The sequence below is a fragment of the Suncus etruscus genome, chromosome X (assembly GCF_024139225.1).
Source record: "Suncus etruscus isolate mSunEtr1 chromosome X, mSunEtr1.pri.cur, whole genome shotgun sequence".
Classification (NCBI taxonomy): Eukaryota; Metazoa; Chordata; class Mammalia; order Eulipotyphla; family Soricidae; genus Suncus; species Suncus etruscus.
Genome location: NC_064868.1, coordinates 44,202,587 through 44,274,675, shown reverse-complemented (window position 1 = coordinate 44,274,675; position 72,089 = coordinate 44,202,587). Strand labels below are relative to the sequence as shown.

General features: G+C 42.4%; 1 protein-coding gene and 1 non-coding gene across 2 annotated transcripts; one reads left to right on the top strand and one right to left on the bottom strand.

Moving 5' to 3' along the window:
• The first annotated feature begins 48,664 nt into the window (after window positions 1-48,664).
• On the top strand, window positions 48,665-48,771 carry LOC126000255 (U6 spliceosomal RNA). The gene has a single exon (XR_007492610.1). It is a non-coding gene; the product is annotated as a U6 spliceosomal RNA (small nuclear RNA).
• Window positions 48,772-50,627: 1,856 nt separating this feature from the next.
• Window positions 50,628-67,495, bottom strand: DDX3X (DEAD-box helicase 3 X-linked). The gene is made up of 17 exons (XM_049767230.1): window positions 67,360-67,495; window positions 64,914-64,971; window positions 62,762-62,809; window positions 60,166-60,298; window positions 59,114-59,266; window positions 58,932-59,031; window positions 58,351-58,486; window positions 56,888-56,973; window positions 56,606-56,704; window positions 56,191-56,351; window positions 55,376-55,520; window positions 55,162-55,306; window positions 54,463-54,644; window positions 54,256-54,373; window positions 53,773-53,926; window positions 53,388-53,527; window positions 50,628-53,263 (listed from the first exon to the last, which is right to left on the bottom strand). The coding sequence occupies exons 1-17, from the start codon at window positions 67,402-67,404 to the stop codon at window positions 53,184-53,186; spliced, it is 1,983 nt and encodes a 660-aa protein (XP_049623187.1). The 5' UTR covers window positions 67,405-67,495; the 3' UTR covers window positions 50,628-53,183.
• Window positions 67,496-72,089: the final 4,594 nt, after the last annotated feature.

Here is a 72,089-nt window from a genome sequence, read left to right as displayed (position 1 = left end):
GAAACGCTACTGTCGGGGCCGGGCGGTGGCGCTGGAGGTAAGGTGCCTGTGCTAGCCTAGGACGGACCACGGTTCGATCCCCCGGCGTCCCATATGGTCCCCCAAGAAGCCAGGAGCAACTTCTGAGCGCATAGCCAGGAGTAACCCCTGAGCATCACAGGGTGTGGCCCAAAAACCAAAAAAAAAAAAAAAGAAACGCTACTGTCTTTTGTGTATTGACTTTGTATCCAGCCACTTTGCTGTATTGGCTGATTGTTTCTAGGAGTTTTACTGTGGGCTCTTTAGGGTTTTTGATGTATATCATCATATCGTCAGCAAATAGAGATAGCTTGTGTTCCTCTTTCCCTATTTGAATTCTTTTGATTCCCTTCTCTTGTCGGATTGCTATTGCTAGGACTTCTAAGGTTATATTGAATAAGAGTGGAGAGAGTGGACAGCCTTGTCTAGTTCCTGACCTTAGTGGGAATGCTTCTAGTTTCTTGCCATTAAGTATAATGTTGGCTGTAGGCTTTTCATATATAGCTGTAACTATCTTGAGGAAAGTTCCTTCTAACCCTATTTTGCTGAGTGTCTTTAACATGAAAGGATGTTGGATTTTGTCAAACGCCTTCTCTGCATCGATTGATATGATCATGTGGTTTTTGTCTTTCATGTTGTTGATGTGATGTATCAAATTGATTGATTTGCATATGTTGAACCAATCTTGCATTCCTGGTATGAATCCCACTTGGTCGTGATGTATAATCTTTTTGATGAAGTGTTGGATTCGGTTTGCTAAGATTTTGTTAAGTATCTTTGCATCTATGTTCATTAGTGAGATTGGTCTGTAGTTTTCTTTTTTGGTGGTGTCTTTGCCTTCTTTGGGAATGAGTGTGATATTAGCCTCATAAAAGGAGTTGGGGAGGATTCCTGTTTTTTCTATGGTTTGGAGAAGCCTATGGAAAAGTGGTAGTAAGTCTTCTTGAAATGTTTGATAGAATTCACCTGTAAATCCATCTGGGCCTGGGCTTTTGTTCTTAGGGAGTTTTTTAATTACATCTTCAATTTCCTCTGAGGTAATTGGTCTATTTAGGCTTTCTAGATTTTCCTTTTCCAGTCTTGGAAGAGGGTGTTTGTCCAAGAATCTGTCGATTTCTACTGGGTTCTCTAACCTAGCTGAGTATAGTTCTTCATAATATGATCTCATGATATGTTGTATTTCTTGGGGTTCTGTTGTAATCTCTCCCCTTTCATTTGTGATCCTACTGATTAGGGTGTTTTCCCTCTTTTTTTTGGTGAGTTTTGCCAATGGTTTGTCTATCTTGTTTATTTTTTCGGAAAACCAACTATTGGTCTCATTGATTTTTTGTATTGTTTTCTTAGTTTCGATGTTGTTTATTTCTGCTCTGGTTTTTATTATTTCTTGCCTTCTGGTTGTGGTTGGATTTCTCTGTTGCTGTTGTTCCAATTCTTTGAGGTGATCTTTTAAACGGTTGGTTTTGTTATTTTCCTGTTTCTTGACATAGGCCTGTATTGCTATGAGTTTCCCCCTAATTACTGCTTTTGCTGTGTCCCATAAATTTTGACATGTTGTCTCTTCATTGTCATTTGTCTCAAGGAATCTTTTTATTTCTTCCTTGAGTTGTTCTTTGATCCAGCTGTTGTTGAGCAGCATGTTGTTTAATCTCCAGGTATTAGTTTTTCTCCATTGCTTCTTCTTGACATCAATTTTAACCTCTGTTGCATAGTGATCTAAAAGGGTACTTCTTATGATCCTTACCTTTGTGGTCTTATATAGGTTGGCTTTGTATCCTAAGACATGGTCTATTCTGGAGAAGGTTCCATGTGGGTTTGAGAAGAATGTGTATTCTGCTTTCTGAGGATGGAGGGCTCTATATAAATCTATTAGCCCTAAATCTTCTCATTTTTTATTTAGAGCTCTTATTGCTTTGCTATTTTTCTGTTTGGTGGATCTGTCCAGTGGTGATAGTGGAGTATTGAGGTCCCCTACTATTATCACATTTCCCTTCATGTGTTTCTCCAGGTTTGCTAGTAGTTGCCTCACATATTTTGCTGACTCTACATTAGGTGCATAGATATTGACCAGGGTTAGTGTTTCTTGATCTAATGTTCCCCTGATCAGTAAGTAGTGACCCTCTTTGTCTCTGATCACTTTCTTGAGGTTGAATACAATTTGGTCTGATATCAGAATGGCTGTCCCTGCTCTTTTTTGTTTTCCATTGGCCTGAATAATTACTTTCCATCCTTTTATTCTAAGCCTGTGCTTATCCTGTAACTGTAGGTGTGTTTCTTGCAGACAGCAGAAGTCCGGTTTATTTTTCCTAACCCAGTTCTCTACTATGTGTCTTTTAATTGGAGAGTTTAGTCCGTTCACATTTAGGGAAATTATTGATAGAGAGGACTGTTGTGCAGTTGTATTGTGTGGAGTGGTTGTTGTTACAATCGGGGGTTTGGATTGTTTAATTCATCTCTGAGTAAGTCGCTTAGGATCGGCTTAGTTTGCACAAATAGTTCAAGTTCGTTCATGTTTGAGAATGTTTTTAGTCTGCCCTCCCATATGAATTATAGTTTTGCTGGGTATTGGACCCTGGGTTGGAAATTTCTTTCATTCAGTCGTGTAAATATGTCATTCCACTGTCTTCTTGCTTGAATTATTTCAAATGGGAGATCTGGTTTGATTCTTATGTCCTTTCCTTTGTACTTGAGGTTTTTTTTCTCCCTTATTGCTTTCAGGAGTTCCTCTTCCTCTTTGTTTTTGCCATTTGGATTATTATGTGTCTTGGTGTTGGCCTATTAGGGTCTATTTTATTAGGGACTCTCTTGACTTCCTGGATTTGTCCTGAAGTGTCTTTCCAGAGGGTGGGGAAGTTCTCTGTTATTATCTCCTTGACTACCTGTTCTTCCCCCTTCCCTATTTCTTCCCCTTCTGGTATACCCACAATTCTTAGATTGTTTCTTTTGTCTTTGTTCATTAGATATTGGATTTTTCCTTCCAGTGCTTTGCCTTTTATTTCTTTGTTGGTTTCTTGATCTTTTTTTTGATTGTAGTTTTTCCTTCGAGTTCTTCAATTTCTGCTCATAAGGCTTGTTACTTTGTCTTTTAAATCCTTCACTTCTTTTTGTATGGAATCTTTCATGTTCTTTGATATTTCTTCTTTAATTTGGCTGATTCGTTCATCCATGGATTTCTTATACTCGGTTGCTAGGGTTTCTTTCATTTCTTTTAGTAATTCTTGCATTTCCTTCCTCATGACCGCTTTTAGGTCTTCTTCCCATGGATCTGTGCGTTTTGGTGGACTTGGAAACTTGATAGGGTTTGTCATGTTGTCTCCAGTTATCAGGGATCTCCTTGATTTATGCATAATTCTTTGTATTTAATGGTGTGTTTTGGAGTGCGGTGGCTTCTAATTTCGGCCTGCTTTGGTCCCCTTCCTCAAGGTGTTTCTAGAGGGTGCTGTTGGGTGGGCTTGTTGAACCTAGCTCTTTCTCCTCCCCTTTGCTACCTAGAGTTCAGCCTTCCTGCAGTGGGTATTGTAGCTTTTCTACTCCTTATTTCTGTCAGCGGTGCAGTTCCACTCCTGGACACAATGGTTGTTGGCGCTGTTGAGCCTAGCTCTCAATCCCCCCTCCTTTCTCTGGGAGTCAATGGAGCTCCGCCCCCTCCAAGCCTCACTTGAAGGAGTTCCCTCAGTTCAACCTTTCAGGCTCTGCCCTCGCCCTTGGGGAGTTCCTGGTCTGCTCCAGGGCCCAAGGGGGTGGACTGCTCTAGGTCACCTGAGAGACCAGATGGCTGGCCCTATCTCCCCCATCTATTCGGGTTGCTCAACTTGCCTTTCCAGGCGCCCACCCGGGGGAAGGGACTCACTGGGGGGGGGAGCTGGTCATGACGCCGCACAAGGAAACAAAGTCTCACTCAAGCCTCTCTGGTCTGCGCGCGGAGGTCCAGGGGGGAGGGGAGCCTGTCCTGACGCCGCACAAGGAAGGAAAGTCTCACCCGAGCCTCTCTGGGATGCCGCGGGGGTCGCTGGGGGGGGAGCCCATCCTGACGCCGCACAAGGAAACAAAGTCTCACCCAAGCCTCTCTGGGCTGCGCGAGGGGGTCCCGGGGGGGGGGGGGAGCCTGTCCTGACGCCGCACAAGGAAACAAAGTCTCACCCAAGCCGCACAAGGAAACAAAGTCTCACCCAAGCCTCTCTGGGCTGTGCGCGGAGGTCGCTGGGGGCGGGAGCCTGTCCTGAAGCCGCACAAGGAAACAAAGTCTCACCCAAGCCGCACAAGGAAACAAAGTCTCACCCAAGCCTCTCTGGGCTGCGCAAGGGGGTCGCTGGGGGGGGGAGCCTGTCCTGACGCCGCACAAGGAAACAAAGTCTCACCCAAGCCGCACAAGGAAACAAAGTCAGTTTATTAAATTTTTATCTCTGCCTTTATTTGTGAGTTTTGCTAGTGGTTCATCTATCTTGTTTATTTTTCCAAAGAACTAACTCTTGCTTTCATTAATTTTTCAGATTGAATTTTTGGTTTTTTCATTCATTGATTTCTGCTCAAAGCTTTATTTTCTTCCTTCTCCCTATTTTTGTTTCATTTTGTTGTTACCTTTTCAGTTGTGTAAGCTGAAACATTATGTTAATTATGTAGGCCCTTCTTCAATTCTGATATGTGCTTGCAAAGCTATAAATTTTCCTCTTAGGACAGCTTTTGCTGTGTCCCACAGATTCCGGTAAATTGTGTTTTCGTTCTCGTTTGTTTGCTGGAATCTTTTGATTTCCTCTTTAATTTCATCTCTGACCCACTGGTTGTTCATTAGTGAGCTGTTTAATTTTCAGATGTTAAATTTTTTCCTCTGTGACTGCTTGTTATTCACTTCTAAGTTCAGTGCATCATGGTTTGAGAAGGTATTTTGTACAATTTTTATCATCTTTATGTAAGTACGTTTTATGGGCTAGCATGTGGTCTATTTTGGAGAATGAATCATGTGTGTTGGAAAAAATTGTGTATCCAGTTTTCTGAGGGTTGATAGTCCTGTATATATCTATTAGTCCTCTTTCTTTCATTGCTCCTTTCAGTGCTAGTATATTATTGTTATGTTTCTGCCTGGTTGACCTATCAAGGGAAGAAAAATAAAATGGAAAGCATCACTTTCCCCATGTTCAAACTTTACAACAAAGTAGTAATTAAAACAATGTGGTACTTGGGGTTGGAGAGATAGCACAGAGGTAAGGCATTTGCCTTTCATACAGAAGGTCAGTAGTTCGAATCCCAGCATTCCATCTGGTCCCCTGAGCCTGCCAGGAGCGATTTCTGAGCATAGAGTCTGGAGTAACCCCTGAGCACAGCCGGGTGTGATCCAAAAACCAAAATAAATAAAAATAAATAAATAAATGTGGTACTGGAATAAAAACAGACCCACAGATCAATGTAACAGAACTGAAAATACAGAGACAGACCCTCAACTATATGGTCAGTTGGTCTTTGATAAAGAAGCAAAAAATATATAAAGTGGAGTAAGGAATGGCTCTTCAATGAGTGGCATTGGGAAAATATGTAAAATAATAAATTCAGATTTCTTTCTTAAGCTATATACAAAATCAAAAGAACGTTGAATAAAGACCTTGCTATTGAACCTGAATTTATAATGCACATGAAAAAAAGCATTGGCTAAACTCTCATTGACATTGAAGCTAGAAGTATCCTTAAAAAATAAAACTTCAGGGGCCCGGAGAGATAGCACAGTGGTGTTTGCCTTGCAAGCAGCCAATCCAGGACCAAAGGCGGCTGGTTCAAATCCCGGTGTCCCATATGGTCCCCCGTGCCTGCCAGCAGCTATTTCTGAGCAGACAGCCAGGAGTAACCCCTGAGCACCGCCGGGTGTGGCCCAAAAACCAAAAAAATAAAATAAAATAAAAATAAAAATAAAATAAAATAAAACTTCAGGGCCAGAAGAGATAGCACAGTGGCATTTGCCTTGCAAGCAACCGATCCAGGACCAAAGGTGGTTGGTTCGAATCCCGGTGTCCCATATGGTCCCCCGTGCCTATTAGGAGCTATTTCTGAGCAGACAGCCAGGAGTAACCCCTGAGCACCGCCAGGTGTGGCCCAAAAACCAAAATAAATAAATAAATAAATAAATAAATAAATAAATAAATAAATAAATAAAACTTCAGGGCCAGAGCAATAGCACAGCAGGTAGGGCGTTTGCCTTGCATGCTTCTGACCTGGGACTAACCCAATTTTAATCATCACCATTCTTATGGTCTCCTGAGCCTGTCACGAGTGATTTCTGAGCACAGAGGTAGGAATAACCCATGAGCACCATTGGGTGTGGCCAAAAGAAATGAAAGAATAAAACAGCAGAAAAACTGCCCAGCTCCTAGATTGAACTCAAATAACATAAACAGCTGAACCTTTTTAGGTAAGACCATATTACTGGCTGAAAACTGGGATGTTTGGGATGCAGATGGGCCAAGCTCCCACCCCATCCCACAACTGGAAAACCCAGTAGCCTCTGACCACACCTACTATATTCCCAGCAGAAAAACAGACTAGCTACACATGAAAATAATGGTCTCCAACACTTCCCACATAGTGTAGTCCACGCTGATCCCTCTGTAGCATTTTCAGAATGGGTGGGTTCAGATTCCTCCTTCTCACTAAAGCCACAACAGTCTGGCACAATCCCCTATACCCTCCAATAGAAAAGGCCCAGCTTTGCAACTTAACCTTAACAAATTGCCAAGCCACCAAATTTGTTCCAGATCTATAGAAATTGGAAACCTCAAAATTTTATAGTAGTGTTAGCCCAGTAGTATCACAGAAAATTTTATGGGAAAGTTACACAGAAATCTACCAAGCACAGTAAGCCTAACAAGTAACACAGAAAGCTCAACTATCACCAACCACAGTCCAGAAAATCCTTAGACACTAACTTCAGTAGCATCATGAAGAGATATAAAAATTATTGCAAATTGACCTTTCCCTGTTTATCTAAGTTTTGATCATTCTACTTGCCTTTGTTTTGTGACAAATTTGTTTAGGCCTGAAAGAGTACAGGCTATAATTGGTGAGTAGTAAATTAGAGACACTGGTGAAAGGAAGGTCACATTGATGGTGGGATTTGTGTTTGAACATTAAATGCCTGAAACAACTCTGTTATTAACAACTTTGTAAATCAAAGAATTATAATTAAAAATGTAAGAATGAAACATCACTGGTCAGTCACATAGAAGCAAAGATAAACAAATGAGACTACATTAAATTAAGCTTCTGCACCTCAAGAAATTTATGATCGGGACCAGAGCAGTGGCACAAGCAGTAGGGCATCTGCCTTGCATGCACTAACCTAGTACAGACCATGGTTCGATCCCCCGGCTTCCAATATGGTCTCCCAAGCCAGGAATGATGTCACTGGGTGTGGCCCAAACTATCCCCCCAAAAAATAAAGAAAATTATGATCATAATACTTAAGCATGGAGAACTTATTTTCTTGCCACTCATCTGATGAGTTACTATGCAAGATATATATCTACATATGTGTATATATATATATATATATATATATATATATATATATATATATAAAGCACTGATAGAACCTTTCAAGAAAAAAACATCATCAAAGCTGGGGAGATAAAATAAACAGAAACTTTCATAAAGATGGATTACAATTGGCCAAAAAGCATATGAAAAATATTCTATATCACTAAGTATCAGGGAAATGCAAATCAAAAAATAATGTAATATCACCTCACACCAGCAAGACTAGCATTCATCAAAAAGAACAAGAACTGGTGTTGGCTTGAATGTGAGGAAAAAGGAACACTCATTCACTACTAGTTGGAATGTCAATTGGACCAGTTTTTTTTAATTGCCCATATCTTGGCTTGGACTGAATGACAATACAGGAATGAATAGATAGTACAGGAGGTAAGGCATTTGCATTTTTTTTTTGTTTTTGTTTTTGGGCCATACCCGGCAGCTCACTCAGGGGTTACTCCTGTATCTGCACTCAAAAATCACTCCTAGAAGGCTTGGGGGACCATATGGAATGCCGGGATTCAAACCAATATCTGTCCTGTATCAGTTGCATGCAAGACAAACACCCTACCGCTGTGCAATCTCTCCAGCCCCATTTGCCTTTAATATAGCCAAACAGAGTTTAATTCCCAGCATCACATACGATGCCTTAAGCAGTCTCAGGAGTGATCCCTGAACAAGAGATAGCAGTAGCCCACTTAGCACTATTAAATGTGTCCTAAATATAAACATACACATACACACAAAGACAGTATAAATTCAAGAATTATAAACCAAATGTGAACAGAAAGATTTCCAAGGTAACTATTTTTCTTCTGATCTAAAGACTGGTAAGGGAAGGGCTGGAGAGGTAGGTAGTACAGTAGGTCAGGTGTTTGCCTTATATGCAACCTGTCCAGTTTGATCTCAGACATCTCATAAGATCCCTTCAACCACAGCAACACCAAGAGTGTTTCCTGAGCATGGTGCTAAGAGTAAACCCATAGTACAGCTAGGTGTGGCTCAAAAAAATAGAGAAAAAATAGCAAAGAAATAAAAGAAAAGGGAAGACTTATGGGACAGTGGAGAAAGACTTTTTATTTTCTCCAACCTCAAATAAGCTCCAATCCCCAAGTTACAGACCCATACAAAAAGAAATGGAAAGAGCAGGCACCTTAAAATAGCTCTCTGACTGAAGTTATCCTCCTCTCATACTAAATGAATTATGGTTTACAAAAAATGCAAGAAGCATGGTGCAAATCCCTGTTGCTTATTCAGTTAGTCTATCAATGCTTCTGCAGCTAACCCTGAAAGCCAACTCAGGCATGGCAATTATGTGACAGCGTAAGGAGCCAAAGGTTCAAACTTTCTAGCCTGGATTGGGACCAGAAACTGGAGAACCCTTAGAGCTGGAAGGTGTGGTTCAATTACTACAAGAAGAGAATTTTTAAAAGAGCCACACGACCTTGTACCTAAAATCCTGATCTCATGTCAGCACAATAGCTCAAAGGACTGCAGCAAAAAGTTTGTATATGGGAAACCTGGGTTCAACCCCCGATACTGCATAAGGTCCCCTGAGCACCACCAGGAGTGAGCCTTGAGCTCAGAGCCTAGCGTAAGCCCTGAGAATCACTAGGGATATCCTCCTCATCCCAAAAAATTAACAGTACTCAGAGATTTGCAACAGAATACCAATGATGTAAAAAAATGTGTTATTGGAGTCTTAGTAGGAGAAAAATAAGTATAGAAAAATAAAGAAATATCTAAAAAATCTCAAATCTGAAACATGAGGGGCCGATGAGGTGGCACTAGAGGTAAGGTGTCTGCCTTGCAAGTGCTAGCCAAGGAAGGACCACGGTTCGATCCCCCAGTGTCCCAAATGGTCCCTCCAAGCCAGGGGCAATTTCTGAGTGCTTAGCCAGGAGTAACCCCTGAGCAACAAACGGGTGTGGCCCGAAAAAAAACAAAAAAAAATCTGAAACATGAGTGGAAAACTTAAAAAAAAACTCAGTGAATACAAAACATGATAAACTGGTGCTCACAGTCTATTCTCAAGTTATTGCTTGGGGAGGATTTTCTTAGTGCTTCTAAGGGCCATGCTTTACCTTGAACTGGAGTCTCCAGCATGAAAAATATATGTGCTGTTCCTTTGAGTGATCGTCTCCAAGGCCCTGACACTCCTTTGTAAAATAACCTTTCATGGACTGATAAAACCTAGATCACTGGGGCAAGAGAGATAGTTCAGCAGGTCAGGCACTTCTCTTGCATGTGACTGACTCAGACTCTATCCCTGGGGTCCTCAAATAACCAGCAGGAGTGACCCCTGACCAGAGAGCTTGATGTAGCCCCAAAACAAATCCAACCCCCCAAAAAAGAGAGAGAGAACAAATGGCAATAAATTTAAACTTCATATACACTGCTGCTCTTTTCAGTGTTTGTTCATATATAATTCACATTTTGTAGTAAACTAAGCTGAAAAGTCTGGAAATAAAGTTGGAAACAAAGGTTAATAAAGTTCTTTGGAGGCAATAGAGCTGGTTCAAAGAGCTAGAGTGCAGGTTTTGCATGCAGGAGATTAATGGTGCTGCATGGTCCCTGAGCACAGAGTCTAGAGTGATCTTTGTGCACTGCCAGGTGTGACCCAAATATATAGTCATTTGCCTAGAGTAAATAGCTTTAAATTTATAAGCAATTATATTAAATATATTAAAATAATTAAAAACAAATTGTCAGGTTGGATATTTAATAAACAAGCCATGAGATGTCATCACTTTAGGAATTTGGACTTTTGTTTTTGGGCCACACCCAGTGGTGCTTATTTCTGCCTCTGCACTCAGAAACCACCAAGTCTGATTCCTGAGCACAAAGCCAGGAATAAGTCCTGAGAATGGCTGGGGGATAGGAAGGAAGGAAGGAAGGAAGGAAGGAAGGAAGGAAGGAAGGAAGGAAGGAAGGAAGGAAGGAAGGAAGGAAGGAAGGAAGGAAGGAAGGAAGGAAGGAAGAGGAGGGAAGGAAGGGAGGGAGGGAGGGAGGGAGGGAGGGAGGGAGGGAGGAAGGGAGGGAGGGAGGGAGGGAGGGAGGGAGGAAGGGAGGAAGGGAGGAAGGGAGGAAGGGAGGAAGGGAGGAAGGGAGGAAGGGAGGGAGGGAGGGAGGGAGGGAGGGAGGAAGGGAGGAAGGGAGGAAGGAAGGGAGGGAGGGAGGGAGGAAGGAAGGGAGGGAGGGAGGAAGGGAGGGAGGGAGGAAGGGAGGGAGGGAGGAAGGGAGGGAGGTAGGGAGGGAAGGAGGGGAAAGAGGGGAAAGAGGGGGAAGTGGGAAAGGGAAAATCATTTTGACTTATGGGTAGATTTGAGGAGAAAATTTGGGAGCAATTCCAAAGCTGCTTCCAGTTCCAATGGTAAGTGGCATAGCTGGAGAGCTCTAATCAGGACAGAGGCAATTGGGTCAGGAAGAATTGATGGGTCTGAAGAAGGTCTGGGCCTGAAAATAACTGAGTTAGTGTTCAGGACAATATCCCCACCCTATTCAAACCCCTCCAAGTAAAGTACAGTAAAATTTAGGTCTGGAAGATGACACAAAGAGCTATAATGGATGCTTTGATTCTATACACCATGTAGTCCCTCAAGCACAGCCAGGAGCTTTCAAGCATGGTCATATATAGCCAAAAATCGCCCCTCATAAAATTGTTAAATATCCCGTTGAAAATTTTTTTGTTTGTTTGTTTTGTTTTTAGGTCACATCCAATGGAGCTCAGGGGTTACTCCTGGCTCTGCACTCACGGAAAAGTCATGGTGGGATTACGGAGACCATATTGCCAGGGATCAAACCCAAGTCAAATTTGTGCAAGTCAAGCCCTACCCACTGTACTATCTTTCCAGTCCCCTCCCATGGGATTATTTAAACAATAAAATTATAATATTTGTAAAAGAGTTATTCTAATATAATCTTCTAGGATGGAAGATGTATGACAATATATGTGTCATACTTCCTTGTTTTTTTATTTAGAAAAAAACTTTAAGGCCAGAATGCTATTATAGAGGTTAAATAGTTGCCTTGCATACAGACAACCCAGGTTCAATTCTTGGCACAGAATTGACCTCTGAGCATAGAGCCACTTGTAGATCCCAGAGAGATGATACCAGAGCTAAGAAAGATGATACCAGAGCTAAGAAAGCACCCAAGGCAAGCAGCAGGTTCTGAGATCAGTCCAATGCACAAGGTGAATCCAACTGCCTCTCAGCCTAGAGTTCCCAGGAGAGCAACATTTTTATTCTTTCTCTCTTTGCGGGGGCGGGGAGCACACCTGGCACTGCTCAGGGCTTACTCGGCAGGCTCAAGAAACCATGTGGTGCCAGGGATTAAACCCAGGTTAACTGTGTGCAAGGCAAATACCCCAACCCACTGTACTATCTCTCTGGCCTGGAAAAAAAATTTGTTAGAAGAATTAAAAGATAGTACAGTTGGCAGGGCACTTGCCCTACATACTTTGCCATACATACTGTCAACTGAGGGTGCATACCCCTCACCCCATATGAGCCCCTGAGCACTCCAGGAGTGATCCCTGAGCACAGAGCCAGGACTAAGCCCTGAGCAAAACTATGTGCAGCGTAAAAATAAACAAAAAATTAATACTCTTTTAAAATAAAAGAAATTTTTAGGAGTCTCTAAGCTCTCTACTCTGATAGAGTCAAATCATGGAAGGAAAAAGAAGTGGGAACAGTTTTATTTGATCAGCAAGTCAGAGCACTTTTTTTAGTACGTGGACATGGAAACCGTGGAATCACAAAATAACATTTTTCATTATCCCTTAATTGTCACTGAAAGTGCCTAGGGAAGGGACTGTTATTCCTGCTTCACAGGACAGAGAACTGTGATGCTGAACCGAAAGCATTTGATGAAAGTCACGGTCACCAAGGCAATGTTCTGCTCAGGCATAGACAGTGTCTCATATTTAATGAATCCAAGTAGCTTCCTTTAGAAATCTTCTCAGTGCAGGCACTCACTAGGTTCCAGGTACGTGTATTTTCTTGGAGACAGTAGCAGAGCAGTGACCCTCAGCAGCTAGATGTGAGTTTCCCAAGGAGAGAGACTCCCCTCAGCAGCTATGCTCCCCTCTTTCCTGGCCCAGAGACTGGGTCGAAACCCTGAGGCAGAGGGTAGGACTTCTTTCCTTCAGGCCTCCCTGGAGCTTTCATGAGCTCAGTGAAGAATGTCGCAAAAGCCTCATGGCCATATCTGCATTGAGACCTGAATAAGGAGCTTGATAGGGGTTAAGGGACTGAAAGTGAGTGAGTAGAAAGTCAGACAGAGTTTAAGAAACCTTGTGGGAAGTTGGGAGAACTGTGGTTTCAGTGGTTCAGGTGAGAAGTTAATTGGCCTTGCTTTCTAGCTGTGGTGGAGGTAATGTGGCCAGGTTAGGAAGTAGAAGTTGTGAGATTTACCAAGGAGAAGTCTGAAAAGAAAAAAAGAAAATCACTTTTGAAGCTCTTAAAAAAAAAGTCACCTGAGTGACTAAATGAACTATTTACAGAGAAAGGACAGCCCCCTGGGGATGTGAAAGAAAGGGAGGGAGACAACACAGGTCTGAACTACACTTCCACATCTTTTGAGGGTTTTTTTTTCAGACTGTGAAGTACCATATTATTTAAATAGTATTTATTAAATACTTAAGTGTATTACTAAATCTAAGAACAAAAACCTCATTTTGCAAAGATTTCACAGACCTTTCAGACAACGTGTAATACTACCCTTGTGACAACTTCAATACCCAGTCTTGATAAAATAAAAAACTCAAAATATTAAGAAGATTAATATTATTTAGTATTGGAGTGATAGTACTGTGGGTAGGGCTTTTGTTTTGCATATGGGTAATTGGGGTTTGATCCCCAGCACTCCATTTGGTCCCCTGAGCCCTACTAGTACTAATCCCTGAGTGCTAAGCCAGGAGTAAATCCTATGTGCTGCCAGATATGATTAAAATTAAAAAAAGAAAAAGATTACCATTGTTCCAGCATTGTGCTTCATGGAAAAATACCAGCTTTCACAATTACTATTTCACATTGAGGGTAGAAATCTAGTCATAGGGGGCCGGAGAGATAGCATGGAAGTAAGGCGTTTGCCTTGCATGCAGAAGGACGGTGGTTTGAATTCCAGCATCCCATATGGTCCCCCAAGCTTGCCAGGAGTGATTTCTGAGCACAGAGCCAGGAGTGACCCCTGAGCACAGCTGGGTGTGACCCACCCAAAAACAAACAAACAAACAAAAAAGAATCTGGTCATAGGAAAGGCAGAAATAATTCTAACTGTAGATGACATAACTGTAAAAAAAACTGGGAAAAACAAACCAAGAAACTGCTATCAACAATCAGAGAATTCTGGAAGGTAACAGAAATTTTGATATGCAGAAATCAATTACTTTCATCTATATAACTACCAACTAGAAAATATGGCAGAATATGATATGCCCACTTATAATGGAAACAACTAATATAAAATACCTTGGAATAAACTTTGCATGTAATGTTCATAAACTGTATAAAGAGAACTTTTTTGTTGTTTTTTTTAGAACACTCTTAGTGGTGTGCAGGGTTTACTCCTGACTCTGCACTCAGGACTTAATTCTGGTAGTTCTCGGAGGACCAAATGTAGTGCAGCAAATTGAACCTGGGTCAGCCACAAGCAAGGCAAATACCTTACCCACTGTACTATCATTCTAACCCTTTAAAAGTGGCACTCCAGAAAATGGCCCTATGTCTTAAATTGTTGCCCTGGAAGATGACCATGACTTAAAGCACTTGACCTGAAAGTTGAAATGCTGCTATCATGATGAGTGTTCAGACAGTTGAATGTGAGGAATGTCTAAGGACAAAGAGCTTAGAAAATTCAATGGCTGAGGAAGCACCCAGAACAGTGTTACAATTCTGAGTGCTGATCATGTGTAAATCTTGGTCCTCTCCCTGGTGAGGAGAATATACTAATAAAATAAAAATAAAACAGTACTAAATATTGAAAAAAGACAAATAGAATGAAGCTGTCATACATTTTAACTCTACCTGTTAGTTTGCATATTAACATAGTTCCATTAAATAGATAACACAGTTTTTAGAACTGGACAACCTGAGTGCAAATGTTATTTTAAAATACATACATACGGGCCCGGAGAGATAGCACAGCGGCGTTTGCCTTGCAAGCAGCCGATCCAGGACCAAAGGTGGTTGATTCGAATCCCGGTGTCCCATATGGTCCCCCGTGCCTGCCAGGAGCTATTTCTGAGCAGACAGCCAGGAGTGACCCCTGAGCACTGCTGGGTGTGGCCCAAAAACCAAAAAATAAAATAAAATAAAATACATACATACATACAATCAAAAAGAAAACTATTTGAATCTCCAAATAAAATCATCCTGTAAAGAGAACTAGATATTAAAGATACTAAAACATTTTACTGAGCCTTGATAATTAAAATACAAGTTCTTGCACATGACTGAAAAGACCAATGATAGCAAAAATGATAGAAAAAGCCATTTCTGAAGGAAGCTCCTCTGTATAATGGCAATTTTGGTGATTGTTGATTGTTTTGAAACCTATTCGCTATCCTCCCAAAGCCATCCTCCTTTCTTTAATAGCATTGCATTGTGTCATACTGCATTACATTTCTCAGCCTCCCTGCAGCTCAATTCAGCCATGTGACTAAGATTTTTACAAAAATGGCCTGAGTGAAACTATATGTGCCACTTGAGCACTCACACGTGGAAACAAATGTGTGCTTCCTCCAACTCTATTTTCTTTTTTCTGATGCCTGCAGGGCAAGCTTATTTGTTCAGTGGACAGATGAAGACAATAGCCTAAATTAGTGATTTTCAAATGTGAATGGATATCAGAATACCTTTCAGGACTAGTTAAAATAGATCACTGGACCCCTTCCAGTTTCTGAAACCACAGGTCTGGGATGGAGTCCAAGAACTAATATTTCTAAATTTTGAATTCCCTGAGCTGTTGCTGGTCTCTGAAATTTTGTGTTATTACTTGAGATCTGAATGATAATCATTTTTTTAGGCATAGACAGAATTTGTTTTATTTTATTTTTTATATCTTTACTTAAACACCGTGATTACAAACATGACTGTAGCTGGGTTTGAGTCACAAAAAGAACACCCCCCTTCACCTGTGCAACATTCCCATCACCAATGCACCCCATCTCCCTCCACCCACATCCTCTGCCTGTATTTGAGTCAGGCATTCTACTTCTCTCACTCATTAACATTGTCATGATTGTCTAGCTGGATCAAGTAGTCTTGGTGAGATTCTCATTTGTTTGAGTTTTTGTACTATATTCCTTCATTCCCACAGTTTAAGAATTCATAGCCTTTAAACCAGTTTTTTGGGTTTGGGTTGTTTTTTGTTTGTTTTTTGCTTATTTGTTTTGGAGAAGCACACCTGGTGGTTCCTATTAGTCTTTTCTTTTGGTTTTTGGGTCACACCCGGCAGCACTTAAGGGTTACTTCTGGCTCTATGCTCATGCTAGGAAGGCTCAGGGGACCACATGTGATGCCGGGATTCAAACCACCGACCTTCTGCACACAAGGCAAATGCCTTACCTCCATGCTATCTCTCCGGCCCCTCTATTAGTCTTTTCAATATTACATTTCTTTGGATAAAACACTATCTTTTTATGTCTATTGTATTTTCCAATTTAAATTTTTTAAATTCCCCTCACTCTCATTAATTCTTACATTTGTCAGCTTTACTTATTTCATGTAAATTTTAAAATATATTATCCAAAAATTTTTAAATAATTTTAATAATGACAGAGACAAGATTACTACCATAATGAAAGCCAAGTAAAAAAAAGTTAAAGCAATATATATTAGATATCATAATTAAAAACTTATCCATGTGAGAGTAGGCATTACATTATATTATATCAGAATGATAGTACAGTGGGTAAGGTGCTTGCCTTTCATGCAATCAACTGGGGTTCCATCCCCAGCATCCCATATGGTTCCCCAAGCCCACCAGGAGTGATTCCTGAGTGCAGAGCCTAAAGCAACACTTGAGCACTGCCCAGTGTGGTCACAAAATAAAAATAAACAAAAAATAAAGGGAAAAGTAATAGCACAGTACAGGCAGACTTGTGCTACTATTGCACTTGGTACTATTGCAGTGGGTACTACTGTGCCTTACATGCAGATAAACTGCATTCAATCCCCAGCACCCCATTTGGTTCCCTGAGCCTACCAGAACTGATGTCTGGTAGCAGAGCCAAAAATAAGCCTTGGGAAAAAAAATAAGCCCTAAGCACTGTTAGGTTTGGCCCCCAAACAAACATTAAAAACAACACATTAAAGAAAAGAATGCACCAAACCAAAGATAGTTTAGTGGGAAATGTTCTTGCCCTGAGAGGCCAATCCCAGTTGTTTTCCTGGCACCACATATGGTCCCCTATTTCCCACTAGAAGTGATTCCCTGAGCACAAAGCCAGAAGTAAGCCCTTAGTACCACCAGGTGTAGTTCTAAAACAAAAATAAATTAATTAAATGTCTAAAACACAACAAAATGTCTCTGCCAGGGCCAGAGGGTAGTGCATTTGCCTAGCATGAAACTGACCAAAGAAGGATTCGGTTCAATCCCTTGCATCTCTAATGGTCACTCAAGCCTGTCAGGAGCGATTTCTGGACACAGAGCTAGGAGTAACCCCTGAGGGCCACTGCATGTGGCCCAAAAAACAAAAGCAAAAAACAAACAAAAAACTCTCTGCAGAGTCAAAATACTATGAACAAAATGAAAAAATATAACAAACTGTAATTGGGGGTACCAACTTGGCTATTCAGATACCAGAGAGCTAATATTCCTAATCTAGAGGGCATTTACAAACTAGCAATAGACAAATAATTGACAAAAGAGGTCAGGGGATGTGACTAAAGAGTAGAGTGCATGCCTTGCATATGTAAGATCCTGAGTTTGATCCTTGACACCACCACAATAAAAATAAAAAAGGTATTTGGAAATAGACATTCACAGAAAGAGGCCATCAACATATAGGAAGGTGTGTTAGCTTACTCAGAAATGAATCATCAGGGGCCAGAGAGAATGCATGGAGGTAAGGTGTTTGCCTTGCATGCAGAAAGTTTGAATCCCAGATCCTAAATAGTCCCCCGTGCCTGCCAGGAGCGATTTATGAGCGTAGAGCCAGGAGTAACCCCTGAGCATTGCCAAGTGTGACCCAAAAACCAAAAAAGAAAAAAAAGAAATGAATCATCAATTAAATTTATATAGGTAATTATCAACCCCCCAAATTGTACATCTGGGGATGTATAGCACATACAACAGGTAGGGCATTTGCCATGCATGCAGCCAACCTGGGTTCAACCCTTGACACACCATATGGTCCCCTGACCTCACCAAAAGTGATTCCTGAGCACAGAGCCAGAAGTAACCTCTGCGTGTTGTCTGGGTGTGGCCCAAAAAACAAACAACAAAAAGTAGATTTATGTGGGGTCAGATGTTAGCTAGCGGGGCCGGCGAGGTGGCACTACAGGTAAGGTGTCTGCCTTGCAAGCGCTAGCCAAGGAAGGACCATGGTTCGATTCCCCAGCTTCCCATATGGTCCCCCCAAGCCAGGGGCAATTTCTGAGCACTTAGCCAGGAGTAACTCCTGAGCATCAAACGGGTGTGGCCCTAAAAAAAAAAACAGATGTTAGCTAGCTTTTTTTTGGGGGGGGCCACACCTGGCGGTGCTCAGGGGTGACTCCTGGCTGTCTGCTCAGAAATAGCTCCTGGCAGGCACGGGGGACCATATGGGACACCGGGATTCGAACCAACCACCTTTGGTCCTGGATCGGCTGCTTGCAAGGCAAATGCCGCTGTGCTGTCTCTCCGGGCCCCGTTAGCTAGCTTTTGATCATTCTACAACATATACAAACATTGAATCATTTTTCTAGATACCTGAAACTGACATAATATTATATACAAATTATTTATTTAAAAGAATTATTTGAGATCCAAGAGATAATGCAATGAATAAGATACTTGCCTGTGCACAGCTGACACAGGTCGGATCCCCACAATTCATATGGTCCCGTGAGGACTATCAAGAGTTATCTCTGAGACACGGAATCTATTATGCTGAGTGAAATAAGTCAGAGAGAGAGAAAAACGCAGAATGGTCTCACTCATCTATGGGTTTTAAGAAAAATGAAAGACACCCTTGTAATAATAATTTTCAGACACAAAAGAGAAAAGAGCTGGAAGTTCCAGCTCACCTCAGGAAGCTCACCACAAAGAGTGATGAGTTTAGTTAGGGAAATAACTACATTTTGAACTGTCCTAATAACAAGAATGTATGAGGAAAATGGAGAGCCTGTCTAGAGTACAGGCGGGGGTCGGGTGGGGAGAAGGGAGACTTGGGACATTGGTGATGGGAATGTTGCACTGGTGATGGGTGGTGTTCTTTACATGACTGAAACCCAAACACAATCATGTATGTAATTAAGGTGTTTAAATAAATTTAAAAAAAAGAGTTATCTCTGAGAACAGAGATCTCAGATTGAGATCTGAGATTACTCCTGACTATCAGAAGTGATCACTGAGCTCAGAAGTAAGCCAGCTGTGGCTCAAAAAAAGTAAATAAATATTTTTAAATTAATACAATGGCCAGAGAGAAAGTACCACAGGTAGAGCTTTTGTCTTGAATGCAGCAAGTTCAGGTTTGATCCCCAGTGTTCCATGTGGTACCCAAGCATTGCAAGGAGTAATTCCTGAATGCAGAGCCAGAAGTAACCATTCATTATTGCCAGGTGTAGCCCCAAAATAAACAAAAATTTATACAAATGAAACTAAAATACAAAACACATTATCAAAGAAAGTCTAACAACATGCTTTATAGACAAAGCTATGGGAAAGGGGATGAAGTAGTAGAGCAGGTAAGGTGCTTCTCTTGCACACAGCCAACCTGGATTAGATCCCTAGCATGCTTATACGATTTCCTGAGTCCTGACAGTAGTGATTCCTGAGCAGAGAAATGGGAGTAAGCCCTGAGTATCGCTAGCTTTGCCACCCAAAGAAATAAAATTAATTTGATTTTTTTAATTAAAGCTATGGGAAGAGGGGTCAAAGAGAGTACACCAAGTAGGATGCTTGCTTTACATGCAGCTGACCTGATCCTCAGCATCCCATATGGTCCCCTGATCCCTACTAGTATAATTTCTTTTTTTAATATAAATTCTTTATTTAAGCACCATGATTACAAACATGATTGTAGTTGGGTTTTAGTCATAAACAACAGCCCTCTCTGTCAATAATCTCTCTAAATGTCATTGGATTAAAAAAATCGGATATCTGCTGCCTGCAGTAAACACACCTAAAAGATCAGGATAGTCACAGGCTTAGAATAAAAAAATGGAAATCAATTATTCAAGCCACTGAAAAACAAAAAAAGCTGAAACACCCATACTTAGACTACATTGCATTCAATCTCAAGAAAGTGCTCAGAGACAAAGATGAACACTACTTATGATCAGGGAAACATTTGACCAAGAAGTACTAACTCTGATCAACATTTATGCATCAAATATAGAGCCAGAAAAATATGTAAAGTGTTTGCTCACAAACCTAGAGAGACATATGGACAGAAATGTGATAATAGCAGACATCAATACACCATTATTACCACTAAACAGATTCACTAAGCACAACACCAGCAAAGACATAGACAAAAATAATACCCTAAATGAGAAACTAGAAGGACTAAGTCTAATGGATTTATACAGGGCCCTTTATTCTCAGAAAACAGAATACACATTCTTCTCAAGTACACATGGGGGGCCAGAGCGGTGGCTCTAGAGGTAAGTTGTCTGCCTTACAAGTGCTTGCCTAGGATATGGACCACAGTTCAATCCCCTGGCATCCCATATGGGCACCCCAAGCCAGGAGCCATTTCTGAGCTCATAACCCCTGAGTGTCAAATGCATGTGCCCCCCAAAAATCAAGTACACATGGAACCTTTTCTAGGATAGGCCATGCCTTAGGACACAAATATAACTTACACAAAGTCACAAATATAAGAATTGTACTAACCATTTTATCAAATCACAATGCAACAGAGATCAAGATTGACTATAAAAAGATGTGAAAGAAATTTAGCACCTGGAGACTAAGCAACCTGCTGTTCAACAACAACTGGATCAAAGATGAAATCAAGGAAGAAATAAAAAGATTCCTTGAGGGGCCAGAAATATAGCACAGCAGTAGGGTGTTTGCCTTGCGTGCAACCAATCCAGGATGAAAAGTGGTTCAAATCCTGGCATCCTATATGGTCCCCCAAGCCTACCAGAAGCGATTTTTGAGTGCAGAGCCAAAAGAAACCCCTGAGCTCCACCAGGTGTAACCCAAAAAAAAAAAAAAAAAGATTCCTTGAGACAAATGACAATAAAGAAACAAATTGCCAAAATCTATGAAACAGCATAAGCAGTAATTTGGGGGAAACTCATATCAATACAGGCCTATGTCAGGAAACAGAAAAATGACAATATCAACAGCTTAAATGGACACCTTATGTATCTAGAAAACCAACAGCAAAGGAACTCAAATACAGGTAGAAGAAAGGAAATAATAAAAACCAGAGCAGAAATAAACAAATAGAAACAAAGATAATAATACAAAAAATCAGTGAGACCTGGAGCTGGTTTTTTGAAAGAATAAACAAGATATACAAACCCCTGGCAAGACTCACAAGGAAAAATATGAAAAACACTCAAATAAATATGATCACAAATTAAAGGTGAGAGATTACAACAGAACCTCAAGAAATACAACACATCATGAGAGCCAATTATGAACAAGTGTACTCAGTTACACTAGAGAACCCAGAAGAAGTGGACAGATTCCAGTAAATATATCAGATCCCAAGACTTAATAAGGAGGAAGTAGAAAGTCTACAGACCAATCACATGTAAGGAAATTGAAACAGTAATTAAAAAAACTCCCCAAGAATAAGAGTCCAGGACCGGTGGTTTAAAGGTGAATCCTATCAAACATACAGAGAAGAATTACTGCCATTGATCCTTAGACTCTTCCAAAATATCGAAAAAACAGAATCCTTCCTAATTCCTTTTATGAAGCTAATATCACACTCATTCCCAAAGCCACCAAGAAAGAAAATTACAGACCAGTCTCAATAATGAACATGAATGCAAAAATCTTTAACAATGGGCCAGAGCAATAGCACAGCAGTAAGGTATTTGCCTTGCACGTGGCTGCCCAAGACGGACCTGGGTTCGATCCCTGGTGTCCCATAAGGATCCCTAAGCCTGCCAGGAGCGATTTCTGAGCACATAGCACATAGCCCTGAGCGTCACCAGGTGTGACCCAAAAATAAACAAAAAATCCTTAACAAAATCTGGTGTGAACCCCCCCCAAAAAAAAACAGGAGAAAAAAATTAACAAACATTTCTCTGAAGAAGACCAGCAGATGGCCAACAGACATATGAAAACATGTTCATCAACACTTATCATTAGAGAAATCCAAATCAAGACAGCAATGCTATACCATCTTACACCAGTGAAGATGGCATATATCAAAAACAATGGAAACAATCTCTGTTGGCACAGACATGGTAAGAAAGGAACTCTCGGGCCCGGAGAGATAGCACAGCGGCGTTTGCCTTGCAAGCAGCCGATCCAGGACCAAAGGTGGTTGGTTCGAATCCCGGTGTCCCATATGGTCCCCCGTGCCTGCCAGGAGCTATTTCTGAGCAGATAGTCAGGAGTAACCCCTGAGCAACGCCGGGTGTGGCCCAAAAACCAAAAAAAAAAAAGAAAAGAAAAAGAAAGGAACTCTCATCCACTGCTGGTGGGAATGCTGCCTGGTCCAATCCCTATAAAAAATTGTATGAAGGGTTCTCAGTAAACTTAAAACTGAGCTACTTTATGACCCAGCAGTCCCTCTCTTGGGTATCTATCCCCAGGATAGAAAGACATTCATCCAAGAAAAAAAAGAAAGGCATTCATCCAAAAGGATATATGCACACCACTATTCATAGCAGCACTCAGTACAATAGCTAAGTCCTGGAATCAACCTAGATTTCCAACAACAGATGAGTGGATCATGAAGATGTGGTACATATACACAATGGAATACTACATAGAGGTAAGAAATGATACAATCATACAATTTTCAGCAACATGGATGGAACTAGAAAATATTATGTTAAACGAAGTAAGCCAGAAGAAGTATAAATATAGAATATCACTTATTTGCGGTATTTAGAATAACTACATGAAGAAATACAATGGTCTAAAGGGGAGATACCCTGAACATAGTAATTGCCAGATTATAGTGAGAAGGGAAAAAATCAACTGAAATAGGAGAAACATAAAGCCTTCACAGTCTTTTATACTACAAAGAAACCTGCGACGACGGAATCAACCGTTTGGAATGAATAGGTGTTGTATTAATTTTTAATTATAAAATCCTACTGTGGTAGATGGATGGTGAGGCCTTTCTCAGCCCAGCCTGGCACCTGCAGCCCCTACGACCTGGTGGATCTGTAGGTATCAGGGTAACAGCAAGGAAATGATCCATAGCAGTCAAATGAAGTTTCAGAGTCATTCAGCTTTATTACAAGGCTCTAACTACCTCACATGGCCTCTAAGCTGACCAGCCTCTCTGCACCCAACCTGTGTCTCTTCTCTACCTGCTGCATCTTCCTTGCTGAGTCTGTTCCTCACCCCTCCCATGGCCACTCTTAATTATCAACCACAAACCACTCCCTTTCCAAATGAGATAGGCAGGAAGTCGGAGGAGGGGGTAACAAATAGCTGTCCAATCAATTTCTCACTACAAAGACCTATAATAATGTTCTAATATTTTTTTCCACAGAAACAGGTTCAGAATATGTTTGGAAGCCAGAAATCCCACTGCAATGGTCACTATCAGTATGTCTTAGTGCCTTAATTTTTATGCATAAAATAATTATTCAATTTATCTGTCCACAGTGGTCCTGGAGATATAGATTAGACACCCTAACTTAGCAATTTAATGCTCTATCATATTAGAGCATACAAATACAGTGCTCAATATGACCATGTCTTACAAAATACTCCAATTTATCCTTTTCCCTTTTGATTACATCTACTACTAAGACAATGCTTTGGCCCATAGAGACCACTGAAATAGGTAAATGCACACCATAGACTGTTGTTACAGAACTCATTCATTAAGTATGTTTTTGCAAATTACTGTTCACTTTTTATTTTCTTTCTTTTCTTTCTTCTTTCTCAAACTATGTTCCTATTATACCATAATGCCCACGCTGGCAGTTTCCTTTCAGGAAAGGAACTTCAAAGCACAGGACATGGTGAATGATACCATATTCACCATGAATGTGGTGAAGACCCCTAATATAGCGCTCAATACCATATTGCTTAGTACTCTACACATGAAGATGGGCCCAGAGAGATAGCACAGCGGCGTTTGCCTTGCAAGCAGCCGATGCAGGACCTAAGGTGGTTGGTTCAAATCCCGGTGTCCCATATGTTCCCCCGTGCCTGCCAGGAGCTATTTCTGAGCAGACAGCCAGGAGTAACCCCTGAGCACTGCCGGGTGTGGCCCCCCCAAAAAAAGAACAAAAACAAACAAACAAAACACATGCAGATTATATTTATCCTAAAAGCTCCATACACAACCTAACCTTGAAAGCATCAGTTAGCAAAGTTTATTCCCCATCATTGATGAAGGGCCTAGAAATTGGAAAACCTATCCCCTCTGATGTGCAGACCCTTTTTTAATTTTTATTTTATGTTTTTTAAGTTCTCTGGCCCACCCTGTAAGAACCAGACCTCCCTCTACAACCTATGAATAGATCTCTAATGCCTGTATATAGTAGGTGTGGGTGAGTATGTGGTGGACTCTTCTGTTTGTCTAACCTGGATTGTACATAATCCCTGCCTATATTGTATATAACCCCTGTTATATACTATCTCTCCTACTCACCCCCAATCACTACCCTACAAAACTCCCTCTATCCTCTCAACCATGATCCATTATCTCTCCTTATTTAACCCTCTTTACCCTCAGTTCTTAATTCCTTAGGAACCAGGACCCTATCCCAGTAAGCTGTCACACAGCTCCCAAAGCCAAAGCAAAATAACATCTTCTCAGCTCGCCATCTATTGCTCTAGCAAGAATCTGCAGCTACCGCTACCTCTGATTTAGTCTATGCAGTCCTCTTTCTCCATCTTCCCTCAATGTGGACTATTGCCTACGACTGGATTCAGCCCCAGAGGGATCCCCAGCTTGAGGACACTACTTGAGGACCCTGACTGCTGCAAACCAGTTTTCAGATTCCACAAGACCACAGTACAAGATGAAATTGTGCCCTGGATCTTATTCCCTCCCCACTCAGACTATCTCAAAAGACTCAATGGAAATATCTATATTTTCTTTGTACGTTTACTTCCTTAATAGTTATAATTCATAGTGTTTATTTCCACATATGGAGGTAGCCCCCATACTCTCCCTTTTTCTTTCCTTTCTTTTTCTTTATTTCTCTTCTTTATTTTTTGGGGGGGGGGATGTTTTGGTTCTGCTTAGCAGGAAATTCTAGTAGAAATTCTTGCTTGGGATAAGAATTTAGGTCAAAACCAGACCACAAAGATTGTATAGCTTGTTATTTTTACCCCTAAATGCACTGATAATATAATCTGGCATCTGGGGAGTTGTTTGTTCATTTTTGTTTTGTTTTTGTTTATTGTTTATTTCTGCATAGGCACACTAAAATAGGGAAATCTTATGTATAGAAAGAAGTTCTTATCTAATAGGGATAAAACTCATGAATTTTATAATGCAGGGGCACCTTCCACCCTGACCATTCATCATGGGGACCTGACTTAGATCTCATGTGATTAGACATCAACCGCCCAATCCGAATCCCTATATTCCAATCTTAGAACTGGCACAGTTCCCAGCAACAGCACCAGGAATCAAAGTATTAAGGGAAGACATTAATACTGCTCTAGCACAAACTTGCACCAGGGTAGATTCATGACACCCTGATGACAAGGAAGCAGCAACAACTCAATCTAAAGGCAGGTTGCCCTTACTTACCACCTAACAGTGAGATGAAATCAGAAATCCCTGCATCATAGGATTGTGTAAAATCCAAGATCACTAATTAAAGAAGACTGACTACAACTATCTCAAATGAGCAGAACTTTTCCTAGGACCACAAAGAAAGACTTTTTTTTTTTGGTCACACCCGGTGGTGCTCAGGGGTTACTCCTGGCTGTCTGCTCAGAAATAGCTCCTGGCAGGCACAGGGGACCATATGGGACACCGGGATTCGAACCAACCACCTTTGGTCCTGGATCGGCTGCTTGCAAGGCAAACGCCGCTGTGCTATCTCTCCGGGTCCACAAAGAAAGACTTTATTCTAGGCTTTGCCCTAGGATCTGTGCAAAAACCAAGATCTCTAATTACAGAAGAATGACTCTTACAACCACGACTGAACAGAACATTTCCTGGGACCATAAAGAAAGACCTTGGGGTTTGACAATTAACATCCCCAGAGCCTATAGTTGGTCTCATGACAATATGTTTCAAGGGTACAGAACCCTGTATCTCTTAGGCCAAGGAAATTTTTTTTCTAATTTCCCCCAACGTCTACTGCACCTATGTAAAAAGAAAAGGAAATAAAAAAAACATTTGCCACATCTTTTCCTTTCTTTCAATCTTACTTACACTTATACTTTCTAGATAGGGGCCTCTGCCTTTTTTTTACAGAACCATAGAACATGAATCATCTGGTTCTACCTCCCATTTAAATGTCTCCCTACAAACAGAAAAAGGGGAGATGTGAATGGGACCCAAGGGTCAAATGGTCCCAGGAGCATAGAATGGAAATAAAAAATGGTCAGCCCTAAATACCCAAACTAATGTCAACAATCAAGAGACCCAAACTATAACAAGCTATACACAAAATGGACCTGTTACACTAGCAGTCTAGGAGTCTAAGGATGGGAGTAGGAGGATGCATGCTGGGAACTATGCTGGAGGGAGGTCAACACTGGTGATGGGAATGGCCCTAATTCACTGTCACTATGTTACTGAAATAAAACTGTGAAAAACTGTAAATCCACCAGACAAGAAGGTAATTCCAACTTCACTACAAACTTTGAACATAACTGAGAGTTTTATCCCACCAGCTCTGCAGCAGAAAATGAGTTAGTGTTATTATATTGGCAAATTTTATATAGAAATGAGAAGAGTTGTAGGGTACACTTTTTGATTTTTATCATTGTTCAATATAAATTTCCATTCCAAAATATTTCTCCAGGGTAGTCATTGCTGTGGTTCTGGGACAGAACCATTTGGGCAAATATAAGGCAAATGCCTTAATCCTTATATTATTTCTCCAGCCCCCTCTCTTCTCATTTAGTAAGAAACACAAATTACAGACTTTTAAAACAAACATTTTAAATTTCAATTTATATAGTTGTTACTTACTTCACTCATAAAGCTTTAGGCAATTTTCAAATGTTTATGCAAGCAAATATAAAATTTTGGGAAAGAGCTAGAGAGATAGTGCAGTGCATAAGGCCTTGCATGTGGGAGATCTGGGTTCAATCCTCAGCACCCCATATGGTTTCCAAGCCTGCTAGGTGTGATCCCCGAGCTCAGAGAAGAGCCAGGAGTCAACCCTATGTACCTCCAGATGTGGTCTCAGAGACTATATATATTCTTGGATAAGAGAAAATGAGTAGGTAAAAATTCACCAGAGTGTCTTTAATAAATAATAGAGGCCAGAGTGATAGTACAGCGAATAGGGAATAGAATTCACCCGAATCCACCAGAAGTGATTTCTGAGTGCAAAACCAGTAGTAACTCCTGGACACCACCAGGTATGACCCCCCAAAATATATAAAACAACAAATACCACAAACCTCATACCTAGGAATGTGCCAAAGTAAAAGCAAGTCTAATTTTCAGTGTTCATAAGAGATAAAACTTTTTTTAGAAACAAAGCCTATTTATATAATAAATTTACCTTCCAGTGTCCTCTTATAAAAACTTCACAGTAAAACCAGAGAGATAGTACAGTGGTAGGGCGCTTGCCTTGCACGCAGCTGATTCAGGAAGGATGGTGGTTCGAATCCTGACGTCCCATATGGTCCCCCATGTCTGTCAAGAGCAGTTTCTGAATGTAGAGCCAGGAGTAACCCCTGAGTGTTGCTGGGTGTGATCCTCCATCCAAAAAAAGGAACTACACAGTTGAGTGCTTCAAAATTCACAGAACAAACTGAAGTATGAATTGCACATGGCTGTTTTGGTGCCCAGTACAAAAGAGAAAGAACTGCCAAAATGTATGCCAATTAAAGAACTTCTCTAGGAAGTCACCATGATATAATCCAAGGGCACAGTTCCTTGATGAAAATTGACATTAAAATTTTAAGTGTTATTAAAATTCTGGAACATTATGGTAATTAAGTTCAGTACATGCTGAGAATGTGTATTCAAGTAAGACTCTATTCAACATACTCTCAGAATGATGAGTACTTAATAAAGTGAAACTAAAAAGTTGTTAAGGTTTCTTCCAAGTCTGGAATTAGCTGGAATTAGGCAGTTATTAATTTCTATGATGATTAGGGAAAGTCTTTCCTAAAAAGATCCCTTGCTGTGGTGGTTACTAGGGCCAGAATGAAAATTCACATTCATATCTATTGCCTCCTTCAGAACAAGGCTTAATCTGATATGCCTTAGTTGCCATGACTAGCAGTGGAACTTTTAGAATACTTAAAGTTCTTTCTTTTATTTTTATTTTATTTATTTATTTATTTATTTGTTTATTTTGGTTTTTGGGTCACACCCCTTGGTGCTCAGGGGTTACTTCTGGCTCTGTGCTCAGAAATAGCTCCTGGAAGGCTCAGGGGACCGTATGCGATGCCGGGAATCGAACCAGTGTCAGTCCAGGGTTGGCTTCGTCCAAAGCAAATGCCCTATCACTGTGCTATCACTCCAGCCTAGAATACTTAAAGTTCTTAAAATACCGTATCTGAGGCTGGAGAGTAGTACAGAGTTGGTTTACACTTAGCTGATCCAGTTTCTTTTCCTTTTTTTGTGGGGAGGCCCACACCCGGCAGTGCTCAGGGGTTACTCCTGGTTGTCTGCTCAGAAATAGCTCCTGGCAGGCACGGGGGACCATATGGGACGCTGGGATTTGAACCAACCACCTTAGGTCCTGCATCGGCTGCTTGCAAGGCAAACGCCGCTGTGCTATTTCTCCAGGCCCGCTGATCCAGTTTCAATTCCAGACACACTATATGGTCTACTTAGCACTATCAGGAGTGATTCCTGATTGCAGAGCCCAGAGTCATGCCTGAGTATTGCCGGATGTAGCCCAAATGTGTGCATAAATATATTTATTCCTATATAAATTTTCTTCAAAAATCATGACATTTCATGGAGATACTTGTTCCATGGACGTATTTCAAAAGAGGGGCATTATCCTATAATAATAAATAATAATATTCCATATAGAAAATTCTGATAGTAATTCCTGTTGGCTTGATATTGCGAACTCAAACATTAAAGTTAAGTTCTAGAGTCAACATAGCAAGGATAACTCTAAAGTGATGGATACCTCTAAAGTCCTCCTCTAAAGTGATATATAGTTCAGCACAATTACCACTAAAATCTGATATACAAAATCTTTTGTGTGTATATGTATATATAAACATATAGATAGAAAGTACATATTCAAAAGCTGACTCAAAAGAGCCTGAAAGAGGGGCCAGAGTGATGGCACAGCGGTAGGGCATTTGCCTTGCACGTGGCTGACCCAGGATGGACTGAGGTTCGATCTCCTGGCATGTCATATGGTCCCCCAAGCCAGGAGCAATTTTTTTTGTGGTTTTTGGGTCATGCCCGGCAGTGCTCAGGGGTTATTCCTGGCTCCATGTTCAGAAATTGCTCCTGGCAGGCACGGGGGACCATATGGGATGCCAGGATTCGAACCGATGACCTTCTGCATGAAAGGCAAACGCCTTACCTCCATGCTATCTCTCCGGCCCCTACCAGGAGCGATTTCTAAGCACATAGCTGGAAGTAACCCCTGAACATCATTGGGTGTGGCCCAAAATAAAAAAAAAGAGCCTGAAAGATAGTTCAGGGGTTATGGAATTTGCTTTGCAGGGCCAGAGCGATAGTACGGTGCATAGAGCAGTTGTCTAGCATGTGGTCAACTCAGGTTCAATCATATGGGTCCTCATATGGTCCTCCAAGGCAACCAGGAGTGATCCTGGAGCACAGAGCAAGAAGTAAGCCCTGAGCACATCTATGTATAGCTCTCCTCCCTTAAAAAAAAAAAGGGAGGGGGAATCTTTCCTTGCACAAGGCTGGCCCAGTTCAATCCCAGGCACCACAGATGATCCTTCAAGCATCACCAGAAGTGATCCCTGAGCCCAGAGCTAGGAGTAAACACTGTGTGTGAAGGGTGTGACCAAAACTATCCCCTTCCCCTCAAAAAAAAAGTTCATATGAAAAGAAAGAGGAATTCAAAGAGTAAAAACAATTTCAAAACGAATAGATAGAAAGATGTACTTATTGAAGCAGAGTGTCATTGATTAAAGAATGGATACACATAGATCAAAGAAACAGAAGAGCACCCCTAAATCTTCCTTTCCTAGAAACAGGGAGACCTTTGCTGGCATGGGGAGCTGAGAGACCCCAGTTCTAATGCCTTCTACCGAGTTTGAATGTGACTACAGGTCTTCTGCTTCCCCTAAAGCCTTCCCTCTTCTGCCCCCTGGATTCCAGGGCCACCACTGGGCACTTGCAGGGGAGGAGGACATCGAGGTTGATGCCAGGGAGGACTTTGAAAAAGACCCCAGGCCCTAACGACCCCCCAACCAACACAAGCAAGGATGTCTTTGAGAATTTTCCAGCAACCTTCCTTTCCACCAGTCTTCATTCTCAAAACTGCATGGGTTTTGAGAATAGGTAGTTTAACAGGAAATCATAGTGCTCATAATCTTATATTGCTCTTAGGAAAGGAGATATGCTGAAGACTCACTGGACAGTATTTCAAGGTATAAACTCCACATATAGGACCCACTACCATATCATTTAGTTTTCTAAACTCAAAAATTATGATTGTTTTTAAAATGCTCTATACACTGGCCCGGAGAGATAGCACAGCAGTGTTTGCCTTGCAAGCAGCTGATCCAGGACCAAAGGTGGTTGGTTCGAATCCCGGTGTCCCATATGGCCCCCCATGCCTGCCAGGAGCTATTTCTGAGCAGACAGCCAGGAGTAACCCCTGAGCACCGCCGGGTGTGGCCCAAAAACCAAAAAAAAAAATGCTCTATACACAATCTAATCATGAAGCCTTTCTTCAGTAGTTTGCCATCACTAGAAAATGGAAAACCTTTACATCAAGGCTAGCCAGCTTTATATTTTTATTTTTCTTTTAATTTTATTTTATCTTATTTACCTTTTTTAAGCGTTCTGTCTCATTGCACCTGGGTCAATTTTTCAACTGTTATCCATGGATCTAGCTTCAGTGTCTGTCGATATAAGCACATATGTATATGTGTTCACCATACCAATGTCTGTCCAATGTCCGTCTGTAACATATATCTATTTCATCGTATAGACTCCACATACAGAGCTCATTATCATATCACTTAGCTTTCTAAACTTGAAAATTATAGATTTTTTCTAAGAACACCTTATACACAATCTAATCCATGAAGTTTACCCTCACCAATCATGACTGGCCTAGAAAATATCAGACTTGCCGGCTTTATCTTATTTTACTTTTTAAGCATTCTGTCCCATTTCACCTAAGTCAGCTTTTCGATTGTAACCCATAAATTGATCCTCAGTATCTGTTGATGTATGTGCATGAGTGTATAGGTTCGCCATGCCAATGTCTGTCTAGTGTTCGTCTGCAATATATAGAATGTCTATGTTGTATATTGTCCTTCCCCCCTTTGTTTACCACCCCGCAAACTCTTTTCTAGCCTTCACTCTCTCACTCCCATCTGTTATTATCCCACATTTAACCCTTATTACCCTCAATTCTTGGCTCCTCACGAAGCAGATTATTCTCCTCACTCCAGCCAGCTGTCAACCAGCTCCCAAAGTGAAAAGATAGACTCTCAGCCAGAGAAGAAATCAATACTCTGTTGTTATTGATTTGCTCTCAGTGGCCCCTTTTCCTCCACCTCCCTTCACTATAGACCTTTGCTTGCTACCAGATTCGGTATCTGAGAAGTCCCCTGCTCAGGGACATTCCCTGATATGTGACTGCTGGGAGCCATTTTTCAGTCTCCATAAGGCCAAATCACAGGTCAAAGGAGTGCTCCGGATTTCACACACCTCGCCTTTGGGGGGGGGGGTTGGGCCACATCCAGTGATGCTCAAAGGTTACTCCTGGCTATGTGCCCAGAAATCACTCCTGCTTGGAGGACCATATAGGACACCAGGGATAGAACCCAGGTCTGTCCTGGGTCAGCCGTGTGCAAGACAAACTCTCTATAGCTGCTCTATTGCTCTGTCCCCCCCCCCGACTTTCTTTTATTTTCTTTTTGTTTTGTTTTGTTTTGGGGCCACATCTGGTGACTCTCAGGGATTACTCCTGGCTATGCGCTCAGAAATCACTTCTGGCCTGGGGGACCTATGGGATGCCGGGGGATCGAACCGCGGTCCATCCTAGGCTAGCGCGAAGAAGGCAGATGCCTTACTGCTTGCACCACTGCTCCGACCCAATTTTTTTCTTTCTTTTTTTTTTTGGCCCCCAGACTATTTCTAAAGACTTAAAAAAGACGTGTATATCTCCATTGAATATTTCTTTAGATGTATTCCCTTAAGAGGTATAACCCTTATTGAATATTCTCTTATACAGCAACAATTTCCCCCATTGTTTTTTGTGATCTGTTCAATAAGGAATTCTAGTAGAAAAGTCTCTCTGTTTAAAGTTTATTTATAATCAGGTTATGGGGGTTGTTGAACTTGTTATCTCGGTCCCCATATGCACCAGTAATACCTGTGGTATTGTTCCTTTTTTACATAGGCACATTAAAATGGAAAAATATTACATATGCAAATAAGTTCTTATCTAATAGATAGGAACACACAAATTTTATAATGCAGTGGAGCCTTACACCCTGAACATTGTCATATTGACGTGACGTAGACCTCAGAAAAACGAACATTGTCCATTCATCCCTGAACCATGGATACCATCTACGGAAACAACCATGGTTGTCTATACCATCACCAGGAAGCAAACCTCTATCAGGTAAGACCCTACTGCTGCCCTGGCATCAACTTACTCCAAAAAGGGTTCTTTTGATACCCAGATGACTTAGCAACAGCAACAACCTGTTTTCAGGGCAGGGTTCTCCGCATTGCCCCCTAATGGTGAAATGAAACCAGAAGACGCTCCATATCATCCTGACTTTGATGTAGAATCTGTACAGAAACCAGGATCTCTAACTACAGAAATCTGACAGCAACAACCACAATTGTGTGAAAAGCTTTTAGTGGGACCACATAGAATGATTCAGGGCTTGGAAAACCTAGTATGTCTGGAGCCCAGAGTTGATCTTGTGCCAGATACTTCAGGGGTAAGATTTCCCTGTATTTAGGCCAAAGGTTTTTCCTTTCTATTTCTCCCATATTTTGCTGGGCCTATGCAAACAACAACTGCATCAGACCGAATCTGGGTTCCAGGCATATCAGTTTGTCCAACCTTTGAGTCATTCTCCATGGTCTAGGTGAAACTTTTTCGCACTTTAGCTGTTGTTGGTGTCAAGTTCCTGTATTTAAAGATTCTGTACATTTGGGGCCGGGCGGTGGCGCTAAAGGTAAGGTGCCTGCCTTGCCTGCGCTATCCTTGGACGGACCGCGGTTCGATCCCCCGGTGTCCCATATGGTCCCCCAAGCCAGGAGCAACTTCTGAGCGCATAGCCAGGAGTAACCCCTGAGCATTACCGGGTGTGGCCCAAAAACCAAAAAAAAAAAAAAAAGATTCTGTACATTTCCTTCATTGAAGTCAGGTTGATTTGGAGCATCCTCTAGTTTCACTATTAGATGAGGAGACCTGCCTGCAAGCAGATTGTTGCTAAGTCGCCTGGGTGTTGAAAGCACTCTTTGGAGTAAGTCAATACCAGAGCAGTGTAGGGTCTTCCCTGGTAGAGGTTTGCATCCTGGTAATGTTATACACAATTGTGGTTGTTTCCATAGATGGCATCCTTTGTTCAGTGGTGTATGGGCAATGCCCATTATTCTGAGGCCTAAGCCAAATCATTATGCCGATGTTCAGGGTATAAGGCCTAACTGCATTAAAAATTGTATTTCCATCTCTGTTAGATAAGAACTTGTTTGGATATGTATTATTTCCCCATTTTAATGTGTCTATGCAAAAGAGAAACAATGCCACAAGGTATCTGGGGGCCGAGGTTCAAGTCCAACATTCCCTGTAACTTGGTTCTAACATGAATTCTATACAGAGATACTCTTCTACTAGCATTGCTTATTGAACAGATCTCAAAGGGTAAAAACAAACAAACAAACAAAACCAGTGGGCAAAATTGTCACTATATAAGAGGATATTCAAAAAAAAAGAGTTATAGATGTTCAGGGAATACATCTGAGATATACAAAGGAGATACACAATGTCCCCTTTATGTTTTAGAAATAGTTGGGGGAGGTTGTTGTTTCCAGGGCACCACTTTGGTCTGTGATTTGGCCATCTGGAGTCTGTAAATAACTCCCAGCATTCCCGTATCAGAAAATGTCTTTGAGTGGGGGCATCTCGGAAACTGATTATGGTAGCAAGCACAAGTACCCAGTGAAGGGAGTTGGAGACTAGGAGTTCGTTGATAATTGATTGATAGGAACAGAGTTTTGGTTTCTTCTCAGGCAGAGAGTCTATGTTTTTCATTTTGGGAGCTGGCTGGCAGTTAGCTTAGAGAGGATAATAATCTGCTTTATAAGGAGCAGAGAGCTGAGGATAAAAATGATTACATGTGGGGTAATAGACAGTGGGGGGTGAGAGTAAAGTACTAGAAATGAGCCTGTACAGTGGTGAGCCAATGGGGAAAGGGAATAATACAACATAGACATTCTGTATATTGTAAACATAGATGAACACCTATGATATCCTATTTAATTATCTATACTGTATAACGCAAAGGGGATTAAACTATATGATATCCTATAAATCTATATAAATTTTACACACAGTGGCAATAGCCCCACCCCGCGGTTTGAGAATGGGGATTAGTGGGAAGGGAAGTTCATCATCCCTTCCCCCCCCAATCCACCCCTCTGGTGCAGTGTGGGGGATGGGGAAGGCCTAGAGTACCCCTTAAACTGTTCTTGGAACTCACCTTGCTGGCACCCTGGGCAGGCAGCCAGGGGTAACCCTGAGGTCCGGGGGGCAGGGGAGAGAAGGCTGTGGGGGCAGCTGGGGGCGCATCTTCTCCTAAGCTTGGCCAAAAAGCCTACAGCATGGGGGCATGCTGTTCCCCATGTTGCCTGCTGAAGCTCTGGCTCCCAGAGAGGTGTTTGGGTCCTTAATTATGCTGGAAGCCGGTCCCCTCTCCCCGCCGGTGCAGGATGCGGGGGGCCTGGGGTCCCCTTTAAGCTGCTCGCCGGAACCCACCTTGCTGGCACCCTGGGCAGGCAGCCAGGGGTAACCCTGGGATCCGGGAGGCAGGAGAGAGAAGGCTGTGGGGGCAGCCGGGGGGCGCATCTTCTCCTAAGCTTGGCCAAAACATCTACAGCACGGAGCCATGCTGTTCCCCGTGTTAATAAGTTTCTCATGATGTAATTCAAACACCACATCTATCACCAGTGTACCCTCCTCTCTCTCCAAAAGACCTCTATACTCTTCATTAAACTTCTCCCTTACTCAGTTGTTTGGTTCCATTTTCCCAATGCTTTGCCTTTGGATCTCTTTTTACTACTTTTCTGTGCATCTTTAAGCCCCACATAAGAGAAGATCATTCTGTTTCTATCTCTTTTCTTCTGACTGACTAGTTCCATCCATGTTGCTGGAAATTGAATAATTTTGTTATTTCTTCAAATTTCTTAGTATTTCATTGTGCATATATTCCACAATTTCTTTCTTTTTTTTTTTTTTTTTGGTTTTTGGGTCACACCTGGCAGTGCTCCAGGGTTATTCCTGGCTATCTGCTCAGAAATAGCTCCTGGCAGGCACGGAAGACCATATGGGACACCGGGATTCAAACCAACCACCTTTGGTCCTGGATTGGCTGCTTGCAAGGCAAACACTGCTGTGCTATCTCTCCAGGCCCTCCACAATTTCTTGATCCATTCCTCTGTAATTGGGCATTTGGATAGCTTCCATATTTCTGCACTTACATTAAGTGGGCAACTCCCAGCAATGTTCAAGACTTTCTTCTGGCTCTGCACTCAGGGATCACTTCTGATGGTGTTCAGGGAACCATAAGGATTGCTATGGATCAAATGCCAGTTGGCAACATGCAAGGCAAGCATCAAATAACCCGCTGTATCATCTTCCAGCCCCTATCCTATCCCATCCTTTAAAAATGTACTTTGTTTTGTTTTGTTTTGTTTTGTTTTGGTAGAGCCACCCCTGCATGCGCTCAGGGGTTATTTCTGGCTTTGTGCTCAGAAATTGCTCCTGGCAGGCTTGTGGGACCATATGGGATGCTGGAAATCGAACCCGGGTCTGGTTCGAGTAGGCCACGTCTCTCCAGTTCCTAAAGATGTACTTTTAAAGCTTCTAGCAAGAGTGGTTTCAAGGCTATAGATTTCCCTAAGCTATTGCCTGTCCCTGAATCTCTATTGTTTCCTCATTTATGAATCTACCTGGATAGAGCATTCTTGGTGAGTTGTTCATTTTGTTGAATTTTTGTACTATATCCTCTATTCTCTTCTTACTCGTAGAGTGTCATTTGAAATTTATACTCCTTTTTATGTACGTTTCTTTTTTTTTTCTTTTTCCTTTTGGTTTTTGGGCCACACCTGGTGACGCTCAGCGGTTACTCCAGCCTATGTGCTCAGATTGGTCTTAGCTCGGTGAACCATATGTGACACCAGGGAATTGAACCCAGATCCATTCTGGTCAGCTGGATGCAGAGCAAATGCTCTGCAGCTGTGCTATCACTCTTGCTCCTGTAAGTTTTTTTAATCTTTCTGCTTTCAATACTCCTTGCTATCTTTGGGTTTTGTCATCTTGAGTACAGTGTGTCCTGGAGTTTTCCTAATTGAGTCTGTTTTTGATGGGACCCTATGGCCTCTTGCTCTCACCCTCTTTTTCCATAATTTTTAATAACTGTGAATTACAAGGATTACAAAGTTATTCATTATTAAATTTCAGGAATACAATGTTCCAATATCAATCACTTTACCAATGCCGTCCACCAATGCCGTCAGTTTCCCTCCTGTCCCCCAGCCTACCTCTAGAGCAGGTGCCTTTCCCCTCCATCATTGTCCTAGTGTTCCCTTCACTAATTTATACCCCTACCCCACTGCAATCCAGTGTTAAGCTTCCTACTGAAGAACAGTTCATCTGCTTTTTGTTTGTATTGCCTTTTGGGCTTTGTTATTCCCTTATGGTTCCTTATACACCAGATTATGAGAGAGCATTTTTTGTGTCTTTACTAACTTCACTCAACATGATACTCTCCAGATCCATCCACATAGCAGAAAATTGAACAAATTTATGTTTTCCTACTGCTGACTAGGATTCCGTTGTGTACATGTACCATAGTTTCTTTATCCAGTCATTTGTTCTTGAGCACTTGGGTTGTTTCCAGACTTCTGCTACTATAAATAGTGTTACCTTGTGGCCTCTTGGATCTCAGTGTCTGTGTTCCTCAGCTTTGGAAAGGTCTTATAGATGATTTTAACTATTGTTTCTTCATCAAATTAGTCTTCCTAGAGCCAGATCAAATAGCACAGCAGGTAGGGTACTTGCCTTGCATGCAGCCAACCAGGGTTCAATCCCCAGCACCCCATATGGTCCCCCAGGGCAACACCACGAATAATTCCTGAGTGCTGAGCCAGGAGTAACCCCTGAGCACAGCTGAATCTGTACAATGGCCCCAAATGCCACATTTTCACCTAGGAAAAGAGGGTCTGGAGCAAGGGTCACTGCAGGAAATAATACAAGCAAAGCCAGTTTTTATTGAGTACAGAGACCACCCCCAGATAAACCCCATAGTTCACAGGTGTGCTCTTCATTTCTCTTCAGATTATTTTCCACCTTCACTTGTTTCCTAAAAGCTTCCTCCTTCCATCTTGGAGCTCTTTGATCTCTCCCAAACTATTAGTCTGCTTTTTAGAGCTTCTATTGAATGTTTTTTATATCACCTATTATGCTTTTCATTTTTGTCATTTCTGACTGTAGTAGTGTTTTGTTTTATTTATTTTTTGACTCCTATATTTTGTTACCTATGCCATCATTTCTTTAAGGTCATTGAACATCCTCATAATAGAATCACTAAAATAATTGAGGATTTACTAGCTGATTAGTATTGTCTATGCCTTTGGTGATACTGTTTTCACTCATCGAACTTGGTGGAATTCTATATGTATTTCGCATTGGTTATCTAGTGTTCTTACTGTGCTAAAATAATTTCTTTTGTTTTATTTTCTGGGCCACGTCCAGCAGCACTCAGGGGTTACCCCTGGGTCTGTGCTCAGGGATCATTTTGGGGAGCTTAGGGGACTATACGGTGTATTGAACCCAGGCCAGCTGAATGCATGGCAAGTACAATACCTGCTATATAATTGCTGCAGTCAACCCTCACTTTTGTTTGTATTTGTTTTGGGGTCACACCCAGTAGTGCTCAGGGGTTACTCCTGGCTCTGCATTCAGGAATTACTCATGGAGGGGCTGGAGAGATAGCATGGAGGCAAGGTGTTTGCCTTGCATGCAGAAGGACGGTGGTTCGAATCCCAGCATCCCATATGGTTATCGAGCCTGCCAGGAGCGACTTCTGAGCTTACAGCCAGGAGTAACCCCTGAGCACTGCTGGTTTATTTTAAATAAATTACTCATGGTAGGCTCGGGGAACTATATGGGATGCCAGGAATCGAACCTCGGTCAGCCGCATGTAAGGCAAACACCCTCACCTCTGAACTATTGCCCCAACCCCAACACATAATATTTATATGTCTTTGTAGTTATATCCCCTGGAAGATTCCAAGGGGTTGTGCTGGGGTTGCTCTCTTGTTTCTCTTCCCATCTTCACCAAATGACAGGAGGTATAATTGCACAGCCTGTAATATGCTTAGTAGATCTCTCATTCAGCCATGTATGTAATGTGGATCCATTACTATGGCAAAGGGTCAGTGTGGAGGCTATTGGGACCTAGCTGAAAGGGAAGGGATTCTGCCTTCCATTCCAAAGTAGCCCCAGTGCCGTCAGTCAGACTGAAATGGCAGAGCAGCAAACAAATGTTTAGCTTTTGCTTTTTATATTGTATCTACAGCCCCTAAGAGAAATAATTTTGTGAATCACACAGGTGACAAAGCACCGGTAGCTTAGATATATCCAGAACTCTCAAAACTCAAGTTTAAGAAAAACCTTCATTAAAATGGGTATAGGGGGAATGGTAATGGAGCTATAAATAGTACAGTGTGTAGGGTACTTATCTTGTATGTGGCTGAACTGGGTTTGATCCCTATTACCGCATATGGTTCCCCAAGCCTGCCAGGAGTGATCTCTGAGTGCAGAGCCAGGAGTAATTCCTGAGTGAGTATAATAAGGTGTGGCCTCAAAACAAAAAGTAAGTAAATAAAATAATTAAATGGGTAAAAGAGACTGAGGATAAGGCCAGAGAAATGGTGCAATGAATTGAGCACATGCTTTGCATATTGGAGGCCAGAAATCAATCCCTGATACCAGATTGTCCCACTGAGCACAGCCAGGTGTAACTCCAAAGCAACGAAAAGGCCCCTGAGCATCACCAGTTATCACCCTAAAACCCCAAAATAATAAATAAATAAATAAATAAATAAATAAATAAATAAATAAATAAATAAGTGGGTGCAACACAGCAATAGAATACTTGTTTTGTAGGTGTGAGGTCCTAGGTTTGCTTTCTAGCACCACAATTAAAAAGATAGTAAGAGGGGCCAGAGCTACAGCAGAGCAGGTAGGGCATTTGCCTTGCACACGGTTGACATGAGTTTGATCCCCAGCATCCCATATGGTCCCTCGAGCCTGCCAGGAGTAAGCCCTTAGAGCCACCGGGTATGCCCCAAATACAAACAAAAAAAGTTAAAAAGATATGTAAAAAACAGAAATGTATATTTTACCATTGAAAATATAAGGGATGGGGCCAAAGAGATAGCACAGTGGTAGGGCATTTGCCTTGCAACCCCGAACAGCCCCCTGTTCAATTCCCGGCATCCCATATAGTCCCCAAAGCCTGCTAGGAGCGATTTCTGAGTAACCCCTGAATCCCACCAGGTGTGACCCCCCTCCAAAAAAAAGAATATAAGGATGGCAAATAAGTAAGTGGAGATGTATTGAACATAGCTAGCCATTAGGGAAATATAAATGAAGACAATGAGCTATTACTTCATGCCAATTAGAAGTTGCCAAAATAAAATGACAGCAATACCATGTGAATGAGCCTCCTGAGAAACTGGTTCTCTCATGCATGACTGGTGGAAGGTAGAATGGCACTGCCACTCTGGAAAATGTCTGGGAAGGTTGTTAAACTAAACACAGTTGCCATCTAGTCCAGTGATTGCACTCCACTGATTGCATTTATGTCAGAAAAATAAAAAGCTACATCCACACATAAATTAATCTACAAATATTCAAAAGTAACTAATTTGTAATAGTCAAAAAGTGGAAAGAAACCAACTGAAGAGACAAAGCACACGTCACTCATTCTCCTCAGCAATAGAAAGAAACAAACTTTGAAACAACTTGGATGGCTTCCAAATGTATTATTAATCTCAATGACAAAATTCCAGTCTCAGAGACCAAGGAGTTAGCGCAACACGCTGAGCACATCTTGCATGCAGGAGACCCTGGTGTGATCCCCAGCACAAAATGATCCCCCTGAGCAACACAGAGAGTGACCCCAAGCACAAAGCTGAGCACCACCAACTGTGACCCAAAAACAAGCAAACAAACAAGCCAAGCTCAAAAAGTCACAGATTACCCAACTGAATTTACATAATAATTTGAAATGACGTTTTAGATATGGAAAACAGATGATTGGTGATGAAGGGTGAATGACATAGTAGGAAAGGGGACAAGAATTCACTATGCCTAAAGAGGGAGCACAAGGGGGAGCTGGTGTTGGTTCACTTCTGTGTAGGCAATTACAGAAATTCACACATGAAAAAATTGTTGAGAACCATATACACAAGAAAGACCTGTAAAAATGATCAAGTTTGAGTACGGTCTATGGATTGCATCAAAATCAATTGCATCAATGCCATGACTATGTGGTTTCTCTCAGGGAAATAGAGTGAAGGGTATATACACAGAATATCTATTATTTCTGTGATTTCCAGCAAGTCTATATTAGTTTTAAAAAGTTGTCTTTCCAGTGTTAATGAGTGAGAGAAGGAGAATGCCTGTCTTGAATACAGGCAGAGTGTGGGGAGGAGGGAGATGGGGGGCATTGGTGGTGGAAAGGTTGCACTGGTGAAGGGGGGTGTTCTTTTTATGTCTGAAACCCAACTACAAACATGTTTATAATCATGGTGCTTAAATAAAGATATTATCAAAAAAATAAAAAAGAACCCTGGGTCAGTCATGTGATGGCAAACACCCTGATCATTGAAAAAAAATTTGTCTTCTTAGAAAATATGGTCTAATCATAGCAAACCCATTTGGTAAGAAAAGTATAAAGAGGGGGCCGGAGAGATAGCTCAGCGGTAGGGCGTTTGCCTTGCATGCAGCCAATCCAGAACAGATGGTGGTTCAAATCCCAGCATCCCATATGGTCCCCCGTGCATGCCAGGAGCTATTTCTGAGCACAGAGCCAGGAGTAACGCATGAGCGCTGCCGGGTGTGACCCAAAAACCAATATACATACAATATATATACAAGGGGCCAGAGCGATAGTACAGTGGGTACTATCTTGCACGTGGCTAACCCAGGTTTGATCCTCAGCATCCCATATGATCTCCATATGATCTCCTAAGCCTGCCAGAAGCAGAGTCAGGTGTAAACCTCTGAGCACTGCTAGGATTGACCCAAAAAGCAAAAGGGGAGAGAGGGAGGGAGAGAGGGAGGGAGGGCGAGAGGGAGGGAGGGAGAGAAGGAAGGAGGGAGGAAGGAAGGAAGGAAGGAGGGAGGGAGGGAGGGAGGGAGGGAGGAAGGAAGGAAGGAAGGAAGGAAGGAAGGAAGGAAGGAAGGAAGGAAGGAAGGAAGGAAGGAAGGAAGGAAGGAAGGAAGGAAGGAAGGAAGGAAGGAAGGAAGGAAGGAAGGAAGGAAGGAAACCAGACCTGGCAGCCTACCTGCTGTGCTATCGCTCTTGTCCCAAGACTCTTTATTTAAACCAGAAGCAACAACCAGCACTAGTCAGATTCCCTTCTAATCTATATATTTATCAAACTAGTTGAGTTCATTCTGCATATTCTAGATTGTAACCTACTTTCTGTACTTGTTAGATCAAGTACTTCCTCTGTATCACTAATAATTGTAAATGACAGTTTAAATATTCTGAGTGTAAAACTATGAAACTATTTTAGATGTCAATTTAACTCCAATTTCAGTTAAAAAGAAGCAGGAGGAACAAACAGTAAGGCAGTGCTGGAGGATCCGAACAAAGCACACAATTGGTTCCAGGATAAAGTATGGAAAACAAGTCAAAGGCAATTAATTTGGTGGCAGAATCTAGTGAACTTAGAATCTTAAGATTCCAGCTGGAGGACCGGAGATAGCACAGTGGTAGGGCATTTGCCTTGCACGTGGCCAACCCAGGACAGATGGTGGTTCGATTCTCAGCATCCCATATGGTCCCCTGAGTCTGCTATGATTGATTTTTGAGCATAGAACCAGGAGTACTGAGCACTGTCCCCAAAGGAAAAAAAAAGATTCCAACTGGAAGTGTGAGACATAATAGCAATTGGGAGTTCAGGGACAGATGATATAAATGGAGAGAAAATTGCTCCCTACCTGAGCTTGTTGCATTGGCAATAGCAGAGATATTTAAAAAGAAAAAACAGGACCAGAGGGCAGGGTGCTTGCATTGCACGTGGCTGACCCAAGTTCAATCTCCAGCATCACGTATGACTCCCCCAACTCACCAGGAGTGATTCCTGAGTCAAGAATAACTAGGGGCCGGGCAGTGGCGCTAAAGGTAAGGTGCCTGCCTTGCCTGCGCTAGCCTTGGATGAACCGCGGTTCGATTCCCCCGGTGTCCCATATGGTCCCCCTCGCCAGGAGCGACTTCTGAGCGCATAGCCAGGAGTAACCCCTGAGCGTCACCGGGTGTGGCCCAAAATCCAAAAAAAAAAAAAAAGAATAACTAACCGCTGAGCACCACCAGGAGTGGCCCCCCAAAACCAAAAATAAACAAAAAAGCATGGCTCTCTGAAGGAACCTCAGATATTTAATATATTGCATCAGCCCTTGTCCTAGAATCTTTTCACAGGCATCCTCTTGGCGACACACAATTGAGGAATCAATAGACATAAATGCCCAATATTCAGTAAGCATTCACTACCCAGTGACTAATATTCAGCAGACCTCATGAACCCCAAAACATCTTTGCTAGACAACATGCCAGATCCTATCAGGTCAGGAGTGGAAATTAAGAGTATTTTCTGCAAGCCAGTTAATTGATGATGTCAAGTAAGTGGCAGAGTGGAATGTACCCACATTTGAGAGTGGGGAGGAAGGTAGAACCATAATTCATAACCAAAAGTAGGGGAGACCTTCTTATTCTACTTAATTCTTTTGGGGAGCACAGAACAGGAGAGGTTGTGCTCAAGATTTACTTTTGGCTTGGTGGTCAGGGATCACTCTTGGCCAAGCTCAGGAGACCTTCCAGCCCCTCACAAAGCAAACATCTTATCTCTCTACTTAACTCTACTTATCTCTCTGCTTAACTCCTAATCCTAAAAATGTCACTTTCCAGAGAAGTGGCTTAACAGGCTAAGTACATGCTTTGTATGCAAAAGGTCTAGGATTTTATCCCTAGCATCACATACTTTCCAAGCACCACCAGGAGTAAAGAACTCAACTTCAAAATAACAAGGAAAAGAAATCTCCAAATTATGAGTATGGTAATATATTATTGAAACTGGACACTTGTGGGGCCGGAGAGATAGCATGGAGGTAAGGCATTTGCCTTGCATGCAGAAGGACGGTGATTCAAATCCTGGCATCCCCTATGGTCCCCCGAGCCTGCCAGGGGCGATTTCTGAGCGTAGAGCCAGGAGCACTGCCGGGTGTGATCCAAAAACAAACAAAGAAAAAGAAAAAGAAAAAGAAAAAGAAACTGGACACTTGCAATAAAGCTTTTGTGATTTAGGCCAGCTGCGGAGATTGGCCTAGGGTGGGTCTTGAGCTCTGGTCCTTGGGGCCTGGGAGGGCTTTCCTCCCTTCCTGGGGCAGAATTTTCAGCCGGCATGGGCTGGCTCCTGGCAGACCTCCGTATGTGCCAGGGGCCACTTGGCCCGGCCTAGGGTAGGGGGGCCCGGACCTGGGTCACCCGACCCCCCTCTCCCCCTTTCCTCCGGATCTCCAGGTGGGTTTCTGGGAGGACCTGATGGGGCACCCTGGGTTTTCCCCACTCCCAGGCCAGCTGCGGAGATTGGCCTAGGGTGGGGCTTGAGCTCCTGAGATTGGCTTGGGGGGTGGTGTTTGATCTGTGGGGTGGCAGATAGTTGTTCAGTTATACTCAGGCTATCACTGGCAATTTCATACTAGTCTACATGATGCAAACCGCGCGGGGGCTAGCGCCCCCGCGCTAATGTATTCTCCTCCCAACCATCAGTACCCCCGATTTACCCTTCTTAACTTCAATAATACATAGTTCTAATCTCAGACCAAAGACATACAGTGGATCTAACAATACCAGAACTATTTAGAAGGACATAAATTGCACACATATATCTTTTGAATATTTTATGTATATTTTCTTTAACGGCTGTAACTCTCTCTATATTCTTCTACCATGGTGTTTCTATCCACTTTTCATCTTTTCTTTTCTTTGTAAGCTGTTCAATAAGGATTGTTGGTGGAACTGTCCCTCAGTTTAATGCCTATGATTGAACTATGTCATGGAAATTGCTGGTCTTGTTCCTATTGCCTCCAGATGCACCAATAACGCTTCATGGCATTGATCCTTCTTTGCATAGACACATTAAAATAGGAAAACACTATACCTACAGATAAGTTTTTATCTAATAAATCTCAGTACAATGTACCTTACACCCTGAACATTGATATAATGCCCTGGCACAGGCCTCAGAAGAATGGGCATCCTCCATTCACGCCAGAACCAGGCAAGCTATCTACGAAACATCCAAGGTCTTTTATAGCAACAGCTGGAAGCAGTCCTCTACCAGGAAAGACACTACCAAGGGTCTGACATAGACCTCCTAAAAAGAGACTTCCGTTTACACTGAGAAGAAGAGGAAGCAGTCCTCTACCAGGAAAGACACTACCAAGGGTCTGACATCGACCTCCTAAAAAGAGACTTCCGTTTACACTGAGAAGAAGAGGAAGCAGTCCTCTACCAGGAAAGACACTACCAAGGGTCTGACATCGACTTCCTAAAAAGAGACTTCCGTTTACACTGAGAAGAAGAGGAAGCAGTCCTCTACCAGGAAAGACACTACCAAGGGTCTGACATCGACCTCCTAAAAAGAGACTTCCGTTTACACTGAGAAGACTTGACAACAACAATGACCTGCTCTACAGGACATGGTTCTCTCTAGTGCCCCTTAAGTGTGAGGTGAAACGAGAGGATGCTCTGCACCATCCTGACTGCAATATGGGATATGCAGACTCCAGGACCTTTACTACAGAAACATGATACCAACAACAGAGACTATGTGAGGAATGAAGGTGTATTGCCACTACAGACGATGACTTGAATTGGACAAACTAGTTTGCCTGGAGCCTAGAGTCAGTCCTGTGCCGGGAAACTTCAGGGGTAGGGTCTCCTTGTATTTAGACCATAATTTTTCTTTCCATGTCCCTTATATTTTGGTGGGCCTATGCAAACAAATGCCACTCTAACACCATTTTTTACTATTTTCCCTTGACTCCAGTCCTTAAGAAAAACAACCCACTAAAACTTTTGAGGTTAACTTAAACTAGTAAGCATGTGCATGGAACTAGATAAATGTACTTTGCCCTCAATGTTTAAGGAGTTACATAAGTCTAATCTCTTTGGATTATATTGTGTGCTGCTAAGAAATAGTATGTAATACAACTGGGAATTTGAGGGACAAAAAAAAAAACAAAACACAAAACAAAACAAAACAAAAAAGCTTTTGTGATTTATTGGGGTTTGTTTTTATTTGTCTTGGTGGGGGGTGGTTTTATTTTGTAGTTTTCCCTTTTCTGGCCACAACTGGCTGTGCTTAGCATTTATTCCCAGGTCTTTGCTCACTCCTAGAGGAGCTTGGGGGACCATACGCAATGCCAGAGATGAAACCCAGGTTGGCAAGGCAAACATCTTACTGTACAATCTCTCGGGTTCCAAAGAAAGGTGTTTCTTTTGTTTACTTGGGCCATAGCGGGAAGTGCTCAAGGGACCATATGTGGTGCTAGGGATTCAAGCCAGGGTCATACTCAACTCAGTCGCATATAAGGCAATAGTTGCATTATTTCCTGTCCACCCACCAGAAAACTTTTTTTGTTCTTTTCTTTCTTTTGGTTTTGGGGCCACACCCTGCAGCACTCAGGGTTTACTACTGGCTCTGCACTCAGAAATTGCTCCTAGCAGGCTCCGGGGACCATAAGGTATACCAGGAATCAAACTACCATCCATCCTAGGTCAGTCGCGTCCTATGCTATCTCTCTGGCCCCAACGGCCAGAAAATTTTAATATTTTTAATATTGGCAGGCCCACCAAATGATACTGTGAAGGGGAAGGAAATTATGTGTTTGCATCTCCAGAGGCTAGAGAACATGAGTCCTCTATTCTTTTTAGGTCCAAACTATTAGATTCTCTACACATACTTTTAGTTTATTCATCTAACAGTTGATTGGCACTTAGTTTGTGCACACTTTTTGGTTACCATTTCATTTGGTTATACATTCATATAAAAACACAAGTTTCAGTGGCCTGGAAGATGCTTCAAAGAGCTGGAATGTAATGTGCTTTACATGTGGGAGCCCTTGATAAAATCCCTCAAGGATTTAATCCCTCAAGCCCCCAAGCACAGTTTCCACTCATCCTCCCCTCAAAAATGCCCTTTAAGTTGTAGACTTACTTTCATTTCTCCTAAGTAGGATTCTCCTGGGAGTAAAATTGCTGAGTCACATGGTAATTGACAATGGCTTAAATCAGTTTTTTGGTTTTTTCTTTTTTTTTCTTTTTTGGTTTTTGGGTCACACCCGGCAGCGCTCAGGGGCCACTCCTGGCAGGCTCAGGGGACCATATGGGATGCCAGGATTCGAACCAATGACCTTCTGCATGAAAGGCAAATGCCCTAACTCCACGCTATCTCTCCGACCCCTTAAATCAGTTTTGAGACATTACTTTTTCTTTTTTTTTCGGGGGGGGGGAACCACACTAGGTGGCGCTCAGGGATATTCTGCAATTAGAAGTTACCTCTAGCATGTTTTGGGGGGACCATATGGGATGCTAGGCATCAAACCTGGGTCAGCTATGTGCAAGGTAAACACCCTACCTGCTGTACTGTCAGTCAAGTGTAGGCAGAGTAATGATCAGTTAGAATCAAATTCAGAGTCGATGAAAACGAGAAAAGGAATCATTAATCACAAGGGAGAAAAACCACATTCGAAATTCTAGCCTAAACACCAGAGAGAAAGCAGGCTTTACAGGCAAGCCTTGGCATGGCCCCTGAGCAGAGCCAGGAGTGTGTCCACAGCACACTCTGGCCCCTTGAGACATTTTTTTTTTTTTGGTCTTTGGGCCACACCCGGTGACGCTCAGGGGTTACTCCTGGCTTGGGGGACCATATGAGACGCCGGGGGATGGAACCGCGGTCCGTCCTAGGCTAGCGCAGGTAAGGCAGGCACCTTACCTTTAGCGCCACCGCCCGGCCCCGAGACATTTCTTAAATGTGATGTTTTATGATTTTTTTTTCAATCTCCCATTATAAACATCTCTAGGTCATAAGTCTTTCACAATATGATTCAACAAGTGCCCAAAAGCTTCTTTCAGAATTAACGACAGCCCTGTCAAGTGTTGGCAGATAATGATCAGTTAAAATCAAATTCAGAATCAATGAAATAAGAAAAGGAATCATTCTATTACAAAGGAAAAAAACACATTAGAAATTCTAGCCTATGGGCCAGAGCAGTGGTGCAAGCAGTAGGGCATCTGCCTTGCTTGCACTAACCTGGACAGGCAGCAGTTCGATCGCCCAGAGTCCCAGATGGCCCGCCAAGCTAGGAGCAATTTCTAAGCGCATAACCAGGAGTAACCCGAGTGTCACTGGATGTGCTCCCTCCCCCCCAAAAAAAAACCCGAAATTCTAGCTTAAACACCAGAAAGCAGGCTTTGCAGCAAGCCTTGGCATGGCACCCTGAGCAGAACCAGGAGTGTCCCCAGAGCAGGTGTGCCCCTCAAAAAGGTGTTAAAATATTTAATATTTTAAATAATTAATTTTGGTAGCGAGAAAAGCCCAAGAAAGCAGCCTTAAAATGAAGCATGTGAACTCACCTGAATGAAACCTCTATATTGAGGGGAAGGTAGATCAAGAGCCATGCCACATTCTTAGTTATGGGAATTCTGAGAATATGACCTTGTCATTCATATTTAAGAATTTAACCTTATGGGGCCAGAGAGATATAGCACAGCGGCGTTTGCCTCGCAAGCAGCCGACCCAGGACCTAACAAGGTTGGTTCGAATCCCGGTGTCCCATATGGTCCCCCTGCCTGCCAGGAGCTATTTCAGAGCAGATAACCAGGAGTTACCCCTGAGCACCGCTGGATGTGGCCCAAACCGCCCCCCCCCCCCGAAAAAGAATTTAACCTTGTGCTCACTTTGGCAGCACATATACTAAAACTGGAACAATACAGATAAGACTAGCATGGCCCCTGTGCAAGGATGACATGTAAAATCATGAAGCATTCCATATTTATAAACAAAGAATTTAATCTTGGCAGAGTACAAAGGTAAAGAAAACAGCAACCAAGGCCAAAAGCTTCTATCAATCATTATCACTGAAGGATATATATAAGATATTCAAACACACTAAAAAATAAAAACTCAGGCCAGAGAGATAGCCCATCGGTAGGGCGGTTGCCTTGCACGCAACCAAACCATGACTGACAGGTAGTTCAAATCCTGGCATCCATGATCCAGAGCCAAGCAGGAACAATTTCTGAGCCAGAGCCCGGAATAACCTGAGCACCACAGCTGGGTGTGGCCCAAAAAACTAAAAAAACTCATCGAAACTCAAGAGATAGTACCTAATGGCAAGTGTAAATGTTATTTGAAATATGTAATGCCTTCAATAGTTAAACTTATTAAACTATAGAAACCCAGTAAATAGAAATACTGAGTTAAAACTAAAAAACCTTGGCTTAGCACCTTAACCTTAGCAGAATATTAAAGTAACCTGAAATATAGGGCATTTAAATGATGTGTAAAACTACCATTAAGTAGAGGCCAGAGGCCGGGCGGTGGCGCTGGAGGTAAGGTGCCTGCCTTGCCTGCGCTAGCCTAGGATGGACCGCGGTTCGATCCCCCGGCGTCCCATATGGTCCCCCAAGAAGCCAGGAGCAACTTCTGAGCGCATAGCCAGGAGTAACCCCTGAGCGTCACAGGGTGTGGCCCAAAAAAAACCAAAAAAAAAAAAAAAAGTAGAGGCCAGAGTGATAGCATAGCAGGTAGGGCACTTGCCTTGTGCACGGCCAATGGGGTTCAATCACTAGTATCCCATATGGTCCAGAGCCTGCCAGGAGTGATTTCTGGTTGCAGAGCCAGGAGTATGCCTAGTGCTGCCAGGGATGGCCCCAAAACAAATGTACAGTGGATGGGGGCTTGCTTAGTAAGCAGCTGACCCAGGTTTGATCCCTGACACACCATTACAAGTGATCTCTGAGCAGAACTGTAAGTTAGCCCCAAGGGTCACAGGGTCATATGGCCAAATAGATGAAAAAAAGCACCTAGAGTGGAGGGAGGTGAATGTTCAAATCCCGGCATCCCATCTTATCCCCCGAGCCTGCCAGGAGTAACCTCTGAGCACAGCCAGGTGTGACCCAACACCCCCCAAAATAAACACCAAAAGCAATTTTGTATGATTCGCACCTAACTTGTACTTTGGCTATTCAGTCATGATTGTCACATCAGGTGTTGATTGGTACAATCTTGCACCAGGGTACAGAAATGTCAGGTACCAAAGGGAACCCGAAATCCTAACAAGGAAGATTTAGCTGGTGCCCAGGACATTTCATTCATCCTCACAGTATATTGTGGTATTGTGGATTCCCCAACAATAAATACTTACTACTTAAAGGTATTAGCACATTTATGTGCAGTGGGAATCAAACCCTGGGCATTTGTGGGGTCTACCCACCCAAGCCACATCCTCAGCCCCATTCATTTGACTTTTACCTCTAATAAAACAAGGCTCCTGGACTAGATAGTACAGCAGGTAGGGAATTGGCCTTGCACGACCGCCTAGGTTGATTGATCCCACCAGTAACCCCATATGGTCAGATTCCACAGAGTACTCCTGAGTGAGCCAGGTATTGTGCCCTCCCTCCAAAGAGGAATGTTACCCATATATAACTGCTTTGTATTCTAACTAACCTGTAACTCGTGATTTTAAAGATTTCCATCCACTCTTTTAAAAAAAAACCCTTTTAGCACATTATCCAAACACTTATCTTTATCAAGTAGGAATACTTGATTATATAAATTAACTCGTCTCCGTAAAACATACATCCCATCCCGATTTTAACAATGGACCACAAAAAATTACATCTTACAATTCTACAGGCAAGAGCACAACTTTATTTTCACCTCTAGTTATAAACCACAACTGAAAACGAGACTGTGCAGTTCAACTTTTTATTTTAATAAAATCAGAATATGCACAGCACATGCAGTGCTAGCATCTAAACTAATACAATAAGCAATTACTAAAGCTACAGTGGCTTGAAGTTCAATCTTTACATTCAGCAAGTTTAAATCCACTCAAGTAATTTTGGAACCTTATTTATTAACTGAAAGTGTGTGTTTGCGGTAAAACTTGCTCAAATGCTATCGCTGAATGTACAAGCCACTGATTATGCCAATACAACAAATATAACCACATGTTTGAGGATTGCAATGTGCCAGACATTCACTGGAAAAAAAATACACACAACTAAACAAAACTCACGCAACAAACATCTGAGAATCTGGACACTTCATATCAGTGTTTTGAAGTGTTTTCATTAATATCTTAAGACAAGTGTATCAAAACCTTGGCATGATTTAATTTCAAGTCGCCAATTTTGTTTTTACTAACATCAGAAAGTTATGGCTACACCGCCAATGCCGGGTCTGCTTAATTTGACTTAAGAGTTTAATATGACTTAACATTAAAAGCTCACACTACCCCGAAATATATAATTTCACGCATACGGTGACATTCAACATTCAAGTGCCAGTGTTTTTGTACTGTCTTTTGGTCAAGTTTCTTTAAACTTTCAAAGAATCACTTTTAGGCTTACAAAAATAAATATTTGTCAAAATGTTCAATAAATATTACATAAAACTAGCAGCAAAAAGTATCTAGAAATCTGTCGTGTGCAAATAGTTTTCTTCCCAACTATCATTCCCATGGTCCCGAATAAATTTTAGAATCTAATACTCCCATCCCCTTCCTAGACAAGCTGCGTTCAACAATCTCCAAGAGACAAAATAAGATTGGAAGTTTAAGGACACGCACACAAGACATATATATAAAATTCTCTGAATGTGCAATAAAAGAAGTATTTTGTAAAAAGTTATGGGCAAAATGTACAAGGGCCTAAACCTAGACTAATTGAAATAGCACCATAACAAATGACCTCAATACTGTCAAGTGCACCTACTTAATAAAAGTTTTAGAACAAGGCACAATACACTTGAAAATCTATTGCACTTTAGGAAATTTTTGCCAGTCTTCCTGTGCCACTGTAAAAAGTTTGAGTGTTTTGATCACTGCATTCTGGCCAAAAAATTAGCCCAGAATTCAAAGTGGCAGAGGCATTTTAGTGGTGGACAATGCTCATCTTTGGCCAGATTTAGCATAAACAAGACTATAAATACAATGGAAACCTATGCAACTAAAACTGACTAAAACTGCACTGTTTAGCAGAATTGACACCTTGTGCAGTTATGTACATATTTCCAACCTGTGTGATCTCAAAGATTTCAGTTACTCTTCTGGAGCCTTTTTTATAAAGTCTATAGTAAGCCAGTTTAACATCTCAACGCAGCTTGAACAGAGTAATGTGAATCGGCATTTAAAATAAAGCCTGCTGCATTAATTCTTCCTGTTCATACCCTCTTGACCAAAAAACATCAACACTAGCATGCGTTATTAGACCAAAAATCATCCAGGGCCCCAATGAGGGCTGGTCATTGCTGTGGTCAGCCATTCTACCATTTCAATTTCACTTATGGCAGGCATTTAAAAAGTCTAAGTAGATGAATTCTCCTAAAAACCTATTTCAAGTTATCAGACCTTTAAACTTTCCCTGTAATAATATGCCCACATTTGGCTAGCTCATGGTTAATGATCTGCCTAAACATTGAAAGAGGAATTGCTGTATTTACTTGCATTAACTTTGAAAACAGTGCTTTGAATGTATGCATGTATTCATACATCACCTCGTCATGACTGGAATGGCTTGTTTAAAGACTATCAGGTTCTAAATACCTATCCAGGATAGAGTGAGCAAATCAGAATTTTAACTTAATACAATTTGCCACATTAGAAACTAATTCCATTAATATGCTTCAAGACATTTGTTGTTTTTTTCCCAATCTGCAAGTATCAAAAAGCCCTAATGCAGGCTACCACATAAGTTTTTTCCTTATAATATTTATGGATGAATCATGATTCCTGTTAAGTTGTATCACACCTGTGTGCCAAGGTTTGATTTTAGCCCAAGTTCAGTAAATTTATTTTGTCAAAACAATTGGTATCTTGAGCATTACTGAGCCAACAGGACATCAAAATAAAAAGTTGTCTAAAGTTAAAGGCACAGTACATTAACAAACAAATGATCCTCAGTCACAAAATTATAAATGCAGTTTGGGATGGGGCTTGGCGGGAGGAGAGTTAATCCAAACTACAGCAATGAAGTCTTCAAACCACTTCTGAACAGGGCTGCTGATGGTTCCTTTCATCTTTTCATGTGACCTTGAGCTCCCTTAAAAAAAAAATTTCAGTGGAGAATCACAGCTGGTAATGTACTGCGAGTTCTTGAAGCTACACAAGGTATAGTCTGGCTAAGTTACATGTGGTTTCCATATTAGCTTGTTTGGCAGGATGACCTACTACAAAGCAGGTTCAGTTACCCCACCAGTCAACCCCCTGGGAGTTGTAGTTCCCTCCGTATCCATCGCTGTTGTAAAAGCCTCCATAGCCACCTAAATTAAGAAATGCCAAAAGAAATTGAGTCAGTCATTGTAAAAGACTATCTAGGGAGGTTAAACCCTCCTCCTCCCAGCCTGTTTGTTCACTACAAGGATCAAAAACAAAAATCAACATCACCTCCTCCAAATCCTCTGCTGCCCCCATGGCCTCCGCCACCACTGCGGCTGCTGCTTGCACGGCTACTACTGAAGCTGGAGCTACTGGCACCACTGCTTTGTCGATAGTCCCGGGCACCAAATCCTCCACTGAATCGACTACTAAAAGGGCAAAAAAACTGAGATGAAATCTCACTCCACAGCCCCAATTCCTTTTAGAGCTTCCCAAGCCTGTCCCAGACCTATTTTCTTCATTCTTTCAAGGATCTGAAAGGCCTTAGTAGTCAAGAGCTGACATGAACTTAACATGTACCCTTTACCCAAATGATCAAGGCAGCCTGGGGTAATTGAGCATGTTAGAGCCTTCAAGTTTTAGTGGACACAGCACACAGCATCTGGTGCTTTACCTCTTGGATCTCCCACGACTGCCTCCCTTGTAGTGGTGCTCATAAGCCATGCTTTCTAACCAAGACGGCACCTCCTGCTTGGCTTCAACAAGAAGATCCAGCAAATCCTTGGTAATATTTGCATTTCTTTCATTAAAGAATGAGGTGGCAAGGCCTAAAACAGTTCCAAAAGTACATTATTAGGTCTCCCATTGAGAAGCGTTAAGTCTTTACATTTCTACATAAATTCAAAAAACAACAAAAACAGACTTTGGGGCCGGAGAGAAAGCACAATGGTAGGGCATTTGCTTGCATGCACCTGACCCCAGGACAGACCTGAGTTTGATTCTCGGCATAACATATGGTCCCTGAGTGCTGTCAGGTGTGACCCCCAACCCCCAAAAAAACCTAAAGCAGACTTGACAGCTAGTATTTAAAAGATCTCTTCCCCATGCATATATGCAGCATGGTAGAAAAATGAACATTAAGCAACCTCTTACTTACCAAGGTTTCCCACACGTCCTGTACGGCCTATGCGATGTACATATTCTTCAATATCACTTGGTAAGTCAAAATTGATAACATGTTTCACATTTGATATGTCCAATCCTCTTGCTGCTACCTGGAAGATAACATCTGTCATACACAGCTCACTTAAAAAAGTAAATCACTGACTGAACTTGAAAAAGGGTGAGACCATAATATACATACTGCTGTAGCCACCAAGATTGGACTTTTTCCTGAACGGAACTGGTGAAGGGCCTCTTCTCGATCTCTCTGAGATCTGTCTCCATGGATACTGGTACAAGCATATCCTTCATGGTACAAGAAGTCCTCCAGAGAATCTGCACCCTTTTTGGTCTCCACAAACACTAACGTCAGTGAGTCTTTGCCTGAATTTGAAAAATTGCAGTATTTTAGTCAACAACAGCAGCTGAGCTTTGTACTTGACTTGTTAAAACAGAGATAACTGGGGCCGAAGAGAGAGCACAGCAGTAGGGCTTTTGCCTTATACACTGCGACCCCGGATCCCATATGGTTTCTTGAGCCTGTCAGGGACAATTTCTGAATGCAGTGTCAGGAGTAACCCAAGTGTGGCCGGGTGTGCCCCCCCAAGAAAAGAAAGAGAGGTAACTGAAATATTTTTATAATTTGGGACCACTCAGTGGTGCTCACAGGTCAGTCCTGACTGCACTAAGGGGTCATTCCTGGCAGTGCTCAAGGATGCTGAAGACTGAACCCAGGCTCAGTTGTGTACAAGGCACTCTACCCACTGTACTAACATACCAGTGGCCCCTGAAATATATTTTTTCTAATGGGTATTTTGAATGGGAGAAAAAGCAATAATGGCCACTCAATATACCTACTATATCTAAGCCACCAGAAAAATGCTACAACTATTCATTTTACCTGTTGCATTTAGAAGGTCAAGAAGAAATGACCGCTTGTCTCCATCTTCCACCCAAACCACTTTCTGCGTAATGTTCTCAGAGGTAGAGCCAACTCTTCCAACAGCCAAAAAGATGTATTCATCCAAGAAATCACGAGCAAGCATCTGTAAGAAAAGGTTTTATTATCAAGGCAAACAAATTCCTGAGTAAATAAAATTTGCAGCATCAAATACCTGTATTTCCTTGGGGAAAGTAGCACTAAACATCATGGTGTGACGGACTCCTTTTGGTGGCATAGTATCCTGTTCAACTATTCTGCGTATCTGAGGTTCAAACCCCATATCCAACATCCGATCAGCTTCATCCAACACCAAGTATCTGTTATAAAAATGATTACATGTAGCATGAGAAGACATTCCTTTAGTGTAAGTTGTTGAATCTAAGTACAAAACAAAGGGACTTAATAAAGTGGTAAAGATTCTGCTGCTGTGGGAATGTGGCTCTGCATCGGAAATGTGTCCTACTGTAATAACTATAATATTATATTTTTTGAAAAATACATCATACAGGGCCCGGAGAGATAGCACAGTGGCGTTTGCCTTGCAAGCAGCTGATCCAGGACCAAAGGTGTTTGGTTCGAATCCCGGTGTCCCATATGGTCCCCCGTGCCTGCCAGGAGCTATTTCTGAGCAGACAGCCAGGAGTAACCCCTGAGCACAGGACTAACCCCTGAGCACCGCCCAGTGTGACCCAAAAACCAAAAAAAAAAAAAAGAAAAGAAAAATACATCATACATACATTTTTTGCACTACATACATCACTCAGATCTTAAATTTTGATAACTGCTAATGAAAACCAGACAAATGTCAAGTCATATTTTGGGCAGGGGTTGGGCGTTTGTGGCACCCAGCAACATGAGGAACACAAAGCAATAAGCAAATCTTCATGCAAAGTATGCTCAGGCTGCCTGAGTTATCTCTCACGCTAATTGCCAATATTTGTAAAAAGAAATGAATGTTGCATGCCACACATTAATAAATGAACATACTTGCAGAAGTCTAATCCAATCTTTCCTCTCTCCATCATGTCCACCAGACGTCCTGGGGTGGCTACTAACAAGTGGCATCCACGTTCTAAGTCTCGAATCTGCTGACCAATATCAGCACCACCATAAACCACACAAGGACGAACTCTTGATCGATATGAAAACTGTAAAGAAATTTTATCATGGAGTACAGAGCAATAGCACAGCAGGTAGGGCATTTACCTTGCATGTAGCCCACCCAGGTTTAATCCCCAGGCATCCCATATAGTCCGTTCGCCCCAGGATTAAGTTCTGAACACAAAGCCAGGAATAACCCGAGCACCAGGTGTGCAGCACACCCCTCCATAAAAAATTTTATCACTCAGGCCATAAGCCATATTTGTCACCATAACAGCGTTCACACTGAATGCATACTTACTTTTCTGGCTTCCTCATAGATCTGTACTGCCAATTCTCGAGTTGGTGCCAGTACCAAGGAAATGGGGAATTGTTTGCGACGTCCGTACCTTCCATTTTCCTAAGCAATGATTTATATATTAATTAAACTCTTAACACCCTCTTTAAATTTTCATTACAACATAATCTCCTTAATATCCAGATTATACCTGAAAAATTGCTTTTCATTAGACAGAACTAAGCCTTTATGACTAAACCTACAAAGTCCTATAATTTCCCATGTTATATATGAAGAACTATTTACCTTCATGGCCCTCACAGCCTCGCCTGGACCATCTGCATAAATCTGACTCAAAATAGGCAAGAGAAAAGCTGCAGTTTTTCCAGATCCTATTAAGAAAGTATATTCATTAACAAAAAGAGAAGCCTAACATTACTTTGATTAACTATTAAAGTTCTAGTTTTATTTTATGCCAAATAAAATTTCCAAAATTTAACAATTTAAAATTAAAAACACCAAGAAGTCATTTCTTTAATCCATATCTCTAACAAAACACAGATTTGGCCTCAAAAGGTGATGTCAATTTCTAACACTTCCTTCTACCCGTATTTTCTGGTGTTTAAGATGAACCATGATAAACTTCCTAAAAGTCGGGAGTCATTTTATATGCCGGTATACGGCATGCTTAAACTTATTCCAGCTTCAGGGATGAGTGATCCGTTCCCCTCTTACTTTTAAGAAGTTACTTTTAAGACTTTTATAGGAAGTTTTTCAGGGGTTGAAGGGTCATCTTATACGCCAGATAATATGTCTTAATTTTGTTTCAGAGCCACACCCAGCTATGCTGAGGGTTTATACTCCTGGCAGAAAGAAAAGAAAGAAAGAAAAGAAAGAAAAGAAAGAAAAGAAAGAAAAGAAAGAAAAGAAAGAAAAGAAAGAAAAGAAAGAAAAGAAAGAAAGAAAGAAGAAGAAAGAAAGAAAGAAAGAAAGAAAGAAAGAAAAAAGAAAGAAAGAGAAAGAAAGAAAGAAAGAAAGAAAGAAAGAAAGAAAGAAAGAAAGAAAGAGAGAGAGAGAGAGAGAGAAAGAGAGAAAGAGAGAAAGAGAGAAAGAGAGAGAGAGAGAGAAAGAAAAAGAAAGAAAGAAGGAAGGAAGGAAGGAAGGAAGGAAGGAAGGAAGGAAGGAAGGAAGGAAGGAAGGAAGGAAGGAAGGAAGGAAGGAAGGAAGGAAGGAAGGAAGGAAGGAAGGAAGGAAGGAAGAAAGAAAGAAAGAAAGAAAGAAAGAAAGAAAGAAAGAAAGAAAGAAAGAAAGAAAGAAAGAAAGAAAGAAAGAAAGAAAGAAAGAAAGAAAGAAAGAAAGAAAGAAAGAAAAAGAAATCTTGGATCGAATTTCAGGCTTTCCTGCCCTTTTTTTCTTGGTCTTTCCCAACACCCTCCCCCAAACATCAAGAAGCTAATTTAGTCATGGAAGAACCCTGTAGGATTGATTCTTGGCCACATTCATAGGTGATAGCTATTCTCAAATCTTATTCTTCCAGATATATTAAGCACGAACTTTCTGATAAATGCCAACAGACGGGAGTATTAGACTGATAATTTAAAGGAACAAAGACACCACCCAGAATCTTTAAATTGAAGTTCAAACTGAACAGGCTAAACATGGGGATCAAGTTCCTATGTGCAATTTCAAAAACAGTACATATTTTCTTTGGTACTTATTTTTTCAGAAAGCAGCTCATTATGAGTAAATATCTCACAAAGTGAGCTTACCTGTTTGGGCACAAGCCATCAAGTCCCTCTTCTCTTTGATAATAGGAATAGCATGTTTTTGCACTGGAGTTGGACGAGTGTAACGGGTAAGCTCAATATTTCCCATAATAATCTCTCCCATCTCAACATCACTAAACTGTCAAGAAATGCAACAGGGTTAGATAGCTCAGAACACTATAGAGTCCTTTTGTTTTATGATACAATAACTAGTTACTTACTAGCCTGAAATATACTTTAGTTCACATGTATTATCCTTAACTGCCTCTTTCTTTCCATAATGCAACAAAGTCCTTTTAACTTTTAAAAGTTGTTCAGGGCCAGAGTGCTGCAGTGGGTAGGGCACGTGGCAGACTTGGAATCGATCCCCAGCATTCCATATGATCTCCCAAGCCTGCCAGGAGTTAACTTCCTGAGCACAGCTGGGTGTGGCTCATGAACCACCACCATCAGCATCACCATGAATGTTTAAATAAAGCACATCTACTCTACCTATTGCTTTTCAGGGAAACCTGTTTTCATTCTGACATGCTGTGAAACCATTTACACTTTGCTTGTCTGAAAAGGTCACACAAAATACTTACACTTTCAATGTGTGGAGGACAGTTATTTCCTGTTGCCTCAACTGGAATGTCATCATACTTCTCAAAGTTAATCCCAGTGTTGCCTCCAGAAAAGAGTTCCCTGGAATCAAAATAGTTGGTAGTATTTGTTATGTGAGGTTCATAAGGCCTAGTCAAAATTACTACACATTTCAAAAACTTACTGTTCCAAGCGTTCACTTGGAGGGAGTGGTTTTGACCAATCATCTTCATCAGATTTGTCACACCAGCGACTATTCCCACCACGTTCAAATTTTCCAAAGCCACTTCTGTCACCGCGGCCACCATCGTAATCACTCCTTCCCCGATCATCAAATCTGAAAAGTACATGCAATTCATCACAATTGGATTCTGGAACCACAATTAGGCCCCCACTACCCTCCTAACAGGAAATGGAATTCTCTTAGACATGAAGGTTATCAAAGTTGCCCAGGCTTTCTTGACCAATAAGACCCTCTAGCAAGATCATACGAAGTTATAGAAATGATACCAGATACCAAAGGTCAAGGTCATTTCTGTAAAACTACAAGGCCTACACAGAACTCATACATGACAAAATTAGACTAAAGTTTCCCATCTTTTAAATTAGCACATTATTTCCATTTTTATTAAGTTTTCATCCAGATAAATTTAGTAGTAGAAAAAAGGTAACAGTACACCAAACATAAATTGTTCCAGTTATACTATGAAGTCATTTAAGGATAATTTACCTATCTGACAGACTGGATGATAAATAGAAATAATCCTTACCTGGTTTGAGATGTTTTAGTTTTAGGCCTGTTTGCGAAAAATCTGGACACACAGGACTAACCACAGCTATGAGGTGCATGAGAGGTGCCAGCCACTCTTGTGTAATCAGAAATATAAGGTGCTTAAAAATTTTGTCAGAGAATAGAACCACATAAACCTCACCCAAATTAGGGCATTCGTAGATAAATTCACTCCTTTTAAGAGAGTACATAGAAACTAGGAAGATACAAAAGTTGGTTTTATTATGCCAAAGGGCATGTTGTTGTTCTACTCTACTTACTCTACTTCCTTATCACCAGTTCAATTCAATAAAGACCTTACAGGTAAGAAAACACAAGGATTGATTAAACAGAATGTGATACATCCAAGTACACAGTACACCATTATCAAGCTGACTAACAAGATAGGACTTATCAAATTAAAGGCTATTCCTAAATTTATATTGTATGTACAGGTAATCACTTACCTTCCCCGTGATCCACTTCCTCGATCACTGAAGAAGCTTGACTTCCCCCTGGAATCACCACGAGATCCAAAACTGCTGTATGCATCCTTATCTTTACTGGAGCTCCACCCTGAACTGTCTTTATCATAAAATCCTTCAATAAAAAGCATAAGACTATTAATTAGATTTGAAACTGGATTCCTATGCTTCTGAGTTGGAAACCCTCCACTATCTTGGTGGGTTGGAGAGTCTGCTAGTGGAAATTAAAGATACTCCTAAAAAAAAAAAGACAATGTGGGGCCGGGAAGGTAGCGCTAGAGGTAAAGTGTCTGCCTTGCAAGCGCTAGTCGGCTAGTCGATCTCCGGAGTCCCATATGGTCCCCCTAAGCCAGGGGCGATTAACCCCTGAGCATCAAAGGGATGTGGCCCAAAAAAACAAAAACAAAAACAAAAAGACAATGTGTTGATGCAAACCACTGCTAAATCCCAACTCTTCAGTACTAATCATTCATTCCCCACAGCACTAGTATCATTTTTAAAGTTCTGTATGAATGAATACTGACTCTTTGCCTGCAACAACTATCATGAAATTGCTAGATGACCACTATTTTTCATTTTCTTTCCTATTTGGGACAGATTTTTCTAGGAAAAAATTACCATTATTACATATATACAATGTTTCTCAAAGGTGGTATCCATTTAAAACACACCTTGCCAAGTATTTAAATAAAGCACTTTTTAATTAACAGTACTAATAGTGCTATTTACATAATGGGAGGACCAGTCAAACAAGAATTAGGAATGTCTAGGAAACCAGGAAAACCTTTGTTCAGGGCCATGCCCTGCAATGATGGGAATCCTCTTGGTGGAGCTAAGGGGACCAATGGGGGGGGGACACAGGCTTTTGACCAAATGCTTGACAAGCACTTTATCCTCTGTCCGATATATCTCTACAGTCCACCCCTACACGTTCTTAACTGTTGCTACTAAGATGAACAAAGATGTAATTTAGCCTAATCAAAAGAGAGGTTCAACAAACTGAGTTGACACTTGATTCAACAGAAGAATGTTGGAAGTTACTCTCCTTCTGCCCCAGTATTCACCAGCCATGGGACAATCAATCAGTGGGAGGGGTTTCTCTCCTTGCCATCCTATTCAGGCACTGAAACATCTGGCACCACCTCCCCCAATTTCCCCTCTCACTGCAACAAAGGGGGAAGAAAAATATATATGTGAGGAACAATTCCAGATAGTACATTTCAGGAAAAGGAAAAACACTCTTGAAGACAAAAAACATACTGCAGTAATTAGGAATAAGGACACCATAACTAAGTGATCTAGTAAAAATAAGATGTTTTATTGTTTTGTTTTGAGCACCAGTGGTGCTCAGGGGTTACTCCTGGCTCTGCGCTCAGAAATCACTCCTGGCAGGTTTGGGGGACCATATGGAATGCCAGAGAATAAACCCAGGTCTGTCATGGGTCAGATGCAAGCAAAGCAAACACCCTACCGCTGTGCTATTGCTCCGACCCATAAATAAGATTTTAATAGTGTATTGCCAAGGACAGTGAGAATAGATTGGATATAAAGACAAAAAAACTAAAAGCTCCTATAAATTTTCTCCACCTGTCAAATCCTACTGTCTTTATCTAATGTATTTTCTATCCTTGATCTTTGGTTTTTGCTGAACCTCTGAATTTCAATATTTTACAGAATATAGAGCACTCCAGCAATTTCACTGTGACTTAAAACACCTACTAGCCACATTACAAGTTATGGGAGAAGAGCAGGGGTTATGATATATTTCAAACAAAATATTTCAAATGAAGAGGTATATAGGATAAAGATGAAACCAGAAAATCATCCTTGGGGCCAGAGCAGTGGTGGCAGCAGTAGGGCTGACCCAGGACGGACCACGGTTCAATCCCCTGGAATTCTATATGGTCCCCTAAGCCAGGAGAGCAATTTCTGAGCACAGAGCCAGGAGTAACCCCTGTGTGTCACTGAGTGTGGCTCCCCCCATCCCAAAAAAAAGAAAGAAAAACAGAAAGAGGAAAAAATGGGCTGGAGCAGTAGCGCAGTGATAGGACGCTTGCCTTGCATAAGTCAGTCCCTAACATCCCATATAGCCTGCCGAGCTAGGAATGATTTCTGAGCAGATAGTCAGGAGTAACCCCTGAACATCAATGGGTGTAGCCCAAAAAAAACAAAAAAAAATCATCAACTTATTGAGAGTGACCAGTACTATATATAAATCTACTAATGATTCTGCAATAACCACCCACCATCTTCATTTTGACACCTCTGCAAGACAAGTAACTGGGTTATCAAGATGTAGTTTATACAGTTGGGCACCTACTTACTGGTTTCAAAATGTTATAATATGAATGATTACAAAGAGAGTAAGCATAAACTAGTGATAAAACCATAAAAACTATCATCCACTGTGACATGAAATTATTTAACCCCAAATGAGTGGATTCTAATGTTGAACTAGTAGTATTACTAGTAGTTCTGATTAGAGAGCAGAGTACAATCTCTATAGACTGCCTGGTACTCATTCCCCTAAGGTTCTGCTTTCAAACTACAAGGACTATTATTATTTCCAAAAACTTACCTTTAGTAGCCTCTCGGTTCCTTAAGTGAGGAGGGATATAGCGTCCTTCTGAAATAAAAATGCCAAAAAATACTTAAGGCTCTTAACCAAAATGTTTACTCCAAAGTCCTGGAAAAACATTGACTCTCAAAAAAATTAACTCTCAAGACCTTCCACTCTATTTAAAAATTGAAAAGGGAAAAAAAAATCTTTTTATTTTCAATGGGTACTTTAAAGAATTCTAAAGATCACAATTTGAGTTGGAACCTGATTGTTAAAACCCACAAATATATTCAATTTATAAATCACCTTTTTGGATATTACACTTTAATCACTATACCCAAGGTCTTTATTGACTATCAACAAAAATGGTCTCAGTACTATGCAATAAATCACACAATTTGGCACTAAGGACTTTCTGTTTTTATCCTAAGTTTCAAAATATACAGAAAATATTGCCAATATAAAAAAAATATCTCCAGGAACTACAAGTTTTGGCTAGCAACTTTCTGTTGTTTTTACAGAGCTACCCTCCTAGCCTGGGAGGTTGCTTTTGTTTTGTTGGGGGGGGGGGGGGGGACACACACAACTGATAGTACTTAAAGGGGACTACTGGCAGTGTTCAGGGGAACTGTATGTGGTATAGGGGAACAAGCAAATTCAGCTGCCTTGCCCATTATTTCACTATCTGGGCTTGCTGAATTTCAGTCAGAACAAACTAGACAATGTTTAAGAAGCAAAATTAAAATATCGTAAAGAAAAAATACCCTAAAGAATTATCAAATATAATACTAGTAAAGCCTACAATCTGAATTATTTCATCACTTGTATAAATAGGTTTTTAAAAAGACCAGTATTCAAATGATGAATTTTGAGATTTTAATCTCAAATTTAAGTGAGATGAATTTAAGTATACATATTAAGTAATAAACCACTGAAATTCCCTAATATCTTAATACTAATTTCACCTATTTAAGTATTCTGTAAATCCATTTTTTAGTATTAAAATTAAAATATTATTCTAACTTATTTCCAAAAATAGCAGGGGGAGGGCTGAAGCACATTTTGATGCAGGAAAACTGGGTTTAATCCCACCACATAGTCATCATCTCCCCTCCTCTCCATTCCACTTTGGGCCAGAAACTTCCTTACACTAGAACCAAAAAAAAAATATTTTAAATTTGGGGATGGAGGGGCCCGGGCGGTGGCGCTAGAGGTAAGGTGCCTGCCTTGCCTGCGCTAGCCTTGGACGGACCGCGGTTCGATCCCCTGGCGTCCCATATGGTCCCCCAAGCCAGGAGCGACTTCTGAGCGCATAGCCAGGAGTAACCCCTGAACGTCACTGGGTGTGGCCCAAAAACCAAAAAACAAAAAAAAAATTTGGGGATGGAGTGATAGCACAGCAGTAGGGCCTTTGCCTTGCACGTGACTGACCCAGGACAAACCTAGGTTCAAGCCTTGGTATTCCATATGGTCCCCTGAGCCTGCTAGGAGCGATTCCTTGAGTAGTCAGGAGTATTATTAATCTGAGCAAAGCTGAGTGTGGCCCACAAACCAAAAGGGAAGGGGGAACAATTTAAATTCAAACCATTTAAAATCCTAACTTCCCAAGATTCCAAATAGCTTTATTCTCAGTAAACCCATTTCTTGCAGGAAAAAATGTAGCAGGGTAGCCAATGACCAGGCATATTCCCTTAAATTGAAGTCTTAATCTACTTAGGTTTCCTCTAACATGAGGGACACATCTCCACCATCTCTAAATTGCTGTTATGATTCACAAGGGTGGACGTGGACCTTTGCCTTTTATACAGCTGATCTGGGTTTGGCTCCCATGAGAGCATTGCCAGGAGTAAGCCTGGGGCATCACCAAGTGTGACCCAATTTTTAATTTAAAAATTCAAAAAAAATTCACTAGGGATGTCAAATCTTATAAAGTTAATGTCAGGGTTATTTTAGATTCTAGTGATGACCTGCCTTTATTCAAGAAAACTAGTCCTCTTTTAATTTCCAAAGACAAGTCTTTAAACAACTGATCACTAAGTAATGGCAGTAATCCTTAGCCACACAGTCTACATGCTTCTTCAAACCTCTCCCCCAGCAACACTTGAAGGGATTAAATATGAACTGTCAAATAAAAGATTAATATTCAGCACTCATGAAATGTTTTACTTACTGCTGACTGTACTTCCTCCACTCTGATTATCTGAAGAGTTCAGGTCTAGGCCAGCAAACTAGGAGAGAGTGAAATGGTTAGCCGCCTGTGGAAAAACTGCACTAAGAACTAGCCCTTACTACTAGCATTTACTAGCACTGGTTGCCTTGATTACTTGGGTGCTGTAAAAGTCGGTGAAAATGGGATAGAGCATGTGCAGTGGAAGACTGCCGTTTCAAGCAAATGCATGATCTTACTATGTGCAGAAGGCAGCACACCACGATGTGGGTACTATTCAAAGAAATGGGGTCCAAGTTTCAGTTATTCGCTCAAAATGCCGTTTCTGTGTTAACCTAATCAAAATTCGATCAATTTTAAGCACAATCCCATGAACCAGGTACCAGCTTATTCTCCCAGTTTAACTCCTTGAAGCAAGTTCAAGGGTTTTGGCATAAAGGGCATCATTGGTACACAATACTCTTAGATTTCTACCCATTCCCTTTCACTTGTGGCAGAAAGCTGGTATCACATTCTGTAGTGACTAACCATAGTCCATATAGGAATGAGAAGGTGGAGGGAAGACACTATGCCAAAATAAATATTTTATAAAGTTGCAGACCGTTTACAAAGTACAAGAGACCAGAAGTCCTCTGTCAAAAGCTCATTAGTTATGAGTCAAATAGCAAGCTATGGGGAGGTCATTGAAAACTGGAGCCAGATGTTAATTCTTATCCAAAAAAAAAAAAAAACTACAACCACAAGTCTCCAGAAAAAGCAATAAATGCATAAGGCACATAAAACAAAACTGTTTATTAGGCACCTTCCTCATTTCTAAAATTTCTATTAGCAAAATGCTGTCGCACTTTCTCTCCGAGCGAGTTACACTCAAGGGACTGATACTATGGAACTTCAGTAGTTGGTGAGGTGGGGAGGGGCAGGTTTTACAATGAATAATTCTACATTTTTAAAGTACATAAAAATGAAAACTACTACTACAGGATTACTACCATGCTTCCCCCAATTCCATGATAACAAAGCTGAGGTTCCTTGTTGCTTGCCAAAGGTCCTTTATGGCACACTCGGGTACAAAAACTGTTCAGACTCAGAGCACGGGGACCAGATTGTGTGTGGCTCCAATTCACCACATAGGTGATCCCTAAAGTGTGTGGAGAAGCTTCGTTTGCCACAGCCCACGGGACTGCCAGCTGAAGGCTGCAGAGATGCCTACTTCCTGCCATCAGGCAGCCTCCTCTCTCCTCTACCCCCGAAACCCACAGAAGAGGAAATTCTGACTCCGACGATGGCCCTCTGACCTATTTCAAAACTGAACTTCACAAGCAGCAACAAGTCAACAACTCTTTTTATTTCCTCCTGAGCGCCAATTCCTAGGTATTTAGCCTCTGGCCCGTTCAGCACCTCCTTCCAATTCCCAATCAATCACATCGCGGGAGCAACGTTCACACCATCCCGGGGTCTCTGCCATCCGCCACCCCCCGGCGCCCTCTGAACCCCCATGCGCGGCACGAGGCCAAAGGGCCCCAGAGCCAACCCCGAAGCCAGGAAGCATTAAAGGGGCGCGCCAAATCCCTGACGCCTTACATCTGGCCGCCGGGTTCCACCTCGATCTCTCGAGAGCCCGGGCGCCGCGGCGGCCCTTGCTTCCCCCCTTCACCCCCCCACTTCTCCCTAATGTACGTCACAAAACTTTCCACTCCGGAAACGCCGCCTCGCCCGCCGGGCTCAGAGCGCCCCAAGGTGCGAGGGATGGAGCGAGCCGGCGCGAGCCTAGCAGCCCGGGAGCCACCCCGCCGCCCCGCGCTAGCTCCGCTCCGGGTGCACCGCCGCCCTCTCGCCCGCTAGTGGGCCCGCAGCACCAGCCAGCCGCCTTGCGGCACACAAAGGCGGCGGCCGCCATTACCCCGAGTCCGGGCGCCCTCCCCGCGCCGCCCCCTCCCACATTCCAGGACCACCAGCCCCCCCCCTCGCTCCGCGCGCACGCGCGCACCCCGGCGCCCCCGGGTCCCGGGAGCTAGATCCGGCCCGCGCGCAAGCAGAAAAGGCGCCCTAGGTGCTCCGGCCGCGTGCAGCGCCCCCCTCCGGCTCGTGCACCCCGCACCCCAAACCGCGGGTCACTCCTAAGTCGAGGAGCGCGCGTACGTGCCGCCGCGGGTGCGCGCGCATCCCCGGGCTTCCCCCCCCCGCCCGCCTGCGCACGCACACAAAAGCCGCCATTGTGCTCGGCCCGGGGACAATACCTCGAGCCAAGCCAAGCCCCGGCGCGAGCGACGGCCGCCACTGCATTGGAGCGGCCAAGCCGCTCGGCCGGAGCTCCAAGTCACAAGCACCCCGCAGCCCGCGGCACCCTGAAAAAAGAGCGCAGGGCGCCTGCTAGCGCTACGCCATCGGCTCCGTCAGGTTCGGGACCGCATGCAATTCAGCCACCACAGTGCCGCTCCTTACAGCTTACCTGCTGGTCCAGCCCGAGCGCATTTTCCACCGCCACATGACTCATCCCTGAAGAGTACCGAGAACTCGGAATCTTCCGCCGCTGAGTGTACTGGTTCACCGCAAAGGACCTCTCGCGGGAGATCTGCAGCTAAGAGCAGACGGCGCCGCCACGGCGTTAATATACCCATTTGGCAGCCTCTACGTCAGCGCGTACGGCGCAAGCCCGCCTTCTCGCTCCTCCTCTCTGCCGAGACGACTTCTGCCCAGCTACTGTGAGCTTCTCTCGCTCAAACATCGCGGGATTTCGTCGTCACTCGCGCCTGCGTCTCCGCGTCCTTCCTTAGCGCTCAGAGCCCTAGTTTGCTAGAAGCTCAGTTTCCCACTCCCAGTAGCCCCGCACCCGCTTTTTAAGTCTCGCGATCTCACGAGATCTCGTCCGCCGGCTGGGAAAACCTTCAAATTTTAACCTCGGGCTTCTTTTTTCTTTTCCATTCCCGATTCCTCCAGTTTGCCTTCCTCTTCCTTTTTTTTCTTCCTTTTTTTTTTGTTTTCAGTCTTCCTGATTTTTAGATATGTGAAAGGTCTCCAGCCTAACGAGATTTCGCCTTTCCACGGGCTGACTTCCCCCCCAAGTTAGAGTTGAACCAAAGGAAACCCGGAGCCATAACGAGGGGTGGGAAGAGAGAAAAACGCGGGTCACGTGGCCGCAGGTGTCGCCGCGGTGGCCATTTTGTGAAGCAAGAATCGTGCTTTAAAGTAGTGTTCCGAATGGGGGGAAGGGAAAGTGATCGAGGGGGGAGGGGGAAGCGGAGGGGCAGCGGTGGCCATACTCCTTGCCACGCGGTTCCTAGGCAGTGCTGCCTAGAAATGCAGCAGCCCCTCCTGGTCCACGAACCCGGCGCCCCCCCAACTAGTGCGCCCCCCCCGCCCCGCCTCCCGAGGTCCGGAGACAATGGAGACGACTGCTCGCTGAACATAAGCGGGTGGTTTGCACCCCCGTCCTGGGACCCCGGCCCTTCACCGAAACTGCATTCGTTACTTAAGCTCCCTAGTTTCCTCCGGGGCGGGGGGGGGGGAATCAGGCTCAGATGTTTGCCCCTTTCAAACCCAAGAATCCTATCACTGACAGCTGTCTTTGGGGACGTGGGTGGTGGCTAAATGATCTCTCAGCCGGCCAAAGGAACTGTCACAGGCGTAGCCCGACTGGCAGTCGGGGTGACCCTCTGGCCACTGCGGTGGACGAGAAAAGAAATCGTTTCTGCCGTCGGTGACACACACACCACACACACACACACACACACACACACACACACACACACACACACACACACACACACACACACACACACACACACCCTGCACTGGTCCCTTAAACACTCTTAGTCCCAATTTAAGAGCTAAGGCCCCATTTTTAAACAGAAGGTTCCTGAGGTCCCTAGCTAGGGGCAAAAGGAAACGTGCTTTTCTGCCTCTTCTATCCCTTAACTTGAGAAATTATCCGCACTTTTTCTACCATCCCCCGGAGTCGGTACTGCCAGAATTCGGATAGCTTTCTCATCATAGAATTTACATCCTAACTTCTCTCGCCATCCATTTGTTTAACATTTTAATTGAAAGTGAAATTCCAACGACAGAGGGAGATAATAGAACACTGGTGTCGGGCGAGTTGCCTAACTGCTTTGGGTCTCAATGTCCTCATCTATAAAAGGAGTCAGCTGAGCTACATCATCCTGTAAAAGCCCCGGCTCCTTTTCAGAGTGTGGATCCTGTAGCAGCAGCACCACCACCCGTCCCTTTAAATATCCCCTCCACCTTTTAACCAGACTAAACTAAGAAATCGGAGTTCATATAATATAAATTTAACTTCCAAATTACAAAATAACACGATCTAACTGTACAGTCAAAGCAAAAAGATGATACTACAAGAATGTCTTAGTAGGTTTTCATAGGTGCTTCTACACAAGGATGATTGTAGATAGATGCCTAATGCAAACACAACTGCTTTGTTTTAGCAAGCAGTAGCGCTGCCATGAGTGTTTTGTGGACCCGTCAAGTCTGCAACCTGACAATCCACCTTCAATGGATAGTAGCTAGAATCTTAAATAATTCATCTTGTAGGGGCCTGGGAGGTGGCTCAAAAGGCTGCATTTGGGAATGGGAGTTTCAATCCCTGCATGTCATGGTCTCTGAGCACCACCAAATGTGGCTAAAATGAGAATTATTCTTTGTATACCCAAATCGGCCAGAAATACTTTGAATTTCATTTTTTGTTTGTTTGTGTGTTGGGGCCATACCTCTGTGTTCACGTATTATTCCTGGCTCAGCCCTCAGGAATAACTCCTGGTGTGCTGGGGGAATCGAATCCAGATTGGCCCACCTGAGAGGCAAATTGCCGTACTATCTCTCCAGCCTCAGAAATACATTAGATTTTCCAAGTCTTAATTCTACACTTAGAATAGTACAGACTAGAGGATGTTTGTGCCAGATTCCTCCGTCACCCTTGGTATTCATAAGACAACAAAAATATACAAATCTCCATGATGGACTCTGTTAAGACAAATGCCTTACTTGTTATACTATTTCTCCAGTCTCCCAGATAGAATTTGACAGTTCAAACTAACTAGAGCAACCATGGAATGTGTAATTTTTGGAACAAGCTCTGCCTCCATTTTTTTATTGTTTTCTTTTTGGATCACAGATAGTGGTGCTGAAGAATAGGGGAATTCCTCTCAGTTCAGTACTCCGGGGTCACTGCCAACTGTGTTGAGTGGACTAGGGGGTGCCAGGGGCTGAACTCCTTGCTTCTGCATTCGAAGCAGGAGCTCCAGAGCCAGGGAAATAGCTAGACACACCAAAGCATACAGGTACCCAGGCTCAACCCCAGCATCTATGCCATGGTCCCCTAAGTATTACTGGGAGTCGTCTTCCATGCTGCCCCAGTTGAGTCAGGGAGAGTCAGTCCCGGAGCACTGCCAGGCATGCCCCCCATAAAAAGAAAAAACTATCAGTTCAACTAGTAGACCTATCTCCCGTTCCCCACACTCTGCCCAGTTTGATTACAGAAAACTGTTAGATGATGGACTTTACATCAGTCTGCCCCACTACGTTTACGGTAGTCCAATCCCCTGGACCCATTATAGCCAGTATGCAGACTGTCCATTTCCTTGGTATTGCCACTGTTCCACAGGAATCCATTTTAGTCAGCATGACATAGGAGTGGGATGCGGAGTTGCTTCAGTAGCTGCTTCAGATGAGCAGGTTTTCTTTGTCCTGCATCATCATTGTCAGAGTCCCCTTGCAACCCAGCATGGACTTTCTCGACTCGTCCTAACAAGTTGCCTGGAGGATGACTGTACTGCAGAGATTTTCTTGTCCTTGTGGCCACCATCTTCCTGCCTGCAATGCAAAAATAAAATCCCCCAACCTTTAGCAGCCAGCAAGATGGCCAGGAAGAGAAACAAAACCAAAACAAATTCAAAAAAGCTTAATTTTTTAACAAGGAACTGCCTCTGTGGGAGTCCAGAGAAGAATGAAGAGATAGAGCAGTTTCCTCTTTTCAATTAACCCCTGCCGCATAGGCATACTGAGTTCAAATCATCAGGGTGCTGTGTTAATCAATATGTTATAATTGAAATATCAAATTAGAAAGGAAGTGGGGAGCACATACAAAGGTTTCTTGCCACTTGGAAACAAGCTAGATGTGCTGGGCACTTGAGGTGGCAGAATGAGCCAACTTGCATAAGCAATTCCAAATGACTTTTCCACCAAGCAGTCATTTGCAAATTTTATTTGAAGTGACCTAAAAGAGAGGGCTAGAAAAAGCTGAAACCAGTGAAATTTTGCTCACTGACACAGGCAAGTTTAAGTGCCCAGATTCAGGCAACCTAGATTACACTAATTACACCACCTTTACCCCTCCTCCAGCCCTGGTGACAGAAGTACTAGAAAACACTAAAACTAAAAAATTATACACATCCTGGCACTGGTCTTTCAAAAGCCAGCCTACAGGCTTTGTAACTTTGAGCAAATTCCTTGATACTTCAGTGTTTTCTGTTCTGGTTTTGGGGCCACACCCAGCAGCACTCAGGGGTTACTCCTGGCTCCCGGCTCAGAAATCACTCCTGGCAGGCACGGGGGACCATATTGGATGCTGGGATTTGAATCACCATTGGTCCTGGATCGGCTACTTGCAGGCAAACACCCTACTGCTGTGCTATCTCTTGGGCCTCATCTCCTGTTATTTCTAACCTTTCTAACGTTAGAAACAAACCAGGGAGCACAGCAGATAGGACACTTGCCTTGCACTCAGCAAACCCAGCCAGATTACATCCCCAGCATCCCATACGGTCCCGAGAGCACCACCAGAAATACAAAGCAAGGGGAAACCCCTGAGTATTGCTGAATTTGGGCTCCAGACAAAATAATAATAAAATAAAGAAGCAATCCAGTTTCTACCTCAAAAGGTAATTGTGAGGGGCCGGAGAGATAGCATGGAGGTAAGGCATTTGCCTTTCATGCAGGAGGTCATCAGTTCAAATCCCGGCATCCCATATGGTCCCCCGTGCCTGCCAGGAGCAATTTCTGAGCCTGGAGCCAGGAATCACCCCTGAGCACTGCTGGGTGTGACCCAAAAAAACCACAAAAAAAAAAAAAAAGGTAATTGTGACTCAAAGGGCTTTGTAATAATGAAAGAGCTTTGGAATTATGGAGTGAGATCTTACTCCTCGAGGGACATGTGGATATCCACAC

Bases quoted from the DNA above. Each gene is read 5' to 3' on its own strand.
- DDX3X (XM_049767230.1), bottom strand. From the start codon at position 67,404: ATGAGTCATGTGGCGGTGGAAAATGCGCTCGGGCTGGACCAGCAG. The intron at 59,032-59,113 runs GTAAGTTTTTGA...TTTTGATTCCAG, and splicing joins CCAAGTGAACGCTTGGAACA to GGAACTCTTTTCTGGAGGCA. The intron at 53,264-53,387 runs GTGATGTTGATT...TTCTTAATTTAG, and splicing joins CAGCAGAGGATTTGGAGGAG to GTGGCTATGGAGGCTTTTAC.